Source organism: Hakea prostrata, chromosome 5 (assembly GCF_041222555.1).
Source record: "Hakea prostrata isolate BN-2017 chromosome 5, UWA_Hpros_2, whole genome shotgun sequence".
Taxonomy (NCBI): domain Eukaryota; kingdom Viridiplantae; phylum Streptophyta; class Magnoliopsida; order Proteales; family Proteaceae; genus Hakea; species Hakea prostrata.
In genome coordinates, this window is record NC_142604.1 from 54,481,928 (window position 1) to 54,552,855 (window position 70,928).

General features: G+C 36.3%; 7 protein-coding genes and 1 pseudogene across 7 annotated transcripts in view; all 8 read right to left on the reverse strand.

Annotated features, from left to right (window-relative positions):
* Positions 1-2,737: 2,737 nt before the first annotated feature.
* Positions 2,738-5,067, reverse strand: LOC149016584 (uncharacterized). The gene has a single exon (XM_089154687.1). It carries the CDS (start codon positions 4,674-4,676, stop codon positions 2,817-2,819), a length of 1,860 nt encoding a protein of 619 aa, XP_089010813.1. The 5' UTR covers positions 4,677-5,067; the 3' UTR covers positions 2,738-2,816.
* Positions 5,068-5,233: 166 nt separating this feature from the next.
* Positions 5,234-7,887, reverse strand: LOC149016585 (disease resistance protein L6-like). The gene is made up of 4 exons (XM_089154686.1): positions 7,299-7,887; positions 5,580-6,672; positions 5,376-5,446; positions 5,234-5,271 (listed from the first exon to the last, which is right to left on the reverse strand). Exons 1-4 carry the CDS (start codon positions 7,787-7,789, stop codon positions 5,256-5,258), a joined length of 1,671 nt encoding a protein of 556 aa, XP_089010812.1. The 5' UTR covers positions 7,790-7,887; the 3' UTR covers positions 5,234-5,255.
* A 5,899-nt stretch (positions 7,888-13,786) lies between these two features.
* LOC149016586 (salicylic acid-binding protein 2-like) lies at positions 13,787-15,039 on the reverse strand. The gene is made up of 3 exons (XM_089156447.1): positions 14,548-15,039; positions 14,343-14,462; positions 13,787-14,247 (listed from the first exon to the last, which is right to left on the reverse strand). The coding sequence occupies exons 1-3, from the start codon at positions 15,028-15,030 to the stop codon at positions 13,891-13,893; spliced, it is 960 nt and encodes a 319-aa protein (XP_089012573.1). The 5' UTR covers positions 15,031-15,039; the 3' UTR covers positions 13,787-13,890.
* Positions 15,040-23,041: 8,002 nt separating this feature from the next.
* On the reverse strand, positions 23,042-24,214 carry LOC149016587 (salicylic acid-binding protein 2-like; annotated as a pseudogene).
* A 4,823-nt stretch (positions 24,215-29,037) lies between these two features.
* LOC149016588 (salicylic acid-binding protein 2-like) lies at positions 29,038-30,312 on the reverse strand. The gene is made up of 3 exons (XM_089156295.1): positions 29,798-30,312; positions 29,592-29,711; positions 29,038-29,496 (listed from the first exon to the last, which is right to left on the reverse strand). Exons 1-3 carry the CDS (start codon positions 30,257-30,259, stop codon positions 29,140-29,142), a joined length of 939 nt encoding a protein of 312 aa, XP_089012421.1. The 5' UTR covers positions 30,260-30,312; the 3' UTR covers positions 29,038-29,139.
* Positions 30,313-32,972: 2,660 nt separating this feature from the next.
* LOC149016589 (salicylic acid-binding protein 2-like) lies at positions 32,973-34,375 on the reverse strand. Its single transcript, XM_089156134.1, has 3 exons — positions 33,852-34,375; positions 33,645-33,767; positions 32,973-33,482 (listed from the first exon to the last, which is right to left on the reverse strand). The coding sequence occupies exons 1-3, from the start codon at positions 34,350-34,352 to the stop codon at positions 33,111-33,113; spliced, it is 996 nt and encodes a 331-aa protein (XP_089012260.1). The 5' UTR covers positions 34,353-34,375; the 3' UTR covers positions 32,973-33,110.
* A 12,659-nt stretch (positions 34,376-47,034) lies between these two features.
* Positions 47,035-48,638, reverse strand: LOC149016590 (salicylic acid-binding protein 2-like). Its single transcript, XM_089155888.1, has 3 exons — positions 48,068-48,638; positions 47,862-47,981; positions 47,035-47,614 (listed from the first exon to the last, which is right to left on the reverse strand). Exons 1-3 carry the CDS (start codon positions 48,563-48,565, stop codon positions 47,276-47,278), a joined length of 957 nt encoding a protein of 318 aa, XP_089012014.1. The 5' UTR covers positions 48,566-48,638; the 3' UTR covers positions 47,035-47,275.
* A 20,406-nt stretch (positions 48,639-69,044) lies between these two features.
* The window catches only part of LOC149016591 (cytochrome b-c1 complex subunit 8-1, mitochondrial-like), a 1,942-nt gene continuing 58 nt past the window's right edge, over positions 69,045-70,928 (reverse strand). Inside the window, exons 1-2 of the mRNA XM_089157291.1 lie at positions 70,817-70,928; positions 69,045-69,093 (exon numbers count right to left, since the gene is read on the reverse strand). The exon at positions 70,817-70,928 is cut by the window's right edge and continues 58 nt beyond it. Coding sequence (XP_089013417.1) covers positions 69,045-69,093; positions 70,817-70,928 — 161 coding nt within the window. The remainder of the gene's footprint in view (positions 69,094-70,816) is intronic.

A 70,928-nucleotide genomic window follows, 5' to 3' on the forward strand; every position in this document is an offset into this window, starting at 1 on the left:
TCATATAGTGTTTTTTTTCTTCTTTTCTCTCCTTTCTCTCTTTTTTTTTTTTTTTTTGGGGGGGGGAGGGTTGTAGTTTTCTAGGTAACTTATGTACCCCAATTGGTTTTTATTGGAGTGGCAAATCAATAGCACTAGATGGCGAGCTTGGGAAAAACCATAAAGGATCTTGTCGACCTTTCTTCGTGCTCTATGTATAGCATGCTCATGTTTATCAAACACCATGTATGTAAATAATGGGAGGTTAAAACATGCGATTTCCAGTCTAAACAACACCCATAGTATTTACTGAAAATAAATAAAAACACTCATAATACCATCAATGCCAAAATATGACAACAAATCAGTGACATGCAAGATTCTAGTTCTTCCATTTAGTCTAAGATTAGCATGAAATAGAACTGGGGCCCTTCTTGTCTTTTGTCATTGAAGATTTCCCCCCCCCCCCCCCCTATATTGAAATAAACTGAGCCTACGAGATTACTAATATATAAATAACATAAGAACTATTTATGAAACAAAATGTGTACATTACCTTAAAGTAATTTGCAATTTTCAATTTTCTTGATGCTCTAAGGTCTTCATTCTTTATAGCAGGAAACCTCGGGGAGGTTCTTGCATTCTATAACTTTTAGGGACTTAAAGTTTTTTAAGTTCGAAAGATCTGGTAATCTTCCCAAGGAGTATCATTTACTAATATACAAGTACCACAAGCTTTTCAATCCTCAACACCATGAATCTCCAATAAATTGTTGAATTCTTCTATTTTCAATACTTTCAAGGACTCCAAACCATCAAGCCCAAGAATTCTAGATAACTTCTCAGACTTGTAAATTACTAGTTCTCTCAAATCTTTTAAGTTGGAAAGATCCGGTAATCTTTCGGAGGAGTAACATGTAGTAATTTTTGAGTTTTGCAACGACAACAATCTAGAAAGTCCTGAAATTTCGAACAACTTCGCACACCCCAACATCTCTACTTCCCTCAGGTTCTTTAGGGTTGAGATATCATCTGATAATGTTGTCTATGCACCTATGTACCTAATGCTTAGCTTTTGTAAGCATGCATAGCCCTCAAGGCACACAATCTTCGTTAACTCCTGGCAGTGCAAGATAGATAGTTCCCTTAGCTCTTTCGAATCTCTTAGGTATGGTATCTTTTCTAATGACCCGGAGCTCTAAAAATTTAACTCCTTAAGAGAATCCATTCCCTCGCCTTCAAAATGGGATAGGGCATCAAACCCATCTAGGGATAACCTCCATAGATTTTTTGAGCACCTCAATTTTGATAATAGTTTAAATGAATTGCACCATTTAATTTCGCACTCCTCAGGGATTCCAATTCTTCATCCACACCTTCAATTTCTTCCAGACTCCCACAGTGATAATTCTTTAATGTCTTTAAATTTCTCAACCTACTTCCTGATACACTTGTTGTTGCTAGCTCTACCAATGAACTACAAGACCCAACCATCAAACTTGAGGGAAAAATGATACTTTGACCTAAATAGCAAGTAAGAAACATCAACGCTGGTCAAACCTAAGGGCAGACTAGGAATACTTCGAATTGAATTGCAATAAAAAAGTCTAATGTTGGTCAAACCTGGAGGAAGACTTGAGATGTCTTTAAGAGAACATCACTTATCTAATTTAAGTTTTGGCAAGGAAGTCATCCATCCTTAGTCCAAATGGATTAGAGAGTGCAAGTCATGTAACATAAATGTCTTAAGCGAGGTTAATTGACAATTTCCAATTAGGAATTTCGCAAGACTCCAGCACCCCCATCAAATCTAAAGTGACCAAGGACAAGAGAAAACCAATTTCAATACGGAGATCCACCAAACTCCTGCACTTGCTCAAATCTAACGTGACCAAGAACGTGAAAGAGCTAATTTTATTAAAGAGACCCACCACTTGCTCAAATATAATGTGACCAAGAACGTGAGAGGGCCAATTTTAGTTAAGAGACCCACCAAACTCATGCACCAACACAAATTGAAAGTGATCAAAGACATAAGAGAACCAACTTCAATAGGGAAACCCACCAGACTCATGCATTAACTTAAATTTAAAATGACCAATAAAGTGAGAGAAGCAATTTCAATAGGGAGATCTTACACCAACTCAAATTAAAGTGACCAAAAACGTGAAAAAACCAATTTCAATAAGGAGACCCACTAGACTAGTGCACTCAATCAAATCAAAAGTGACAAATGACATGAGAGAAACAATTTCAATAAGAAACCTACCAATCTTGTGCACACACTCATATTTGAAATGATTCAAGTGACCAAGGAAATTAGAGAACCAATTTCATTAGGAAGACCCACCAGACTCGTGCATTCACTCAAATTTAAATTGACCAAAGACTTGAGAGAACCAATTTCAGTAGGGATATCCACCAGGCTCGTGCACCTTCTCAAATATAAAGTAACCAATGACGTGAGAGAACCAATTTCACTAGGGAGACCCACTAGACTCGTACATCGACTCAAATCTAAAGTGACCAAGGACGTGAGAGAACCAATTTCAGTAGGGAGACCCACCAGACTTGTGCACCCACTCAAATCTAAAGTGACCAAAGACGTGAGAGAACCAATTTCAATAGGGAGACCCACCAAACTCCTGCACCGACTCAAATCTAAAGTGACCAAGGACGTGATAGAACCAATTTCAGTAGGGAGACCCACCAGACTCTTAGACCCACTTAATTTTAAAGTGACCAATGACGTGAGAGAACCGATTTCGGTAGGGAGACCCACCAGACTCCTGCACCCACTCAAATCTAAAGTGACTAAGGATGTGAGAGAACCAATTTCAATAGGGTAGATCCACTAGATTCTTGCACCCACTCAAATATAAAGTGACCAAGGACATGAGAGAACCAATTTTAGTAGGGAGACCCACTAGACTCATGCACCCACTCAAATATAAAGTGACCAAGGATGTCAAAGAACCAATTTCAGTAGGCAGACCCACCAAACTCGTACACCTGCTCAAATTTAAAGTGACCAATGACGTAAGAGAACCAATTTCAGTAGGGAGACCCACCAGACTCGTGCATCCACTCAAATCTAAAGTGACCAAGGAAGTTAGAAAACCGAGTTCGGTAGGGAGACCCATAAGACTCGTGCACCCACTCAAATATAAAGTGACCAAGGATGTCAAAGAACCAATTTCAATAGGGAGACCCACCAAACCCGTACACCTGCTCAAATCTAAAGTGACCAATGACGTGAAAGAACCAATTTCAATAGGGAGACCCACCAGACTCGTGCACCCACTCAAATCTAAAGTGACCAAGGACGTGAGAGAACCGACTTCGGTAGGGAGACCCACCAAACTCGTGCACCCACTCAAATCTAAAGTGACCATAGAAGTAAGAGAACCAATTTCAGTAGGAAGACTCACCAGACTCGTACAATCTCTCAAATACAAAGTAACCAAGGACGTGAGAAAACCAATTTCAGTAGAGAGACCCACCAGACTCCTACACCCACTCAATTTTAAAGTGACCAAGGACGTGAGAGAACCAATTTTAATAGGGAGACCCACCAGACTCCTGCACCCACTCAAATATAAAGTGACCAAGGACGTCAAACAACCAATTTCAGTAGGGAGACCCACTAGAATCCTGCACCCACTCAAATCTAAAGTGACCAAGGACGTGAGAGAACTAAATTCAGTAGGGAGACCCATCAGACTCCTACACCCACTCAAATCTAAAGTGACCAGGGACGTCAAAGAACCAATTTTAGTAGGGAAACCCACCAGACTCCTGCACCCACTCAAATATAAAGTGACCAAGGACGTCAGAGAACCAATTTCAGTAGGGAGACTAACCAGACTCTTGCACCGACTCAAATATAAAGTTGCCAAAGACGTGAGAGAACCAATTTCAGTAGGGAGATCCACCAGACTCGTGCATCCACTCAAATCTAAGGTAACCAAGGATATGAGAGAACCAATTTCAGTAGGGAGACCCACCAGACTCCTGCACCCACTCAAATATAAAGTGACCAAGGACGTGAGAGAACCAATTTCTGTAGGGAGACTCACCAAGCTCCTGCACCCACTCAAATCTAAAGTTACCAAGGACGTGAGAGAACCAATTTTAGTAGGGAGACCCATTAGACTCGTGCACCCACTCAAATATAAAGTGACCAAAGACGTGAAAGAACCAATTTCTGTAGGGAGACCAACCAGACTCGTGCACCCACTCAAATATAAAGTGACCAAGGACGTGAGAGAACCAATTTCAATAGGAAGATCTACCAAACTCTTGGACCCACTCAATTTTAAAGTTACCAAGGACGTGAGAGCTCCAATTTCAGTAGGGAGACCCACCAGAGTAGTACACCTGCTCAAATCTAAAGTGACCAATGACGTGAGAAAACCAATTTCAATAGGGAGATCCACCAAACTAGTGCACCCACTCAAATCTAAAGTGACTAAGGACGTTATAGAACCAATTTCAGTAGGGAGACCCACCAGACTTGTGCACGAACACAAATCTAAAGTGACCAAAGACGTGAGAGAACCAATTTCAGTAGGAAAACCCACCAGACTCGTACAATCTCTCAAATCTAAAGTGACCAAGGATGTGAGAAAACCAATTTCAGCAGGAAGACCCACTAGACTTGTGCACCCACTCAAATCTAAAGTGATCAAGGACATGAGAGAACCAATTTCAGTAGGGAGACCCACCAGATTTCGTGACCTATTCAATTTTAAAGTGGCCAAGGACGTAAGAGAACCAATCTCAGTAGGGAGACCCGTTAGACTCCTACACCAACTCAAATGTAAAGTGACCAAGGATGTGAGAGAACCAATTTCAGTAGGGAGACCCACCAGACTCGTGCACCGACTCAAATGTAAAGTGACCAAGGACGTGAGAAAACTAATAGAAGTGTCAATCCCAACCAAATTAGTACAAGCATAAAAACTTACTAACTCCAAAAGTCGATTTTTTGAGAGCTCAGGAGCACTACGTAGTTGTTTACACGACTCAAGTTTTAGGACTTTCAGATTTACTGCCTCCTGCAAAATAATTGTAAGAAAATTATGAGATTTGTTTTCTAAAATGTGTTAAAAAAATTTACAAATAAAAAATAAGACAGAAATTAGTCTTCCAAACCTTGATATGGTTCCAACCCTTCCAATTTTCCGTGATCTCACTATATGATAAGATCAAGGACAACCAGTTTTTCTGGACAAAACTTGGTTAGTGCATATTGTTCAGGGCATCCTTTCCAACTAAGCCATCTCAATTCTGAAAAAGAATTGGTGCAATTATCAGAAATTTGTGCATGATCTAGTTGGAGCAATCTTGGTCCAATCATTGCATCAAGTCTCGAACTCAACGAGCATCCACACCTTGATTCACTCTTGGAGTCAAAATTGCTTTTCTTGAAGTCAATGGTAAGTCCTGAACATTTAATTTTTCCCTACAAAATATATATCTTTAATCAAATGTCAAAATAAAAAAATAAAAAACTTTTAATATCCCAAGAAAAATAAGACCAAATATGAAATTCACAAAGTTGACACAAAGTAACAATATACGCATCCAATACTTACCTTCTGTTTGAAAAGTACATCCAAAACTTCCTCTTCAGACCAAATTCGACTACGTTTCTCTGGTTTTTTATTCTCTTGACGAACAATATCCCTTCCAAGATCCCGAAGCATATCGTGCATCCTTAGCTCATTGTCTTCAGTAATTGTTATCAAAGACTTTGCACAAAGAACATCAAGACCCACTTCAGGGTAAAATTCACACCCTTCCCATATGTGACAAACAATATCTTTCTTCAACCCAATGAAGAAACAAGCAATATCTAGAAACATTTCTTGTTCTGCATCCTCTAAGCCATTATAACTTATTTTCAGACTTTTCATAACATCGTTATTGGGAACTTTCTGTAACTTCTTTAACATGCTTTCCCAATATGCTTTTGGCCTTGCAAATAAAGATGAACCTATAACTCTAAGAGCCAAAGGAAGTCCTCTAGTAGTTTTTATAATTTCTTTAGAAATAGCCAAATAATCTTGTTGAAGCTGATTCCTTTTAAATGCATAATGGCTAAAAAGTTCAAGAGAATCATCTAAATTCATTAATTCAGGCTTATAAATCTCATGTTCTTTCAAAGTAGTTAAAATGGCCCTGTTTCTGGTCGTGATAATAATCTTGCTTCCAACGCCAAACCATTCACCACCCCCAACCAAAGACTCCACTTGATTATTTTGATCCACATCATCAAGAACAACAAGAATTCTCTTTCCGTTTAATCTTTGTTGGATTACATTGATCCCATTATTCTCATCAACAACATCTAGGCTTTCACCCTTTAAAATGGATTTCATAAGTTTATTTTGTAGATAAACAATCCCAAATTTTTCATCATCCTGTCGAACATTTTCAACAAATGCATATCCATCAAATCTATTAAGAACTTCTTCGCATATAGCCCTAGAAATGGTTGTCTTTCCAATGCCACCAAATCCACAAATCCCTACAATTTTTGTAACCTTACGTTCAATATCTAATAGCTCCAACATTTTCTTTTTATGGCTTTCAATTCCAACCAGCTCGTGAGAAACAAGTTTGGGTCTCTTGTTCAGTGTTGTCAAAACTTCTTTAACAACTTCTCTTAAATACTTCCCCTCATACCTGTTTAATTAATTCAAAAAAGGAAGAAAAAAAATCATAATGACGCACAAAAGATTCAAAAGAAATATTGAATATGAAAAAAAAACCCATAGGTGAATTATTTGAATTGAAGAAGGACAAAAGCACAACAATGGATGCATGCAGAAATGAAATTCCAATAAAAAATGCATGAGGGACACAAGCACAACAATGGATGAATGCAGAAATGAAATTCCAATAAAAAATAAAATCCATGAGGGACACAAGCACAACAATGGATGCATGCAGAAATGAAATTCCAATAAAAAATGCATGAGGGACACAAGCACAACAATGGATGAATGCAGAAATGAAATTCCAATAAAAAATGGAATGTAAACATACCACATTTCTTAGTGCTGCAAGCAGTAGCGATAAAGCTTATAATCTAACCAGAAAAAGAGAGATTTAATTTAAGATCAGATGAGTCAATTATTGTCCTTACCAAGTAAGTCCCCTTAGTTCTAGCAAGATTCATTGATCCATTGGTAAGGAGAAGAATTAACTCTCTTAATTTTGAAATCGTAGTTCAAATTTATTAATTATGACTTTACAATTAATGGAGAAACATAACATTAATTGAAATGAAAGGAAACTGTTGAACTTACGTTTCTTCTGTGAAATGCCATCCTTTTAACCCTCCGATCTCTTTTTGGACTTGTTGCCATTTTTGCACTATTGTCGGGTCAAAGCTTTGTAGATGTTTTTCGTTAAAAGCCTTCGCATAGCTAGCGGTCTGACGTCGTACATCCCTTGGTTCAACTTTGTAGAAAATGGGAAATACAATCTGCTTCCCTATTCTTCTGCATTCATATATCTCGTTCAGCTCGTTGAGGCACCATTTACTAGATCCGTAACTCTTTGAAAATATAGGAATTGAGATTATTGACTGCTGGATTGTAGCACGTAGTCTAGATCCAATCTCTTCTCCCTTCTCAAGTTCTTCATCATCCCTGAAAGTTCGAATTCCAGCATCCACCAAAGTATGGTATAAATGGTCAGCAAAACTTCTACGAACATCTTTTCCGTGAAAACTCAAGAACACATCATATGTCGAACCATAAGAGGAGGCCTGTTGCTGATGATGAGTCGTAGCCATGCTATGAAATTGATTGCTTGTTTCAAATGTCAAACAAACTGAAAGAAGATGAAAAAGATAGGAAGAGGACAATCAAAAGTGGTGATTTTGTGGAACACGATCTTTGAGAATATAATGGATGGACGAGTTGGAAAGAAAAAAAGAAAATAAAACTGCTGATAACGAAGCATTGAAAAGCACATGCATGGGCGGAGCTTCCAAGGAAGAGGGGTTGACAAGACCAAATGCTGCACATGGGCGGGAGCTTCCCCAGGAACCATGGGCCCAAGTTTCTCTTCCTATTTCTCTTTTTTTTATTTTTTATTTTATTTATTGAACGAAGACAAGGGCAGGCTTTGGTGGTCATATTTTTAATTTAAATTTTATATCTTTTAATACCTGGACATGATCGTTGGATTCAGAGTTATATATTTTTAATTTGAATTTTATATTTATTAGTACCTGAGCATGGCCGTTGGATTCAGAATTGTACATTTTTAATTTTCAAATTTATATTTATTAATACCTGGGCATGGCCGTTGGATTCAGAGTTGTATATTTTTATTTGAAATTTGTATTTATTAATACCTGGGCATGGCCGTTGGATTCAAAATTGTACATTTTATATTTGAATTTTATAATATTTATTAATATCTGGGCATGACCATTGGATTCGGAGTTTACATTTTTAATTTAAATTTTATATTTATTAATACCTGGGCATGGCTATTAGATTCGGAGTTTACATTTTTAATTTATTAATATCTAGGCATGGCCATTGGATTGAAAAATGTACAATTTTAATGAGAAGTTTATATTTATTAATACCTAGACATGACCGTTGGATTCAGAGTTGTACATTTTTAATTTGAATTTTATATTTATTAGTTCTACTTAAAAAAAAACACTGTGAATAACAAACTAAAAAATTAAGTTCAACCTATAACACTCTCCATAAACACTGTTTATTATAGGGATATTTTTGAAAATAAATAGTGATTTAACGTTAAAGAGTAAGGTATTTAAGTACAAAAGTGATAAACCCGGAGGAAAAAAAGGAAAGACCAAGACAAACCCTCCAAAAAAACAAAAAGAAATAAACCGGGAAAAAGAAAGAAATAAAAAATACCGACCAGACGGAGACAAAAAAAAAAAGACAAAAACAAAAAAAAAGGGTATCTGGCAGGGTGATAAAGAATTAAGGGAATTTTGATATTTAATAATCAAACATGACCGTTGGAGTCAGAGTTGTACATTTTAATTGAATTCAATTTTTAATTCTATATTTAGAATTAGGTTCAACCTATAACACTCTTTATAGACACTGTTTATTATACGAATATTTTTTAAAATAAACAGATTTAATGCATCAACAAAACTAAATTTCAAATATAAAATAAAGGCATATAAGACCTAATTTTGGGCAGGCAACAACCATTTAATACCCGAGAAATGGGAATAGTATAAATGGTGAATGAATTATGACAATATGACCTAGGTTGGTTGTTTAATAAGGTCTCAGTAGTATGCTGTTTAGCACATCCACTACCAATTAGATAGAAAATTTCACTTGTACTTAGTCACGATCTCCTTTCCCATCTCCTCCATTAGAGGCTTTTGTTTTTTTCTGTTTTCCTCGAGAACAACCTTTGTTATTTCTTCTGAAGCAAACAAGTCAGTGATCTCTTCATTATGTATTTCCAAGATTTCTCCTTTTTGAAGAAGTATGCTTAAAGCTTTCGATAGTATTTGAAGGATGAAAGTTGGGCAATTGAGAGAAAAAAGAGAGGCACTCAAAGTTCTCTTTGTTTTGATTAGCAATGAGAGAGAGGGGAGGAGGTTGAATTATTGGCAGAAACAAATTATTTGTTTTTTTCACTCAAATTCTATTAAAATGTACCATATACAAACCATCTTAGTGGCAATACAAAATATATATGCCTTTGTGTTTACTAATTTGTATACAAATTAAAAAGAAAAAGAGTTTACTAAGTGAGATAAAGTTCGATGAACATGGATCATTTGGGACAAGAGAACTTATAAGAGAGACAGATAAGATGTATTTTTCTTTTGGAGAGCGTTGTTTGATTTGTGAGAAAAGTATTCATACGAAAGAAAAAAAGAATTCAAAACTAAGGGGGAGAGAATTAAGCAAGTTAAAAAGTTCTAGCGGGTAGGAAAGCCATTATATTAGAGTATAATCACACACAGAGAAAAGTAAAAATTTCAACTTAAGAGGACTCTGTTGGATCCGAGAAGAAACCCATAAATGAATTTATTCAAGCAGGTGATAATTAATTTGAAAAATTCAAAGAATGGACAAAGGCTTGTAATTACTTTGGACTAGTGTCTCATAGCAGTTACTTACCTGAAGGATATATTGCATTCTTGACCACCTTCTCATCAGTTCCCATTCCCTCACTGCTTGATCCTCCGGTTTGTTAACTTCCTTCTCACCAGATCCTTTGTATGCAATTTCATTGCTGCATTTCCTCCACGAATCCTTTGTATTATGAACTGAGAATTTTCCTGTCAACACCCAGTTGTTGGAACTGAAACTAAAACTATTGAAAGAAACAAAGGTTGGAAGATCAACTTTGATGTTTTGAAGTGAATTTCTCTCGTAAAAGGTTGTGATTGCGAAACAGTAATAGCAGCAAACTTGCTAGTATGCTGTAAGCCTGTAACTCTGGAAGTCTAATGAGACTTACCTTATCGGGTTGAAGGTGAAAGAGTTGTCGAGACTGCAAAAATGACAGCAATCATGACAAAGGTCTGTGACAGTGTCTCATTTTTTTCATAATAACAAGCCAAAAGACTATTTTCAAAACAAAAAAAAAAAAAAATCAACCGGTTAAACAGGAAGGAAAACAGAACAAGTAAAATCGCATTTCTTGTCGCAACAAACTAATTCAACAATGGAACCAGAAAATTCGAACAAATGTCTTTATAGCGAAGAATAAAACATACGTGATTATCCAAATTCTTGCGGTTGCCTACAAACGGGTCGGATTGGTGTCAACAGTAATGTTGATCTCCATAATAGTAGTGTAGATTGACAGGTCGGTTTGCAGGAGGCGAGGATCTAGGGTTTTTTTGATGTGCATGGATTTTGCAAAGCAACGTTTGTATGCTTTCCCATTATAATTGTTAGGTGATATAGGCTAAAGTGTAGCTGGAGGGACGTGTGAATAGGTTAGGTGAACGATTTTAAATATTCATGGACAGATTTGTTAAATTAAATCTGAACCATCCAATAAAATTCTTATTTTTCCTACCATTATTTATATGTTAGTTAAGTTTAACCTAATATCACCAGTTGTCAATGTAATTCTTCTATAGGTTCAACACTTTCTTCTTCTTCTTCTTCATGGTTTCTTCTCTAATATAGTTCTTCTATAGGTTCAACACAATTGATTTTTTGGAGAGACTTCGAGGAAAAAGGCTGGATTTTGTGGAAGATTCATTGAACGTCGTATTTATTTATTTATTCACTCAAGACAACAAGAAAAATATGGGAATCAAAGGGTTAAAACTTGATGAAGGCGGAAGAAATTTAGAGCCGATGGAGATCTTGGAAGACAAAAATTTCATTTATTTATTCTTTTTTTCTTCAAGACGATAGCAAAAGAATTACTGCAATCAAAGGGTTCAAACTTGATGAAGGCAGATGAAAGAAATTTTAGAACCATGGAGATGGAGAGGGAACAGAGGAAGAAGAAATTTAACCGTGATGAAATCGTCGTTTTAATTATATTTATTTATTCCTTTTTTCTTTTTGAAAATTTAATTGGTGATAGGAGGTTATCTCAATTAACCTATAAATAATAGGAGAAATAATAGGAATTTTATTGGAGGACTCAGATTTAGTCAACAAGTCTAACGGTAGAAATTTATAGTCGTTCAGTTAACATATTCACACGTCCATTCAGCTACCTCCTTCCCATATTTTAAAAGATATGTACATTTTTAAAAGGTTTTTTTGCAGCTTGGAAGGGTTAGAGTGTTTTTAAAGTTGTAACTACTAAAACAATTATGGGGAATTTTGGTCCTACGAATGAATATTTCAAAACTTTGAGGACGGACTTTATATATTATTGTGATAATAGAATGTGATTTTAAAGTTTATTGTTTGAAAACATGAAATACCTCTACCTTTTGATTGGACGAATATTTTGGAGGGGTTTGGTATAGGGGATGGAAAGTATGAATAGTGAATGGGCTGAATGTATTTTATGTTGAAAGGTTGTATTCTCCAACAGGAGGCTATGTTGCTCAGAGGATAGGATATTTTGATTGAGTTCTTGAGAAATGCTTTGTTTTGAAAGAGTTTGTTTCATCTTAAGGGGTATATTGCTTTGCAGAAAAGGACATTGTGGTCCAATAGAAGATCATCCATAGTTAACTTGAGGTTATACATTTAAAAGTAATAAAATATGATAGTATGATATGATATGATAGATTTTCAATGTTTTTCTTTAAATGCTAAATTTATGTATAATTACATAGGAAGAAAAACATTTTGTAACAGAAAAAAATAATGCAACATGGAATAAAAAAAGAAGAATGAAATTTTAGGGTTTCAAAATAGAAAATTATGTTTTTATATAAAAAAGACAAGAATGCCTATCTTTTCAAGAGAAACATTTGTTTTTGTGGTGTTTCTCAAAGTGGGCTCAAAGTTATGCCAAAGTATTGATTCATTTCAAAAATAGAGGAAAGAAACACAAGACACAAACATACATGATTTTGATTGTTTCGATTCCAAATATAAATATAAATAAAAATATTAAAAAAACACAAGAAACAAGAACGTTCCATACAACTGCTAAGCCAACAAGGACCAAGTGTGGATCCTCTACTCATAAGGCACAATTTGTTTGAAGAAGTGGGGTGAAAAAATAAACATGTGGGACACATGTGTAGTGGGATAAGGGAAGTAAAAAGGAAATTAAATGAAATAATTTTATGAAAAAGTTTCAAATGTGAATTCCACTATTGTTGTTTCTCTCATTTTTCCACAAAGTCTCACTTATTTAGTGGGACTTTGAAAATGAATGTGGTTGAAAAAATAACCAGCCACATCACTGAAATAATCACTGAAATAAGGAAGTTTGTCTACCCACTTTCCCGCCCCCTTTAAATCAAGCAAGTCATACTTTTTGGGATTCTATTGCAAATTTTATTTTTTATTTTTTTACACATCTTCTTTCCTACCAAGCTCACTTCATATTCATTAAACAAATTGTGTTTAATGGTAGAGATTTGTGCTCTTCTCGTACTTATTCATCATACATTAGAAGAGAGACCTATATCTTAGTTCTATAAAATGAATCAAAGGTGAGATCTCAATAAGAATATGTGTGGCAAAAGATACAAAAGAAGCACAAAACCGTATCTAAACTTACAAGACATTCCTACTACATAAAGTAAGAATCTTTAAGTCATTTTTCCCCAAAAGACAAAGATAGTTTTCATCTCTTCACTATGACTTGGGCTTTGTAATGTGACAAATTCTTAATATAAAGTTGCAACCACATCTGAAAAAAGGGTTCTTTTCTCCCTCTTGGAAAGGAAAACTTCACTTTTTTCGCTATTTCAGTTTTCATAAAGTGGTAATGATTCGTTTTCTTCCTATCAATCTGTCCTATTATTTACGTATTGGTTTGGATTTATATCATCTAATCATATCCAAGCAGTTCTACCAAAAAAAATTTCTTTGGCCAAGCAAAGATGTCTCTAAGTGTCTTCAGATAAATTTCACATTATTGGATAATTTAAAATCTAAACTCTGGTTTAATTCTACATCCTTATTGCTGTAGAAGACGTAAATCTGATTATTGAGAGATGGTGTTTTTTCTTTTTTCTCAGGTTAATGGCAGTTTTTTCTTCTTCTTTTTTCCCCTAATGAGAGAATGTTTACAGGAGCATCACCATTAAAGAAAAATTTCAAGAGCAAGTGATAATTTGGCAAGTTCTTACTTGTCTGCGGAGCATACCACAACCAGTAGCTTTTATTATTTATATATACGTACTAGAGAATATAGCACACCCAACACAAAAAAAACAGAAACAGCAGATCAAAGTACATAATACTGAACCGGGCTTATAGACCGGCTGGTTCAAACCCACCAGGCACCACGCAAGATTGAATTTGATTTGGGTTTCATGTCAACTCCACCGGCCAGAGTTGTAGCTGCACCGGAATATTTTCTAGCAAAATGCATGATATCAGCAGATAACTCCAAGGGCTTCGATAGCATGACTTCATGACCAGATCTTTTTATTACCTTCATCCCCTTCACTGGGAACCTTCTGATCATTTCGAATTGATATTTAGTAGGAATTGCTAAATCATTTCTTGCGACAATGTAGAACCGATCAACTGAACCATAATTCTTCTCTGTGAGTTGTATTTTAGCCATTTCATTCGTAAAGAATGATCCTGGCCTTTTCTGGGTATGCATTAAGGCGATGTCCTTGCAACCATAAACACAACAAACATGTCAAACCAATATGCCATTAAGGAGAAGATGCACTTACAGAAAGAAAAGAGAAAGAGAGAGATAGAGACCTCAGGAGGGCACATTTGGTAGAGCTTTGAACCTAAGAAGTCATCACCAAAGAAATACCAAGTATTGTCCCCACTAGTCACGATACAAGTGTCAAGCCAATCTTGTTGGTACTTAGATCCCTGAAGAGATTTTTAGACATTAAAATACAAAAAAGAGAAAAATGTTCATAAGAGAAAGATCAAAGAGGGAAGAGATTAGGGTTACCTGTTCGATGGCATAGGTCATGGGGTGTGAAGTATCAGGCATGTAAGCAGCAACAAAGACAGCAGCAATTATCTTTTTAGGGTATGTCTCCATAGCAACAGCTATATTGTATCCACCTGCACTGTGACCCACAAGGAAAACTTTGTGGTCTATGCATTCCATAAGATCAAGCAATGGTTTTGAGTAATCTGTAAATGTAACATTTTCTATTGAATCCATAGCCATGGTGACTGAAGGTCCAAGTTGGACTGTAGTCACTTTATAGCCTGCAGCTTCTAAAACGGGTTTCACCTTATACCAATACCATTGTCCTTGGCCTGCACCATGGACAAGAACAATATGACCCAGCAACCCTATTGGCTCTGATGGGCATGGAGGCTTTGGGTTGAAGTTGCATGTTGGTTGCCCATTAGCAGCCAAGAGCTGCAACGACACCACCACCACCGCCAACAGAGCCATTTCACTCTTACTGAAACTACCCATCTCTCTCTCTCTTCTGCACTTACTCTATCTCTCTTCTTCTCTTGTAGCTTTTACCTCCCTTGTCCTCTATTTATAGAGATTTATGAGAATGTTGAAGCATTTAATTGTCATGACAGTGGTCGAGCATGCATAGGTGCCACGCCAAAAATGAGTGCTCAAAGTGTACCCCTCAAAAAAGAGAAAAAAAAAGAAAAAGAAAAAAAAAGGTCGTGTTTCATGTTTGATTTGTATTAGTTGATTGTGTCAATAACCATGCAAATCCATTGAAATTAATCAATTTTGTAGTCGGGTTACGGTGTAAATTAGATTCAAATCAAAATCGGATTCATTTCCAACCAATCAAACATGAATGATTTTGATATTTTAAGACAATCCCACTGCCACTACTTGAAAATGACCAACCGTCAAAGCAGCTTTTTCTTAACCAAAAAGAAATTAATGAATAAAGCAGCTCACGGGAAGCACCTGGGCATGCGCGAAATAGGAAAGTTGCCCTTTTCTTCTTCTTCATCTTTTCTTTTCTTTCTTTCTTTTTCTTTCTTTTTTTTTTTCGTTAAAATGAAATATAAAAAAAGTTGCAGTTGGTAATAAAGAAAGATAATAATATCTTTGGGAAAGGTCAATGCCTCCCCTTAAGAGGTTAGAGTTCAAATCCTCTTGAGGTCACAGTAAAACTACACCTTATATTTAAATTATATATATAATAGCTATCCTCCTATGGAGTCAATAATGCGTATAAACTGACCTGAACAAACCTCTGTTCCCAAAAAAGAAAACTTATACCTCTTCTCAGTTAGCTCTAAATTTACCTGTACCAACCCTAATCTTCTTCATCCATCTCTTATCTCATTAGCTAGCAGCAAGACTCAAACCTCTCCTCCTTGACCGTATCTCACCTTTCCAAGGTGCTTTGTTCATGTTAGACAGATTATTGATAATATTATGTTGCCCATGAGGTTTCTCACTTTATGTCAAAGACTAAAGCAAAACAAGGCTTTATAGCTCTTAAACTAAATATGTCCAAATGACAAGGTTGAGTTTTGGTTTGGGGGGGGGGGGGGGGGGGGTCATTTTGAAAGTGCTGAGTTGTCTATGTTTTGACCCAAGTGGTGTGAGCTCATAAATTGTCTCACATCTACCCCCCTCATTTTCTGTGAAAATCAATGGGGTACCTTATTCTTGCTTCACTGTCTCTAGAGGCCTAAGGCAAGATTGTCACTTGAGCCCCTATTTGTTTTGCTAATCATGGAAATTTTATCTAGGTTGTTAGGCATTTTTAGGCTTGAGGATGCTTATTGGAGAATTAAAATTGTTAGGAATGCTCCAGAAATAACACACATGTTCTTTGCTAATGATATCTTCATTTTTTATTGTATAACTGTGGATGTTATTTATGTTATCAAGAGTGTATTAAATATTTTTCCAAATATTACTAGACAGGTGGTAAACTTGGACAAAAGTGAAGCCTTCTTCAACAAAAATATCCCCAACCCTCCAAACAAAGATCTTGGACTTACTAGGGACTAGGGAAATGAATAAGAAAACACTCTTACTAGGTCCCAATATGTTCCATGACAGAGATAAACCAAAAGCCTAAAACCAATATTAAGGAAGATGAATGACAAGTTGGTAGGTTGGAAGTTTCATTCACTATCCTATGATGGGAGAGCTGTTATCATACAATCTGTGCTATAAGCTCTACCAATCTACCATATGCAATACATCTTCTTCCCTAAGAAGACTTGCAAATCAATGAACTCAATTTATCAAGGTGCTGGTTAGGTAAATCTAATCCAAATAAAACTCTTACACTCATCTCTTGGGATAAATGTTGCTTAGCCAAAGATAAGGGAGGGTTTGGTTTAAAAAAAATGGAACTTATGAACAAGGCTCTTCTTAAGTAGGAATTGAGGCTCTTAATGGAGCCCAATTCTATCTGGGCTAGATGCCTAAAGGCTAAATGTTTCCCTATTACGTCTCTGTTTGGTCCCAAGGTGAGGAACTGATTTGGCTCTTGATATGAAATAGTTTGCTTAAAATTATTCCTCCTCTTGCAGGAATGGTGTTCAAGAAAGTGAGAAATGGACAATAAACCTCTTTATGGTTGGATTCATGGGTCAAATCAACCTTTGATCATACTAATGGAGACTTCAACTAACATTTTCAATCAAGAAACATCAAGTAGCAAATGTGGTGGGAAGTTGAACTCGCTTTACGTGAAAGATTTCATTCACTTTTGGCAATGAAATTGTCACTGCGATCAATAAAATTTTGTTAAACTCGGAATAGGACCTTTGGATCTTAAACTTTTCTACTTCTGGCTACCTCTCCACAAAATTAGCATATAAGGAATTGTTGACCTCAATCAATGCACCCCTGCCCAATATCACAAACACTTGGTGGAATTTCTTTTGGAAGATTAACATTCCTCCGAAATTTAAACATTTTGTTGGTGTTTACTGAATGCAGGGTAACAGTTAAGGAGCTATTATCCAAATGGATTGAGACTCATGCTCGTTGTCTGCTTTGTAGTCAAGGCATCAAATCAAGGTGGCATTTATTTATCAATTGTGAATGGACTAGAAGAATTCGGGTGGCTGGACTATTAGGTTTAAGAACAAAAAATCTTTCACATTCTGACATATATGAGTTTTGCTTTCACTTTTTGATAACTCTCACCCCAATAAGGCTACATTATGGTGGATATTTTCAATTTTGATGATTAGTTGCTGTGGTATTTGGTTGCTACATGATGATGTTATCTTTCTGAACTTCATCCTTCTAGGGTGATGAAGTTTGTCCAACATTGGTCGAATGCCCTGAAACTTAAACTACCTAGAGGAAATAGTTTGAAACCTAGCTAGAGGGAAAAGATTTAGGCCTAACACAACTAGGATGTTTCATGCTCTGAGAAGCCCCAATTTAAACAATAAGAAGTCTTAATGTGTGCAGGAGTGGATCACAACGAGAATGATAGTTTGGGGTGCTGCTGGGGAATCATTCACGGAGGCCATTTGAAGTATTGTAAAATAAGAATCTGCGCAGGATCAGATCCGAGCAGAGCGGTAATAGAAGGGTAACTGCAAGGAATGGAAACAGCTCAGAAAGAGGGTGTTAGGAACTTAGGATTAATGGCTCTATATGGACAAATTTGGAGTCCTTGCAAGTTACTTTCCACTTCCAATAAAATATATGGCCGATTAATATAGCCTCAAATCTTTTACAATTGGCATCTAAAACAATAAGGATAAAGGTCGAACGAATTGAGGATAAAGAACTGTTAGAATTGTTTCTCGGTCTAGCAGTATTTATTCATCTTTATGTAGTTGACAGTAAACCCTAACGAGAAAGAAAACCATAGTTATCCTCTAGAACCAAAGGCTAATACCCATTAGACTAGGTTGTTCCACAGATCAGTTCAAGCGTGCCAGAGACCACGGCTGATTGAATTTAGTTTTGCTTTCATTTCCAACCAAGTTGCATCTCCAGCAGCATTAGCATTCTCAAGAGAAGATGAATATTGTCTAGCAATGTTAGGATATGAGCAGTTAACTCTAATAGCCTCAACAGCATCACTTCATGACCAGATCTTTGTACCATCTTCTCCCCTAATTTCACGGGAAAATTGGCTATCATTTCACGTTGGAATTGAGTATAAACTGCTAAATCGTCTTCAGCCACGAAAAAAAAATCCTCTGTTGTGCACATCTCTCTACTGTGCACAGCAGTGTACTTTTGTACCAAATAGAGACGGGGGATTCACTGTAAATACAAGCTTGGCTCATTATTACTGAAATAATGGCCTACTTCTTCACATCAATCGCGCAATACATGCAGTTATTGATAGACAGAAGAATCACGGTATGCACTTTCGTGTACTAGCTAAAGCGTGACATATGTCTGGGGGAGATCATATTCACACCAGTATCGTAGAGCATTAAGTTCAGTTATTTTATTGTGACGAACAATTATTTAGTTTATCGGGATGATAAAATCATAAGAAGAATAGGACTTTCTTTGGTGACAAAAAATTGAATTCTAAGAATAAGTTTCGAAATTTTAAAATCCTTAATAGTCTTGTATTTACTTTGTTTTCTCAACCAACCATTTGGTACAAAAGTACAGTGCTGTGCACAGTAGATGATGTTTTCCCTCATCTTCTGAACATCATCTACATACATATGACATCAAATATTCTGTTCAAGGGCATCTCATCTTTCAAGTATAGTGTACATAAATATGTCATGCAACTATTCTACTAACATGAAATCTAATCTTCCCTGTAGAAACTAAATAAATCTGGCATGGAAAATATTTACACTCCAACCAATCTAATCTGGGTGGGTGGATGTACCTCAGGACACATTTCATAGAGTCTAGTAGTCAAAAATTTGTCACCAAAAAAGTACCAAGTTTCATTCCCACCGGCAGTGATGCAAGTGTCTTCCCAGTACCGTGGAAATAGTGATTTGTTTTCCCTTTTTTTTTTGGGGAAAATTACGTTAATAGCTTCTTTTAGGTTTCCTCTTACAAAATTAGCCATTCAATGTTTCACTTTACAAAAATAGCCAAAATATTGATTTTTCATTTCTTTGGATACTTTTACCCCTCAAATTGATCACATCGAGCGAAAAAATCACTATTTTGTCCAAAAGGGAAAAATTATTATTTTTTTAAACCCTTTGGACATTTTCACTCCTATGCCGATACGGTCAATTTTAGGGGTAAAAATGTCCAAAAAGGTGAAAAAACACTATTTTGGCTAATTTTGTAATTACAAACTTAGTTTTAGCTAGTTTTGTAAAGTGAAACATTGAATGGCTATTTTTGTAAGGGAAAACCTAAAACCAGCTAATCATGTAATTTTTTCTTTTTTTTTCTTTTTTTTTTCTCTCTCTCTCTCTATTTCAGGTTTCATAAAGAAATAATGATTTGTTTTCCCTTTCTTTCTTCTTCTTCTTTATTTTCTTTTCGTTTTTTCTTTTTTTATTTTTTTAGTTTTTTTAATAGGTATTGGAGACGAGAGCAATGGCGCTTTGCCCTTGATCCTAAAAGGATTCGAACTTTGACCTCTTCTTGAAGGTATTGATTTTTTTATAGTTGACCATTCCACGGAGTTAGTAATGATTTGTTTCCCTATTCCTTTCGGATTATTTAGACTGTGTTCCATTATTGGATTCTAGAATCTGAGTCTACAGAATCCAAATTTACGAATTAAATAAATGTTTAGTTACAAAAAATAAATGGATTCGATAAAATCAAGTGATTTACTAAAATATATTTTTAAACCTAGAAAGGATTAAATATTGTGATCTCTTAAAACTCAAACTCAAGAATGAATCCGTATTTAGACGTACGGTATAAAAGGGGAGGATTTTAGAGAATCCAAATTGTCGGGCTTTCTCCTCACTAGAAATGAAAGATACACTTAAGTCTTCTTCTCTAAAGACTTCTACTCGCTTCTCCAATCTGAAGCTTTTCCTGCAGCTCTCTCTCTCTCTCTCTCTGTGTGCAGGAAGGAAACCGTAGTTTCTCCCATCATCTCTCTTTTCAATTATATGTTGTGGAAATCTGAATGTGCTTGATTTAGCAATTAATCTTAGGCAGACGTTCTATTTTCTCTCTAGTCAATTTGGAGCAGATGAGTTGTTGTTTGAAACTAGGGGAATGATAGAAGTGGAAAGCTTGTTACTGGAATCAACAAGACCATTAATTCCTTCCTTTGAGGTCTTACCTTAACTGCTTGTTCCTTCTCCCCTTCTTTTTTTTTTTGCTAATGGGTTTGAATGCTCAGTGTAAGCAAACAATTTATTAATTACAAACTTGATTCCAGAGAACCAAATTCTATTGAACCATATTGCAAATCAAATCTAGAATCGACAAAATCCATCAACCAAACACATATTTAGGGTTTGTGTTGGTTACATGAATCCAAGAATTTGAAATGAAATGGGGTTTCAAATCTATGGATTCATGGTTCGAAAAATGAACTATTTGGTTAGCCTCAAATCTATCGAAGTTTGAAAAGTTTCATCGGGTTACTCCACGTGAATCCACAAATTTCATTTATTTTATGCTTAGGGTGGAATCCATGGATTTCACCAAATATCCACGAATGTCTTAATTCATGTTTTTAAGCAAAAAGGTGAAATCCTTAGATTCAGATAATCAAACAGGCTCTTAGGTATTGGCTATTGGATTTAAATCGTCATACAATCATAAATGTGTTAGTCATCCTTAGCCAAGCAAGGGTTGCTCAAGTATCTTTAGGTAAATTTCAATTTTTTTTTTTTTTTTTTTTTTTTTTTTTTTTTTGGGTACTGGTGCTTTTTTTAATACTTGAAATGAAATGTCGTTCTCAAGAGTCGAACCCATAACCTCTCCACTAAAAAATATGGATCTTTATCACTCAACCAATCTTGCATTGACTAAATTTTTTTTTTTTTTTTTTTTTTGGACGAGGTCATCTAGGCGCGCGCACACCGATTACATCCTCAGGGGATGCTTATCCTCCGCAAGGATCAAACCCATGACCTCTCCACTGAGAAATATGAATCTTACCACTCTACCAACCCTGCATTAACATAAATTTCATATTATTGATGATTTAAATTTTTTTAATTTAAATCTAATCCTTGATTTAATTCCACACCCTTCTTTGTGCAGACAATGTAAATCTGACCAACGTGAGATGGTTTTTTTTTTTTTTTTTGATGTTTGATGAGAGAAGAGAGAATGTTAACAAGAAGCATTAAAAAAATGAAGAAAAAAATAAATAAAGAGCAAGTAAAATATTTCGCAAGTTCTTATGTATCGAATAAGTTCTTCCTTTTCTGCAGAGTATAGTGCAACAAGCATTTTCTCTCTCTCTCTCTCTCTCTCTCTCTCTCTCTCTCTCTCTCTCTCTCTCCCTACCCACGCTGAACGCAACCTTCATTCTCACCGGTTGAGGCGGAAAGACTCGCCTCTGTAGTCTATCCACCTCCATTCCTCCCGTTTTTCTCCCTCTGCTCCTCCTCTCCTCCTCCTCTTTCCGCCCACTTCACCGTTCTCCTCTACTCGATCGATTTTTCTCTTCTCGTTTTTTATCTTCTCCTCCTCTGATTCGATAACCTAGGTTTTCTCCTCTGGTTCGATAACCAGATATTCTCCTCCTCTCTCCCATTTTCTCCCTTTTCTCCTCTGCTCGATCGGATTTTTTTTTTCCTTTTTATCTCCTCCCTTTGGTTCGACAACCAGATCTGGGATTTTCTTGTCGATCTTCTTGTTTCCCCTCTTACTTTTTCTCTTTCTCTTCGTTTTCTCATTCCTCTCCATCTCTTCCTTGTGTATTATCCAACTCTTCCATCTCCTCTCCATTCTCCGTCTCTTCCATCTCTCCTTTTTCAGGTTCACCAAAAAAAAAAAAAAAAAAAAACAGTTTGCCGTTAGCTTTGGTGGTGCATACTGCAGAACAACCCAGATCTAGAATCCAAGTTCTTCTGCGACGGACTTCACAAGAACACCTCTACGGCAGTGATGGATGACGGATGGCAGGCCAGACCTTCTCCGCAATATTGATGCTCCCAACGCGACAACCACAATTTTGCCCTTGTGGCATGTTTTTGTGTCCGCCCTATGTGGGTGTTGGTGCTTAACTATTGCTGTATTTGTTACAGCTTTCGTTCTAAGGGTTTCTTGGGCTTGACCCATCCCTTAGCCTGGATGACCCTGTCTATTGCATGTACGACAGGTTGGTCAATTTCCGCTCCTTAGTTCGAACCAAACCTTGTGTTTCATGCATCTATCTGTTGTTTTTTTTCCTTTCTTGGGTGTGTCTGTACTTTTCTTTGTTCTTGAATGAAGTGTTATTTACACCAAAAAAAAAATGCAACTAAGTAGCTTTTATTCTATATATACGTGCCACGTGCCAGTGAACATACATAGCACACCCAACACTTTTTTTTTCTTTTTGGTAAAATAGCACACCCAACACAAAAACAGAAACAACAGAAGTACATAATACTGAACCGGGCTTATAGACTGTCCGGTTCAAACCCACCAGCCACCACGCAAGATTGAATTTGGTTTGGGTTTCATGTCAACTCTACCGGCCAGAGTTGTAGCTGCACCAGAATATTTTCTAGCAAAATATAGGATATCAGCAGACAACTCCAAGGGCTTCGATAGCATGACCTCATGACCACATCTTTTTATTACCTTCATTCCCTTCACTGGAAACCTTCTGACCATTTCGAATTGATATTTAGTAGGAATTGCTAAATCGTCTCTTGCGACAATGTAGAACCGATCAACTGAACCATAATTCTCCTTTGTAAGTTGTAATTCAGCCATTTCATTTGTAAAGAATGATCCTGGCCTTTTCTGGGTATGCATTAAGGCGATGTCCTTGCAACCATAAACACAATAAACGTGTCAAACCAATATGCCACTAAAGAGAAGATGCACTTTCAGAAAGAAAAGAGAAAGAGAGAGATAGAGACCTCAGGAGGGCACATTTGGTAGAGCTTTGAACCTAAAGAAGTCATCACCAAAGAAATACCAAGTGTTGTTCCCACTAGTCATGATAAAAGTGTCCAGCCAATCTTGTGGGTACTTAGATCCCTGGAGAGATTGAGACATTAAAATGCAAGGAAGAAAGAAAAAAATGCTCATAAGAGAAAGATCAAAGATAGAAGAGAATAGGGTTCACCTGTTCGATGACATAGGCCATGGGGTGAGAAGTATCAGGCATGTAGGCAGCAATAAAGACAGCAGCAATCGTCTTGTAAGGGTAATTCTCCATTGCAACAGCTATATTGAACCCACCAGCACTGTGAGCCACAAGGAAAACTTTGTGGTCTATGCATTCCATAAGATCAAGCAATGGTTTTGAGTAATCTGTAAATGTAACATTTTCTATTGAATCCATAGCCATGGTGACTGAAGGTCCAAGTTATTGGACTGTAGTCACCTTATAGCCTGCAGCTTCTAAAATGGGTTTCACCTTATACCAATACCATTGTCCTTGGCCAGCACCATGGACAAGAACAATATGACCCAACAACCCTTTAGGCTTTGAAGGGCATGGAGGCTTTGGGGTGAAGTTGCATGTTGGTTGCCCATTAGCAGCCAAGAGCTGCAACACCACCACCACCACTACCACCATAAACAAAGCCATTTCACTCTTGCTGAAACTACCCATCTCTCTCTCTCTTCTGCACTTACTCTTCCTCTTTTCTTCTCTTACAGCTCTTACCTCCCTCGTCCTCTATTTATGGAGCTTTATGAGTTTATTGAAGCATTTAATTGTCATCACAGTGGTCAAGCATGCGAAGGTGCCACGCCAAATGAGTGGTCAGAGTCTACCCAAAAAATAAAAAAAATAAAAAAGTTGGTCGTGTTTCATACTTGATTTGTATTTCTATTCGTGTAAAGAATTCCTCATTTTCAAATGTTGATTGTTATTAAATAAATCCATTGAAATTTCTATCAAAAAAAAAACCATGGTGTAAATTAGATTCAAATCAAAACCCAATCCATTTCCAACCAATCAAGTACGAATGATTTTGATATTTTCAGATAATCCCACTGCCGTTAGTTGAAAATGACCTTGATTTCCTTTTACGGAAGTACGTATCAAAATGTCAGTAAAAAGCAGCCATTTTTTAACCAAAAAGAAAATGTATAAAGCAGCTCACGGGAAGCACATGGCCATGGACGAAATATGGAAGTTTGATACGATATCTCAGCAGATCCCAACTGCTTCAATGACACCTGAGAGAGAGAAGAATACACCTGGCAATCAAGTCATGCATAGAACCTCAAGAATGAGACAACTCCCAGGATATTTGAGGGATTACATATGTAAATAGTGGGAGGAATTTGTATTAGGAGGGAAAGTTATAGAAATTTGAGGAAAGATACAACTGATGTTGTTAAATTGCTGGGTAGCATGGGCTGAGTTGTAACAACTTACCTGATTATAGGCTTTATAAGCATGATGCAAGATGAGGAATAGATAAGGAATAGTACTCTCACCTCTAGACTCTCTGTTTTGTCTCTAACCTTCGTCCATATCTCTTCCAATTCTTCTCTCTTAAACTTAAAAGTTCCTCTGTCACTATCATTGGTCCGACCTGCCAGATATGGCTGAAGGAACTAGAGCACGGCAAGCTGAAGAGATCCTTCGACAGTTGAGCAATGCTTCCACTGACCATGCATCCAAGATTGGTTCTCTACAAGAATCAATGTTTGAACAATGCAATACTCTTGCAGAACAATGGGATACCTTGGTAGAGCAGAGACTTATGCTCACAGAAATTATGTCCAAACTAACTGCTATGGATGGGAGAGTAGCGTCAGGTTCGTCGCTGTCAGACAGCAGGGGAATACTTGGATCTCCTCCATTTACCTCCAGCATCGCATCGACCAATTCGATCCAAACTCGAGCTGCTCGTGTCGATTTTTCCAGATTCAATGGCGCTGATCCCATTGGATGGATTTTCCAAGATGAGAAATTTTTCGAAATACATGGAACTCCAGATGACCAACCCCTCAATCTAGCTTCAATTCACATGGAAAGGCTTGCATTACAGTGGTTCCAATGGGTAAGCAAGGCTAATCTCTTTACTACTTGGTCTTCTTTTACTCAAGCATTAGAAATGCGATTTGGACCGACTGACTTCGATGATCCAAGAGCATCTCTAGCCAAGCTAACCCCGATGACAACAATTGCTTATTACCAAGCTCAATTTGAAGCACTTGCTAATTGAGTGGAAGGCTTACCCACCGATTGTTTGGTTAGTTTCTTTGTATCCGGTCCCAAATCTAATATAAAGGGAGAGGTCAAGGCTTTTCAACCAAAGGAATTAATGGACGCCGTCATGCTCGCAAGAGTTCAGGAGCATAAATATCTCGAATCGAAACGGCCATATGTCAAGGCCACATCATTATCTACAAAAACTCTGCCAATAGTTAACTCCTCTGGCAGTTATGTACAACCGAAAATTTATTCTCCACCTACAACCGCCGGAATCCCAATTAAACGGTTGTCAACAACAGAAATGAAATAGAGAAGGGATCGGGGACTATGATTCAACTGCAACAAAAAATATGTTCCAGGCCATCGTTGTAAGTCGCGGCACTTGTTGCTATTGGAATATGATGATGACAATCAGGACGGTGTTGCGTGCCCTGGTGATATAGTAAATACAACTGCCATGGAAGACATTGATTCTATGTTAACCACTAAAATTTCCTATCATTCATTGGCCGGTTTATCTACTCCAACAACTCTTCATTTTATTGGGTATGTTAATGGAAAACCTTTGCAAATATTGGTTGATGACGGTAGCACGCACAATTTTGTGCAAACCCATGTTGCTCGCTGATTAGGGATGGCCATTACCACCGCTCCAAGTATGTCAGTCCTTGTTAGCGATGGTAACTGTTTACTTTGTGAAGGCCAAATTCCAGAATTTCTCTTGGCAATAAAGACTTATTGATAAGTTGATTTCATGCATATTAGTTTAGATGATTAATTTACTATATTTCCATGTGTTTATAATTGTTTTATATCAATTTACCCTAAGATGATATGAAAATGAATATGTTTCACCTGTTCCTTTAATTTCTATAATTTTTTTGATTTTATATATTTCCTAACAAATTCTAATTAAAATTTATTACTTTTACATGTAGGAAATTATCAATCAAATCTATAAGGGTATTATTAAAAAATTCTATAAAGAGAATCATAATAGAAACCAAACTAGATTTTATTCCACTCCATAGAGGAAAGTCTTGTTCATCAACCAAGTGCACTCTAAAAGCTTCCTCAAATCAAAAACATGGAGAGAATGAGTCATGGCATGTTTTTATATTTTATTTCCTATTTGGGACTTGATCAAAGAAGGAAAAATAATCATATTCAAAGAAGGAATACAAAAAATCCTGTTTTTGAGTGTCTATGTTGAGTTTCGATCAAGCCCTTCATCGGATGGTCATCAGGTGTTCGATCGTGCTGATTTTTGGAGGAGAGCTTCACGACATCTTGATATTAAAATCCAACTGTGGGGTTGTGCATTTGAGATATCTAAGTTAGTTCGATTTGTACGCCAAAACACTCCTTGGTTAAGTTAGATAGGAACTTTGAGTTTGATTCAAACTTTGAATTTAATCTAGGAACCAATTCTATAAAAGGAGAGCATACTCCAGCAAGAAAAATGAGCATTTTTTGGGAGCTTTGGAGGAGCATAGAGAACCTTCTTGGAGCTTTGGAAGAGCGTAGAGGTTGAATTTTGGAGACGTTGGATGGCTTTGGAGATTTGAAACTTGGGAATAAGTTTTTCTTCATCTTCTTTCAATGTTCTTAAAGTCTTCTGTGATGTTTTAAATTTCTAGTATGAACTAATTTAATTTTTTTAGAGATCCGATGTAGCCTATCTTTGAATTTTCACTCTTGAATTCATCAATATAATTCTGAATATTGTTTTCTTTAATTGAGTTTTTACTTTCATTCTTCATGCTTTTGATTAATTGGCCACTAATCAATTGATTTGTTGATCATAATGAATTGAGAGGGGATTTATGTGTTTAGTTCATTGGAGTAAAAGTCATGAATTACATGTAGGATAGAAATATACTTACATGGTTTGTGTAGTTGTTACATGGGAATCCATAGAATTTAATGATTTTAACTCACATAGAAATATATTGGGTTAGCAATTGAAGGAATTTTTATTAGTACTTGAAAGAGACTAGTAGATAGGGAAGGGAATCTCGACTATCAATTACAAAAACATATTTCATATTATAAAGATGGATTAAAGGGTGGGAATGCTTAGTTATGGTGAAATCTGACCCCTAGTTTTTAGCTATTACACAGATCTCAAGTTAAATTTCAAAATAATTCTCTTCTTTATTATTTATTTGAATAAAATTGGTATAATTAATTTGGTACTTAATCTATAGTCCTCAAGGGAACGATTTTTTTATCATTATATTACTTGTTATGATCGCGTACACTTGGATTGTTATTTTTCCCAACAAGCTTGAGAATAAGTTTTTTATCATCTTTTTTCATGCATGTTCTTGAACTCTTCTGTGATGTTTTTAATTTCTAATATGAACTAATTTAATTTTTCTAAAGATCAGATGTAGCCTATCTTTCATCCCCTTCTCATTCTTTTTGCTAACAGGTTTGAATGCTCAATGTAACCAAACAGTTTTAGATCTCAAACTCAAACTAACCAAATAATTTTTCAATTACAAACCTAATTCCAGATAACCAAATTATGTTGAACCCATATTGCATATCAAATCGAGATTCTACAAAATCCATTAACCAAACACGTATTTAGGGTTTATTGGTTACATGAATCCAGGGATTTTAAATGAAATGGGATTTCAAATCTATGGATTCATGGTTCAAAAAATGAATTGTTTGGTTAGCCTAAAATCTGTCGAAGTTCAAAGAATTTTGTTGGGTTATTCCGCATGAATCCTCAAATTTCATTTATTTTATGCTTAGGGTGCAATCCATGGATTTCACCAAATATCCAAGAATGTCTTAATCAACATTTTTAGGTAAAAATGTGAAATCCTTAGATTAAGATAATCAAACAGGCTCTTAGGTATTGGCTACTGGATTTAAATCAATCATAAATGTGGTAGTCATACTCAGCCAAGCAAGGATTGCTCCCAAGTATCATTAGATAAATTTCATATTACTGGAGGATTTTAAATTATTTAATTTGAATCTAAACCTTCATTTAATTCCACACCTTTATAGTTGCAAACAATGTAAATCTCACCAGTGAGATTTTTTTTTTTTTTTTTTTTTTGGCGTTCCTGTATTATTTATTATAATTGTTTTATTGATGTTTTATGGGAGAATGTTAACAGGAGCATTAAAAAAAAATGAAAAAATAAAAATAAAAATTTCAAGAGCAAGTAAAATATTTGGCAAGTTCTTATGTATCGAATAAGTTATTCCTTCTGCAGAGTATAGTGCAACCAGTAGCTTTTATTCTTTACATATACTAGTAAACATACATAGCACACCCAACACAAAAACAGAAACAGCAGAAGTACATAACACTGAACCGGGCTTATAGACCATCCGGTTCAAACCCACCAGCCACCACGCAAGATTGAATTTGGTTTGGGTTTCATGTCAACTCTACCGGCCAGAGTTGTAGCTGCACTGGAATATTTTCTAGCAAAATATAGGATATCAGCAGACAACTCCAAGGGCTTCGATAGCATGATCTCATGACCAGAACTATTTATTGCCTTCATCTCCTTCACTGGAAAATTGTTGACCATTTCGTATTGATATTCAGTAGGAATTGTTAAATCGTCTCCGCTGACAATGTAGAACCGATCAACTGAACCATAGTAGTCCTCTGTGAGTTGTATTTCAGCCATTTCATTCATAAAGAATGACCCTGGCCTCTTCTGGGTATGCATTAGAGCGATGTCCTTGCAACCATAAACACAATAAACATGTCAAGCCAACATGCCATTAAGGAGAAGATGCACTTACAGAAAGAAAAGAGAAAGAGGGAGATAGAGACCTCAGGAGGGCACATTTGGTAGAGCTTTGCTCCCAGGAAGTCATCACCAAAGAAATACCAAGTGTTGTTCCCACTAGTCATGATACAAGTGTCCAGCCACTCTTGTGGGTACTTAGATCCCTGGAGAGACTGAGACATTAAAATACAAGAAAGAAAAAATAATGCTCATAAGAGAAAGATCAAAGATGGAAGAGAATAGGGTTCACCTGTTCGATGACATAGGTCATGGGATGAGAAGTATCAGGCATGTAGGCAGCAATAAAGACAGCAGCAATCGTCTTGTTGGGGTATTTCTCCATTGCAACAGCTATATTGAACCCACCTGCACTGTGAGCCACAAGGAAAACCTGGTGGTCTATGCATTCCATAAGATCAAGCAATGGTTTTGAGTAATCTGTAAAAGTAACATTTTCTATTGAATCCACAGCCATGGTGACTGAAGGTCCAAGTTGGACTGTAGTCACCTTATAACCTGCAGCTTCTAATATGGGTTTCACCTTATACCAAAACCATTGTCCTTGGCCTGCACCATGGACAAGAACAATATGACCCAACAATCCTGTAGGCTTTGAAGGGCATGGAGGCTTTTGGTTGAAGTTGCATGTTGGTTGCCCATTAGCAGCCAAGAGCTGCAACAACACCACCACCACCACCATAAACAAAGCCATTTCACTCTTGCTGAAACTACCCGTCTCTCTCTCTCTCTCTCTTCTGCACTTACTCTTCCTCTTTTCTTCTCTTGCAGCTCTTACCTGCCCTCGTCCTCTATTTATAGAGCTTCATGAGTTTATTGAAGCATTTAATTGTCATCACAGTGGTCAAGCATGCGAAGGTGCCACGCCAAAAATGAGTGGTCAGAGTCTACCCAAAAAATTAAAAAAAAAAAAAACTCGGTCGTGTTTCATACTTGATTTGTATTTCTATTCGTGCAAAGAATTCCTCATTTTCAAAAATTGATTGTTATTAAATCCATTGAAATTTCTACCCAAAAAAATCCATCGATTAATCAAATACGGATCCAGGTTATAAAGCAGCTCACGGGAAGCTCATGGGCATGGACGAAATATGGAAGTTGCCTTCCCCCACCCCCTTTTTTTCATTTTTAGTTTTTATTATGTTCACACGAAATATAAAAGTTGCATTCGCAAATAAAAAATAAAAGTTAATGATCAATATCTCCGCATAAGAGGTCAGATTTTGTACACCTTGAAGGTCAGGCGCAAAGTCCTATCTTATATCAGCTACTCTTCTAAGGAGTAATCAAAGTGCGCATAAACCAACCAGAGCAAAAAAAGAAGAAAAAAAAAAAGCTAACCCCTTTATCTCATTAGCTTAGTGTTAAAACACTTTTGCCGGGTCTCATTTCAAATTGTTATGCGGTGTCGTGGACAAGATAAGGAGAACCTTTCAAATTTATACTGGGGCCAACATGATTGGGATAAGAAAGCTTCACTGAATTTTATGATGGAAATAAAGCTTGGGCTGTAAGATCTCACTTGCATCATTAAGCCCTCATAGCAAAAGTAGTATGGAGATTATGGTCTACTCAGACACTTTTCTAATTCAGACTTCCTTAAGCTAAGAAGGGTTATATAAGCCTTCTTGGGCATGGCAGAGCATCTTGAGAGGGAGAGAGGACTTAAAATTGAGCCTTATCAGCTGCATTGAAAATGGCTCAAGTACAGAGGTCTGTAAAATTAATTGGATAGCTGAACCACCCCTATTTAATATTTAGTCTACTCGGCCCTTGGATGGTAATGTGGACACAATTAATGATGATGGATCATGCCAAGTTCGCTGCTATTATTGTCAATTCAATGTGTTTAAATTTGATATAATAACTTAATAATATCTTAACTAGATGCCCAAAGAACAAATTACATACACTGAGACTTCAAAGCTGTTTTCATTAAATATGCCTTTGTCAAATTTGATATCAAAGCCCAATAAGGTATTGAGACATGTCAGGCACGAAAAAACTAATCCTTCGCCAAAAGGTGTTATGTTAAAGCAGTTAAAGACCCAACTTCCCTAGGGGAGGTCTTGGGTTCGTACACACTCGGTGGCATTAATATAAAGCTCCCCTGCCAGAAGTAAATCGTGGTGCGCGTAAGCTGGCCCGGATGAACCTCAGTTCCCAAAAAAAAAAATCCTAGGCTTTGCACCAACCCTAATTCAAATCCAATATGTTCTGGCGCTGACCTATAAATTACGGTTTAAAACAAAGGAAAAAGATAAAAGAGGTTAGTAATAGTGTTATTGGTTATTTATACATGGGTATATTGGTCATTACACGTTTTAATTTTTTTTTTAACTGAAGGTGGAACATAGAATTGTATTTCAAGTTTAGGGTTTTGATTTCGAGGCAAATGCAGCTTGTTTCCAAGGAAAATGAAAGAAGTTCATGTAAAAATTCAAAGGTGAAACTGTTGATGGGGAAAAAATAAATAAAGAGTAAGTCTAAGAAAGAGAATTTTTTCTCTATAATAACCAGCTGAGATTCAAAGCAGTTTTCTTAGTCTCATGGTATTTCAGCACTTGTGGATTAGTATATGACCATGCTGCCCTTGTGGCATGTCTATGTCCATCTTTATGGCGTGTCAGTTGTGATGGAGGATACATATGTTGTATTCGTTGAACATAATTGTTGTCGTGGTTGTTACAACCACCTTTCTAAGGGCTTGGGCTCGACCCATTTCTTAGCCTGGATGACCTTGTCTATTGCATGTATGACATTGGGTCAATTTCCATTCCTTGGTTCGAATCGAACCTTGTGTTTCATGCATTTATCTTTTGTATTTCTTTCTTTTCTTTGTTGTGCCTGTAATTTCTTTCAAGTTCATGAGTGAAGCTCTTCAATTTCGTACCAAAAAAAAAGGAAAAAAATGGAACAAGTTCTCCCTTTGTTCATATTTTACGCATTGGTTTGAAATTAGAGCAAATTACATATAGATCCCACAAAGGCCCCATTGTTGTTACTTGTTGAGGTTAAATGATGATATCATCGGTTAACAAATACATTAAATACCCATTTTACCCTTCTTTCTTCTAATATTCTTTTTATTATCATTTTTACCCCTTTCTTAATAGCAGGGAGCATTTGTGATTGATTTTTTTTTCAAGAATAATAAATGTAATTGATTCGAAATATAGAAGATCCATATGTAATTTACCTTTGAAATAATATTCTTTTTTTCACAAATATATACCCTCTTAGGTTTTATTATTTTTCAAATACTTTACTAAATTTTTGTATCAAAGTGTATGATTGCAACAGCAGGAACATGGCTATTAATCAGATTGCAGCCAAGTTTTATCCGTAAGACATGGGATTTGGAAATAAAACTTGACTTGACGACCAAAATCACCTTTAAGGGAGAGAGATTTGTAAAATTGCTGATAGCAATATTTATTCATCCTTATGCAGTTGACAGTAAACCCTAACGAGAAAGAAAACCATAGTTACCCTCTAGAACAAAAAACTAACACCCATTAGACTAGGTTGTTCCACAAATCATCTCAAGCGAGCCAGAGACCACGTTTGATTGAATTTAGTTTTGCTTTCGTCTCTATCCAAGTTGGATCTCCAGCAGCATTAGCATTCTCAAGAGAATATGAATATTGTCTAGCAATGTCTACGATATGAGCAGTTAACTCTAATGGCCTCGATAGCATCACTTCATGACCAGATCTTTCAACATACTTCGTCTCTTTCACCGGAAAATTGTCTATCATTTCAAGTTGGTACTCAGTAAAAACTGCTAAATCGTCTTCAGCCACTATGTAGAATCGATCAACTGAACCATAACTTTCATTTGTAAGTTGTACTCCAGCTAATTCATTGTTAAAAAACGATCCTGCCCTCTTCTGTGTGTACATTAGAGTGAGAACCTTGCAAGAAAGAAAAATTGATAGTTGTGATTACAATGGCATTCAAATATTCTGTTCAGACAAGATCTCATCTTCCTACCATAATCTAAGTAAACCTGGCATGTAAAATCTTTATACACAAAACAATTTAATGTGGGTGAGGAGGAGAAGGGGCTGAGATACCTCAGCAGAGCACATTTGGTAGAGTCTGGTGCTCAAAAATATGTCACCAAAAAAATACCAAGTCTCATTCGTCCCACTGGTAGTGATACAAGTGTCTTCCCAGGTCTGTGGATATTTGGCTCCCTATTGCAAAAGAAGAGAGAATAGAGTCATTATGATTGATCAAGAAGACGAAGTGGTGAAGGATTAGGGTTTAGGGATACCAACCATATCGAGGATATAAGCGATGCTGTTTGAAGTATCAGGCATGTAAGCAGCGATAAAGACACCTGCATTTACTTTCTGGGTATACCTCTCCATTGCAACAGCTATGCTTAGACCTCCAGCACTGTGACCCACAAGTACAACCTTGTGATCTATGCATTCCATCACATCAAACAATGGTTGAGAGTTACTCTCAAATGTAACGTTTTCTATTGAATCCCTATCCCTGGTGATTGAAGGTCCAAGTTGAACTGCTGTTACGTAATACCCTGCAGCTTCCAATATGGGTTTAACCATGTACCAGTACCATTGTCCTTGGCCAGCACCATGAACAAGAACGATATGACCCAGAGAGTCTGTGGGCATCTGAGGGCATGGAACCGTTTGGTTGAAGTCGCATTGTGGTGGATCACTTCCATTGGCAAGCAAGGCCTGCAACAACAGAACCACCACCACAACCATGACGGCGGACAAACCCATTTCACTCTTCATAGAACTAGCCATTTTCAGACTTGAAATGATCGAAAGCTCTCTTTGCCTTTCTCTGTATAACTTCTAGTCCACTACTATTTATAGGGTTGGAACTTGGAACTCGATTTATTTTGCTTTGTGATCTAGTGGGAAAAAATCATGGATTTACGTGCTAATAAATTTGAGCAGTTGATTGTATTAATTAAAATTGAATGGATATATAGCCCTTGGAGTCTGATCCTTATTGTCTCCGGTTTGAGCAGGAATCTCAATTTAATGGCTAACGACAAGCAATAATTAATGAGAACACATGATCGTTTCAAATTTATTAGAACCCTAAATCTCGATAAACCCTCTTGATAAAAAACCTTTCAAGAATCAACGCATGCATGTTAACTTCAATCAAGAACCCACTGCACAGTGGGGAGTGAAATTTTTCTTTATAATAAATGGAAAAAAAGATAATAATGTATATTTCTGATATGAAAAACGTGAGATTAAGAAAATAGAATATACAATATGAATAAAAAGAAAAGACAATCTCATTACAGAGAATAAATATTGAAATTGAAACTTATAGTTATAGTTGGTATGGAAAGATAGATTGTTACACATAATAGAAAATGTCAAAAACAAAAACATGGATAATAGGATTGCGAGCTGGAGGAGTCGAGTTCTTCAGTTGATATCACAAAACTTTATGATCTCAATTGGGTAATGCTTTCATCAATTTAAATCCATTCCACTTGGGGTTGATGTATAGATGATAGTCTCAAGATGGCCATGCATTACAAAAAAAAATGAAGGTGCGCTTATGGTCTCCAACATGGGTTTAACTATGTATATATCAGCACTTAACCCTCCTCCCCCACTCTTAATTATTCAAGATTTCTCTACTCCCTTCCCCTTATTTTTGAAATTTCCTTTTTAACTCTTTTTCTCTATGTGAAATATCAATATTTGGCTCATCGATTAAAAAAAAATTTAATAGTAAAATAAATAAAAAAAAAATCAATATGTTTGACATGAAATATTAATACTTAATTCACTTCCTAATGCTAAAAAATTGTAAGTCGATGCAATCAGGTTTCCTATTTACTACTTAAATGCTACTTAAAAACGGTAATAAAAAGAAGAGTTTTTTACATGAGCCCCCTCCATTTCAATTGAAAACTCAGCCACACTCCCTTCAAAATTGAAATTTTATAAAGCCCCCTCCATATTTAACGTCAAGTTTTCTTTTGTTTCAAATTTGCTTTTACAATTTTACCATCATTTTATAAATTTATTTGAAATCCTAAATAATATTTGTAAGAATCTTTTTACATGAGCCCCCTTCATTTTCATTGGAACATGGTGCACCCCCTCCAAAATCAAAACCTTACAAGGCACCTTCATAAACTTATTAAAATCAAATTAATTTGTTTATATAACCACATTGGTCATAGAGTGATCAAATGACCATGCAAGAGTTTTTTTTTATTTAAGGAAAATTTCAGTCATATAATTTGTGATAATATGGTGACATCAAAATATTGTTTAGGATTCAAAATGAATATTAAAAATATTATTTATGATTTTATATAAATTTGTTAAGTGTAGGTGAAAAAGTAAAATGGCTTTGTAAGATTTTGATTTTGGGAAAGTGTTAAGTGCTTCCAATTGAAATGGAGAGAGCTATTATAAAACATTTTTAGGATTTTAAATAAATTTATTCAAATGAGAGTAAAATTGTCAAATTAAGTTAAAACTCACTAAAACCTAACGGTGTAAAATGTGAAGGGGGGCTTTGTAAGATTTCACTTTTGAAGGGGGTGCACTGAGTTTCCAATGGAAACGAAGGGGACTCATATAAGAAATTCTAAAAAGAATATTGGAAGAAAAAAAAAGGGTAAAATGAAAATTTAATAGGAATCTCAATTTAATGGCTAACGACAAGCAAAATTAATGAGAGAACACGATTACGTCTTGATAGAAAACCTTCCAAGAATCAACAAATTTTTTTTTTTAAAACTTGTGCGCACCTCGATTACAACCTCAGGTGAGTTTTTTTTATATTAATGACGCCGAATGAGTGCAAACTCAAGATCTCCCCTAGGGAAGTTGGGCGTTTAACCGCTTTAACACATGTTAAGTTGTTAACTTTAATTAAGAACCCATTAATTGCACAGTGGGGAGTGAAATTTTTATTTATAATAAATTAAAAAGATAATAGTTATGTTTCTTAAATGAAAAACAAAAATAGAATATACAAAATGAATGAGAAGAAAAGACAATTTCATAACAGAGATGAATATTGAAATTGAAACTTATAGATGGTATGAAAAGATACACATAAAAGAAAATGTCAACAACAAAAAATAAAAAATGGATAACCACGATTGTGCAGTTGATATCACAAAACTCTGTGATCTCAATTGGGGATCATTTTTCATTAATTTAAAATCCATTCTAGTGTTAATATATAGATGATAGTCTCAAGATGGCTATGCATTATAAAAAATAAATAAAATGAAGGTAGGCCTACAATCTGGAATAAGGTTTAAAGTATCGGTATCGAGTATTGTATCGGTCAAGTGATTTTAAGAGACGTATCGTCTTGTATTGACTATTGTATCGCTCTGGCTAATGTATTTTAGTGTAATTCAATGGAGAGACATATCGAGATGTATCGTATCGGTTTGATCAAATATGGATACGTATCGGCTAGTATCATATGGTATCATGAGATACTTCCTTAGATTTTTTTAAAAATGTTTTCTCTAATCATTTTTCATGTGTGGAATATCAACACTTTTCCCCCTCCATTACTCCCAATTTTTTCTATTCCCTTTTTTTTATTTTTTAACTTTTTTTAGACCCTTTTTCTATGTGTGAAATATCAATGTTTGACCATATGATTAAAAAAAAAATCATAGTAAAATAAAAAAAAAAATCAATATGATTGATGTAAAATATTAATACCTAATTCAGTCCCTGATGTTAAATCCCAACTCTCTATAACTTCTAGATACATCCCCCTCCTTTTTTTCTTTTCTTTCTAGTAGTGAAACGGTCGTGAAGTTTAATTTTATTACATCTATTTATAATAAAATAGATAAAACCCTAAACCTTGAAACGAACAACCTTTATAAAATGATATATCGTTTTGATATATAATACTATATCTATTTATAATAAAATAATACATAATAGAACGTGTTCAATAGGAACATATCATCTCTATATAAAAGAACATATGGTCCATGCGTGTTCTCAATTCCTGAACAATATTAGATGAAATGTGCACGGAGACCAACAAATTTACGTGGCCATATTTGGGCAACAAAAACCTATTTATGGAAGTCAAATCTTGGAAAAATCAACTTCCAATGATTTTTTTTTTTTTTTTTTGCCTTTTCTTTTTTGGGTAAACAACTTTCGAGGACTCACCACATGTTAACTTCGATCAAGAACTCATCACTAAATCAAATTGTGATCTTCTGATGCTACTTCGTCAAAGATTTAAGAGACAGATCTACTTCAGAGCATTTATGGTCTACTTTTTTTAATGCTCGACCATATATATAGATAGGGTCTGAGCATTAAAAAAGTAGACCATAAATGCTCACACGTGGATTATCCGATCTAGTGATGAGTTCGTGGTTGAAAACTTGAAATTAACATGTGTCCTTCAAAGTTGGTGTATTATTATGATTTGACTTCTGAGCATTCCAACTCCATCGCACCATGGCGAATGCATCTGTTCCTTACAATAAACTAAATTATAGTATATTCGTGTGACATGGAAATACTACAAGGAAGACAATATAAACTACAAAATGAAAAGGAAAAATAATATTACGATAGAGGACCAATATTCAAATTGAAATTTGTATACAATTGAAGATAGATTGTTGCACCTGAGAGAAGGTGTCAAGTACAGAAACATGAATCACCAAATTTGCGAACTGTGGTGGTTGAAATCTTCAATTGATATTGCAATACTTTATGATGTCAGTTGGGATCTCACCTCATTTTCATTAATTTATACCTTGGTCTCAAAGGGGAGAGATTGGATGAACTGTTGCATGAGTTTTAAAGGAATTGAAGGAAGATAAAACTAAAGTATTAGAAACAAAAAGTTGGCGTGTTAGTATAGCTATGATGAGCACATTTATGTGTGATATTCTTAGAGTATAAAGCATGCATTTTACACACTTAGAATGTAGCTACCTATGGACTTATGTTGTTTTTTCAGATTTTTAGAATTTTTTAGGACTTAAGTAAATATTTGGAGTTTTGGATATGAAATATGCAATTTTATATGTAAAAAAATCTAATTCAAATTTTCAATGGCGAAAAATTGGTCCGATTTAGATCATAATGGGTTAGAAATGCGATTATGGATCAACTTCAAGAATATCTTAGAAATAAAGAAGCCAATTTTTATCGACTGAGATTAGTCAAGACTTTATTTCATTTTATTTTATTGTTCTTAAAAAATATATATTAGTATAGGTATAAGAGCCACGAGTAATCAAAGATTAAGATCTTCCAAAAAAAATTCAATTTTCCATAAATTTTTTAGAATATTTTATTCTATTAAATTTTTGTTCATTAATTATTTTCTCTTTAGTTATTCTCCCCCCCCCCCCCCCCCCACTTACTATATCTTTCACCATACTAATTTAATTTAATTTAATTTATTATTTTTCCTTCCTAAAAACCCACGTTTTTCTTCTCCACTCATTCTCTCTCTGTCTTTCTCTCTCCAACTTCCCTTTCCTATTCACTCTCCACTTTCAATTTTTATTTTTCTTATTATTTTCTTCTCTCAAAGTTTCTCTTAAACTTCCCATTTTTTTCACTCTCTCCCCACTACTCTCTCTCTAACTCACTTTTTTTTTGTTATTTAGTTTTTTATTTTTCTTTCCTTATATATCTTTTTCTCTATTCCATACTCAAACGAATTCTTTTTCTTAATTCTTTTTCCTCTATACTTTCTACCCCACTCCAATTTTTTTCTTTATATAATTAATTTATTTTCTATTATTTGACTTAATTTTACAAAATTATTATTTTCTCTTTCCTTATTTGTAATTCCTTCTCTAACCCCTATAATACTCATTTTCTCACACTTAGGTTACATTTTCTCTTCTTTTAAGATTTAATGTTTAGGTTCAATTTCTATTATGCAATGCATTAGTTATACAAGTTGTTTAGTTTCCTTTATGCAAGTATATTTTCTTTATTTCAATCAATGTAATTTCAAGTCCAAGTTTTCATTTTCAATTTCCAAGAGGATTCGTATTTCTCTAGTCTAGCAATTGTAGATTTAGATAATTCTAGACCCGGTTGGTAGGGTTGGTTGAATTTCAAATCAATTAAGTTTCATTTTTGTTATTCAAAATTCAAAGATGCACTTAAGTTGCTTATGTCAGTAATCTTCTCTCCCCCTTCCATTCCTACTTTTGTCTACTCCTATATATTCTTAACTTAGAATTTATTTTTCACTATTTATTTATTGTTTCTCTTTCCCCTAGGTCCTTTTAAAAGATGCCTACAGCCATGCTTCTCTTTGATTAAGGTTTTCTTTTTGTTTATTGCTATGTTTTTTCTGTTATTGTGATCTAATTTTATTCTTGTCTTTATTTATTTATGTATTTTCTTTTATTAGATGATGAATGATTAGGTTATGTTTATTTTGTTCTTTTTACTTCCAATTCAATGGTGTTAAATGCATGTGTTAGGACTGCTTATTTAGATCCGTTAATGTAGTTTAATTAATTAGTTAAAATTTTGAATCTTCTCACTCTCGTGTTAGCATTAAGAGGGTTAAATTAAAGTGATATATCTCTCTAAGATCGACCAGTTAGCTATAAGATAATGTGCACTTGCAGTTACTTTTATTTTATGGACAAGTTTTTGGCGTTGTTGCCAGGGATCAAATCACCGTGTGACAGGCAAGAATATCGATCACTATACTACAACTCCTAACCAAGACAGGCAACTCACCCCTCAACCATATATCTAGGCGGGGTCTGCTTTTGAGCATTAAAAAAGTAGACCATAAAGGCTCACACGTGGATCCCTCTCTTAAATGTTTGATGAAAAAATGTGAGAAGAGCACAATCCGATCTAGTGATGAGTTCTTGATTGAAATTAACATGCGGTGAATCCTCAAAAGTTGGTGTATCAAGATTTGACTTTTGAGCATTCCAACTCCATCGCACTATGGCGAATGCAATTGTTCCCTATAATAAACTAAAGAAATTATAGTATATTTGTATGACATGAAAAGACTATACCGAAGACAATATACACTACAAATAAAAAGGAAAAATAATATTATGATAGGGTACCAATATTTAAATTGGAATTTGTACACAACTGAAGACACTTAGTATGGAAAGACAGATTGTTACACATGATAGAAGGTGTTAAGTACATAAACATGAATAGCCAAAATTGTGAACTGTGGTGGTTGAAATCTTCAATTGATATTGCAAAATGTATGATGTCAAATGGAATCTCACCTAATTTTCATTAATTTATACCATTTCACTTGACGTAGATACATTGATGATGGTCTCATAGGGGAGACACTGAAGTACTAATGCATTGGAAACAAAAGGCTGACGAGTTAGTGTGGCTGCTTATATACTCTCAAAGGCAGCTCTTAATGGTTACACAGGGATTTTAGCTAAAAAGTTTCCTAACATTACCATTAACTCTCTGGGTCCTAGTTTGTCAAAATTGACCTATACTGCCACACTGGAATGTTAAGTGTTGAAGAGGGTGTACAAAGTGCTCCCCAACGCTTCCTAACCACAAAAACCAGTGGGGTCCACGGTGAAAAACACTTTTTTGAAAAGAAAACAAAAAAAATTTCACCATGGGACCCATTGATTTTTGTGGTCAGGAAGTCATGGGGGAGCACACTCGACGGGGAGATGATCCGGATTCATAAGGAAGTGTTCTAAGGTCATATCTTAGAAGAAGGAAAATTCTTCACCGATGTCTATGGGTGATTTGATCCTTTGATTATGTATTCTATTTAAGTAGTTTTCAGTTAAGGGGTCTTTTAACATTTTAACAATGTCAAAGTTATAATCAACATTTTATTTCACTTAACAGGGGAAGTTGATGGTAGAGAAGTTATTGTAACCTTTTCTAAGTAAGAGGGTGTGTAAATGTCATTAATAGGGGATTTAATTGTCATTCAACTAATTAGGAGAGATGGTAAATAGCATTTCTCTTCTTTTTTTTTCTTTTTTTTATCGTCAAGATATTTTTTTTTCAAGGCTCATCTATGCCAACCTACACTATTGAGATATAGATATAGTATGACACGTGTTGTATCTATAGACATTTGTAACTACTATAAATATTGTAATAGCTATAGTTGGGAATACATAGAAAACATAATATTCTTCTTTTCTAATTCTTAGATGGTATCAGCCATGTGAGTGTTGATTTCTCCCACGTGTGCACTTTCCCAATTCTTTCCTAACTCTTGAGCAGTTCTAATTTCTTGCTTCCGTTTTCTGTGCTTTTCTATGTTCTTGAGCAGTTTCCCTACCCAAGCTTGCTCAATGTTGCAAATTTTGTTACTCTTTGATTGAATTCTAAAAACTATCTGTTATGGGAAACTCAAATGTCTTATTTACTTGAAGGGCAAGATCTTCAAGGGTTTATTAATGGCAAAATTTATGCTCCTAAACGATTGCTGTTAAACATTGTTGGTGAAGAAATGGTGAATCCGTCATATCAGGCTTGGATTCACACTAACAAGTTCATAAAGGCTGGATTACTGGAACCCTTTCGGAGGGTGTTCTTGGATTAGCGGTTGAAGCGACTTCTTCTTTTAAACTCTTAGCAGATATGTTTTCTCAAGCTTCTGAAACACGAGAATTTAAACTCTTATCTCGTTTGCATTTCTTGTGCAATAAGGATTCTACTTCTCTTGCAGAGTTTTTGGTTCAGTTTAAGTAGATTTGTGATCAATTGTCTTTGACGGGAAACCGGTGGCTGATCAAAGAAAGGTTTTCCTCTTGTGGAACAATCTTGGATCTTCGTATGATGTTTTTGCCACCAAAATGCTTAAACCTCATGTTCCCACCTTTTCTAAGCTTGTTCCATTGCTTCATAGTCACGACCTTCAAAATCGAGGAATTCTTGGTGAACCTACTAATTCTGCGATTGCATTTGCTGCTCAAAGCAGGTTTTTCAAAACAATAATGGAGGTCGTTATTATGGATTTCGTGGTGGTGGTCAAAATGGGGGGTTTCTCTTCTCAGAATAGAGGTTTTGCTCAAATTACTAAGTCGGGTATATCTATTAAGGAAAATCAGGGGGAATCTCGTTTTGTTCTTCGCTGCCAAGTTTGTCAAAAGATTGGTCACGATGCTTTGCACTGTTGGAGTCGATTTGATCCTATCATTTCAGCCATCTGATGTTCCTAAGGCTCTTGCAACAGTTCATCTAAAAGAATCTCAGGATAATCGTAGGTTTCCTGACTCAGGCACTACCAATCATATTGCTTCTGATTCAGGTAATCTTTCTTCTATAACTGCTATCAGAGGACCTTCTACGCTCATGGTTGGTAATGGTGCTTCACTGCCCATCATCACTCATAAAGGTTCTGGTGAAATTGTAGTTGGAAAATATGTCTTGCCGTTAAATGATGTTCTTGTTGTTCTAGATATTAAGATGAATTTGCTGTCTATATTTGAGCTCACTTCTAATTTGGGTTGTTCAGTTGAATTCACTAACTCTGGAGTTTTTGTTAAGGACCTTCACACTCAGAAGGTGTTGGCATCGGGGAATAAAAATGGTGGACTCTACGTGTTTAACAGTGATGATCATGGTTTTCCTGGTTCTACTTCTAAATCTTTTTTCTCCTCTTGTTTTTGTGTTGCAACAGAGGATGTATGACATCAACGGTTAGATCATCCCTACCTCGTGTTATCAATTTTTTGAAGAATCAAGATTTGATTAAAGTTACTTGTAAATCAAAGAATACTTGTAGTAGTTGTCAGATGAGCAAGGCTACTCAACTTCCTTTTATTAGTTCTTTCACCCGAGCTTTGACACCTCTTGAGAGGATTTCTTGTGATTTGTGGGGAAAATCGTATGTTCTTAGTGTTCAAAAATTTAAGATATTATGCATTGTTTGTCGATGATTACTCCCGTGATACCTAGTTATATCATCTTCACCATAAATCTGAGTTTTACAATTGTTTTCTTCGGTTTCAAGCTACTCAAGCATACACTTCACTATGTTTAAAGGGACTCTTAACTATGGTCTTCATATTCATCAAAGGAGCTCTTTACAGTTATATGGTTTTTCGGACCCCAACTGGGCCAGTTGTCCTATTACTCGTCGGTCAACAATGGGATTTTGTATTTTCTTGGGTAACAATTGTGTATCTTGGAGTGCCAAGAAACAACCAACTGTGTCTCGTTCCAGTACTAAAGCCGAATATTGTGCCATGGCTACTACTACAGCTGAGCTTACGTGGCCAAGTTTCTTACTACGGGACATCGGGATTTCTCAATTATCACCTGCCATTCTTTATTTTGATAATATGAGCAGTGCTTTACATATGACCATTAATCCCATTTTTCATGCTTGTACTAAACATATTGAGTTGGACTATCATTTTGTTCGGGAGAAGGTGGCACTTGGACATTTAATAACTCATTTTGTCTCTTCAAATCATAAGTTGGCGGATATCCTTCACAAAACCTCTTCCTCGCCGTGAGTTTCAAACTTTATGTTGTAAACTCGGTCTCGTACCTCGGCCTAGTTTTAGGGGGGATGTTGAGATATAGATAATAGTATGACACCTGTTGTGTCTATAGACATTTGTAACTACTATAAATATTGTAATAGCTGTAGATTCTTAGATACACCTCAATGTATGTTTTCATTTTCATGCATTGAGTGAGTGGGACTATATTTATATATACAATACCTAATCACTCTTCTAAGTAGTTTTCTGTCAAGAAGCAGACTACATTGATCAATGTATACTTTCTTCTAACAAAAAGAAAATAATACTTTCATTTATTTATCTGTCCTTACTTCAAATTGGATGAAACAAAGGTGCTTTTTTTTCCTACCAAAAACAGAATCAATACTTTCATTTATCTATGTCCTCTGCTCAGAGTAAAGGAACCAAAGATGTTCTGTTTTCCTACCAAAAAAAATGATTTTCATTCTTCTTTTGGGTAAAAAGGAATCAAAAGATGTCTATTCATATGAAGAGAAGAAATAGTCACAGGAAACTAATGGAGACTAAACTCCAAAACACAGTTCTTTTTTCCTTTGAAAACTGATAATGAAGTTTCATAATCTCAATTTTTACCCTTCCCAGTTCCATTCGCCCGATTCCTTTCTGCCCAAGCCTGTTCAGCAGTTCTCTCTCTCTCTCTCACCCCACACCTTCTCTTGACACTCAGCCCCTCTGCTTCTGTCTTTCTCCCCAGTCCCTGCCCCACCCTTTACAGCATTTTACAGTCCCCATATCTTTTTTTGGGTGAACTTACTGTCCCACCTCTTTTTGGTGAATTTTTACAATCCACTTCTTTTCAATAAATTCAAAATACAATTGATACGATCAAAGGATTGCTCAATCAGTAATGATTGGCACCTTTTAGTGAAGATGTCACAAGTTCGAGCTCCTTATGATATATGTAATGATCCCCACCGCTTAATATAAAGCATTAACAAATATTCCACCACACAAAACTAACGTATTGATTCCGTTTCGGAAAAGAAAGTCTTTTTGGTAGAAAGGAAATCAGTCTTCTCCTTTTAACTTTCCCGTGACACCCAAATTGATTTCACACTGAAACCCAAAAGATAAGTCTTTTTGGTAAAAAAGAAATTAATCTATCCTCTCCCCTAACTCTCCTTTAAACTCAAATTGATTTCATACTGAAACCCAAAAGATAAATAAAATGGGAATCACGGACCCCCGAGGTTGTCTAGGCAAATTTAGTCCAAAAAAGCCATACTGCATATGCCTCCCATGTGGATTCAAAAGGCGAAGGACGGATAATCACTTTGTGATTTAAATACCCACACATTTAACCGAAGATTGCGCCACACATGCAACAAAAATCAATGGCGGAATGAACATGGGGGTTAAAGTACAAATATTAATATTTAATTTACATCATGAGATCTTCTAATTTTCAAATTTACGATTTCAAACCCAAAGTCGACCTTTCCGTCCTTTCTTCGTTTTTAAACCTCCGCAAAACCCTACCGTCATTTGAATCTTTGGTTCGATCCGAGATTTCGCAAAAAAAAAATTGAGATTTCTCCGCCGATGAGCAACCCGAGTATTTGCGGGAATCGAGGATCTGTCCCGCCCTTCTGTCGAAACCGAAAGGTGGAGAATTTGTCTTATCTCATTGAAGGCTTCTTGTTCTTCTCAAATTCAGACCGGCCTTGTCCAGGATTCACCGGAAATAGCTCGAAGGGGGCACCGAAGCCAGAAACGCGAGAGAAATTAAAAACGAAACGAAGAAAGAGCGAGAGAACGAAGGCGACGGGTTGAAATTGTAAATTTGAAAAATTAGAAGATCTCATGATGTAAATTAAAAATTAAAGCACCACCCCAAGCATCGAGCCATTGGTTGTGCAGTGTGGCGGAACTACGGTAAATGATGTAAGGGATTTAAGCACAAAAGGATTATCGCCAACCGACCTTTTGAATACTACGGGAGGCATATGCAAGTATCACTTTTTGGCTAAATTTGACCTAAGTCAAACCTCAGGGGGTCCAAGTGAAAATTACCCAATAAAATTTACTCCACACATTGTATTTATGGCCTATTTTGCTATTTGACACAGGGTTGAGTTCAAACCCATCAAAAGCAATTCCAAGATTCGAAATCTTGCTTCTCCATTCATGCTCTATAGACTTTTATTCCTCTCAGTTTATTTGCCTAAAATATTAAAAAGCCTTCTACCAATATATATATATTATTAAAAAGCCCTCTCAGAGCAGGTTGTTGCAATGGAATATAGTTTTAATTTCTTTTTAGTTCACATAATTATATATTTTAAGGGGAATAGAACAGTACTCTTTGGCATTGTAGGTCATGCATTTTCAAGCTATCAGACTTCAAGCCATCTAATTACTGGGAAATTTTCCCCTCCATAGTAAAAAGCTAACGTGTGAAACACCCAGTTGACGATAAAATACATCAACCAAGGGATAGGAAAGAGGAAAGAGAATAGCAGCATTGCATCAGGTTTGAAATAATGGAAGGTTTATTTATTTATATATTAATCACAAAACATTGAAAGATTGTCTTGAGCATAGAAATCACAATCACAATCAGGTTGTTAGCTGATAGCAGCATTTTTCCAACCAAGGGATAGGAAAGAGGAAAGAGAGTAGCAGCATTGCATCAGGTTTGAAATAATGGAAGGTTTATTTATTTCTATATTAATCACAAAACGTTGCAAGATTGTCTTGGGCATAGAAATCACAATCACAATCAGGTTGTTAGCTGATAGCAGCATTTACCAAGAAGAAGAAAAAGAAAGCACGATCAGGTTGCAATAGCTGATAGCAGCGTTTATTCATCCTTACGTAGTTAATAGTAACCCTAACCAGAAAACCTTGTTGACAGATTCTCTTGAGAAAAGAAAGCACAATGGGGTTGCCATGGTTGATAGCAGCATTTACCAAAAAAGAGCACAAGCAGGTTGCAATAGCTGATAGCAGCATTTATTCATCCTCACATTGTTGATAGTAACCCTAACGAGAAAACTATGTTAATAGTTTCTCTTGAACATAGAAAGCACACAACACAATGAGGTTGACATGGCTGATAGCAACATTTATTCATCCTTACATAGTGGATAGGAACACTAACGAGAAAACCATTGTTACCCTCTAGCACCAAAGGCTCATACTAGTTAAACCAGGTTGTTCCACAAGTTTGGTTCAAGCCCACCAGGCACCACGTCTGATTGAACTCAGTTTTGCTTTCATCTCTCCACCATAAAATGAATACTGACCAGCAATCTCTACGAGATGAGTAGCTAACTCTAGAGGCCTCGATAGCATCACTTCATGACCAGAACTTTGAATGGACCTCGCCTCTTTCACCGGGAAATTGTCGATCATTTCGCGTTGGTAATCAGCAAAAACTGCTTTATCATCTTCAATTACTATGAAGAACCGATCAACCGAGCCATAGTTCTCGTTCGTAAGTTGTACTCCAGATAGTTCATTGTTAAAGAACGACCCTGGCCTTCTCTGTGTGTGCATGAGAGCAACAACCTTGCAGGGAAGAAAATGATAGTTACTATATTATACACTCCAAGTAATTTAATGTGGGTGTTGCGCGTGTTCTGTGCCTAATAGAAACCATCCAGGTTTATGAGTGTTACGTTAACCAACTTAGCATGGAATTAAGTTAAAAGACTTGACTCAATTGATTCCATCAGCTTTGGAGGCATTACTCAAATAACTAATAGTGTGTTAGTGTGTGCTGGAGAGAGGGGAGGAGAAGAAAGGGCCGAGGTACCTCAGGAGATGCCATTTCATAGAGTCTGGTTTCCAAAAATTTCTCACCAAAGAAATACCAAGTCTCGGTCCCACTGGAAGTGATACAAGTGTCCACCCAGTCCTGCGGATACTTAGCTCCCTATTGCACACAAAGGAAGAGAATGGAGTCATTGAGATGGAAAAAGAAGAAGAAGTAATAAAGGATTAGGGTTTAGGGAAACCAACCATATCGAGGACATAGGACATGCTGTGTGAAGTGTCTGGCATGTAAGCAGAGATGAACACACCTCCGAGTGACTTATGAGGATACTTCTCCATTACAGCAGCTATACCTAAACCTCCGCCACTGTGACCCACAAGCAAAACCTTGTGGTCTATGCATTCCATCAAATCAAACAATGGTTTGGAGTAACTCCCAAATGTAACGTTCTTTATTGAATCCACATTTTTTGTGACTGAAGCTCCAAATTGAACGGTTGATACGTAATAACCTGCAGCCTCCAATATGGGTTTAAGCCTGGACCAATACCATTCTCCTTGCCCAGCACCATGGGCAAGAACGATATGACCCAGCGTTCCTGTGGGCACCTGAGGGCATGTAGGGTCTTGTTCGTTGAAGTGACATATTGGTGGATCATTTGCATTGGCCTGGAAGAGTTGCAGCAACAGAACTACCACCACCATGAGAGAAAACGCCATTTCACTCTTCCGACTGCTAGCCATTATCGACCTCGACCTCGACCTCTTGATACTTAAACAACTTGAAAGCTCTTCTTATCTCTCTTTGTATGGCTCCAGTTAGTCTTTCTTCCCCTATTTATGGTACCGGGGTTGGAACTTTTGTTAAAAAGATAAGAGATGCTGATGTGCAATCGATGTGACGTTCTATCCACTAAGTGAGATTACACTTATTTATGATAAAATAAATAAAATTATAATCAAAAAAATTATCAAAACACCCCCTCCATGATTGAAGTCTGTGCTCTTTTCATACTTTTCACACATAGTAGCATGGACTTCACTTTTAATTTTTCTTAGTTGAATTACACTTCTAATTTTTCTTATCAGAATTCGTCAGCAATTGATCCATTTTCTAATATATGGTAGAGAAATGTAAAAGAAACACAGACCAGATCCTAATTCATGAAAATCCTTTGGGATCATTTGGGGCTGACAAGATATCATTTATGGATCCAAAATCTCTCAGTCCAAACCTCTCATTTGTTCGAACTGTCCGACTGTTGGATGGGCAATGCTACAGACAAAGAAGATGGCATTATGATAAGTATTAGAAGCAAAGGCTGAAATGTAATCAGTCCATCTTCAAAAAGTGTGATTTTGTTTCAAAATAGATGGACTCTGTTTCAACCTTTGCATCCAACGGTTGTCACCCTCTCTAGAATCCGAGTTCATTGTTTTTCTAATCGTTTGGGAATCTTTTAACCTTCCTGATTGTATCAGTGTGCAATAGAATCATTTAGTCCTCACTAAGTTTATCGATACCCTCATAAGATCTTAATTATGTATATATATTTTAGAAATATCTATTCAGATTTCATTAAATTGACTGCCATTAGGAGTAGTAGGAACTTCCAACCACCCAAAAAAAAAAGCTAAGTATTATAAGTTCTATGTGGCCATATGGGGTTGGTGACCACCAGGAGTATTGATGAACTAACTTCCAAGGACTTAACACGAGAAGTCCGTGATCTTAATTTTCTCCAGTTTCTTTCTCAGGGTATGTTATCCTGTTTTCGTCTATATTTATTCCAGTGGGTGTGGGATATATTAGGGGCCCAAACCAAAACAAAACAAAGCTTGAAAGGAACTGCTCAGCTAATATCTCAGTTGGAAGAGGTGATGAACATACTGCTAAAGACTTTGGGATCAAAGTTGATGAAGGAAAGGGACAAAGGCCAGGCATGGGCCACTCAAGCCCAATTGCGAATGCATGGCTAGAAATATGAAACGTTGTTCTTCAAAGCTTTGCTGCTGCCATACCCATACCCTTGTCTGCATGGGGTCATCACCATTAAGGTCACCTGCAGGCCCTGCAGACCAACTCAGAAGGTTTTCATTACCTTTAAAGCAAGGTTTGAAAATCGCCCTGTGTTGCTGTGTTGGTGGCTGGCGACATATCGTGATATGCCGGGCAAAATTTAGAGGGGTGTCAAAGAAAAATAGACCTCTAGTTTTGAGGAGTATTTTGGGTCATTTTAGTATGAATTTTGTTGTGTAGCCTAACTTGAGGCTAATTAACACATTAGGAGCGTTATTTTGACCTAAAACATCACCTAAATAATGTTCCCAATCGACAAATGTGGTTGTATGCGGGAGAAACTGAAAGTCTAGAAAACTCACGGATTTGTGCGAAATTTTACTTAATCAATACAAACAATATAATAGTCAACCATAACCAAGCAAGATATACTCAAGATGCTAACTTCTAAAACAATCATTAGGTTGGTTGAATGATAAGATCTATACTTCTCAATAGAAAGGTCGTGGGTTCAACCATTGCGGACGATATTTTTAGTAAAGACAAATTAATAGATAATCAATCAGATCTATTATCCGATATTATTTTATATATCTTATATTTTTGTAACAGGTTACTTATTATAAGCTTCTAATCTAGGTATGTAAATTTTTTATTGTAATATTTTATTCTAGGTAGCTTTATGATTATGACGTTCTACTTTCTTTATTATAACATTCTATTTGTTTTGCCAATGGTGGATTAGTAGAGCGGTTAAAAACCCAACTTCCCACTAGGAGGCCGGGTTGCACCCACGGGCACCTATAGTAGTAATATTCCCCCCCCCCCCACCCTATATTTAAACTCTTCGAATTCAAATTAAAAAAAAAAAAAAAAAAGCATTCTATCTCTTCTTTTTTTTATGAGGAAAGTTTATCTCCAATTCGTTTATTTATATGCATTGCCAATCTAAACTTAACATGGTATCTACCTATCATTCGATTGTATCTTCTTCCTCATGGCAACCAATCCTCCATCCAAAGTTGCTACTCTAGCATATGCTAAATATCTTCTCTTTATGCCCTTTAGTCATTCTACTTCTTTGCTAAAGGAGCCAACATCACTTTTAACTTCAAATGTCCCTTCAGTTAGAACAAACAACACGAAATAGCGAATCGAAAAATAAACGAAAATGAAAACACACAGATATTTAACATGTTTCACACACCGATGTGGTATGCTATGTCCATAAGTGAAGAAGAAGAGTTTTTCCACTATGTATAAGAAGAACAGAAGGAAATCTCACAACCAATCATCAAGAACAGTGTTACAATAGGAGGTCAGAGTTCGAATCCCCTCGGGGCCAGGGGCGAAGCCCCGCCTATATTAATTATATAAAAAGTGCTTTGAGGATGTAGACGTGGTGCACGCAAGCTGGCCCGGATGAACCTCTTTCAAAAAAAAAAAAACAGTGTTACAATAACTCTCACTCAAAGCCCTAATTGAAAATTCAAAATCTCTCAATAATGTGGTAAGCAAACATAATATACATATATTTATAGACACCAATGAACAACATTCAATTTCATTGTCTTCTCCTCTTCTTCTCTCGCACTCTCTCTGGTTGCTCCTGCTGCTGTTGCTTCTCCTTGTTACAAGACAATGAACAAATCAATGGCGCTTGTTTTATGCTTTATTGTTCTACTGAGTTTCAGCTATTCGTTTTGTAAGGTTTTATTTTAGAATTGAAATTACTTTCATTTTGTTTAATTCAAGTACGATTTGAAAGCAAACGATTGGCTAAAGGGATAATAAGTGCTGTTGATGGGTTTCCTTCATTTACCAGGCCTGTTCTGGGCATAGACTGGATTCTTTATGTCTTATACCTTAGTCCTCTTCTTCTATTTTCTGTAATTCTTCTTAGCAAGTTCCTCAGTTCTTAGACCACCTTTTTTTTCTTCCACCTTTTCTTGAACAATGCTGATTATCTACGTAAGGATATTACGCAGGGTTTCATGATGATATATATAGTTATTCCTACACTTGTGTGGAAGGAGAAGCAGAAGGATGTATGTCATTGGGAAATTCTACTGTACTTATCATCAAACAAATTACCAAAAACAATTATCATCAAACAGAAAAGAATAGCTATCATAATTTTTGTTTAAAAAGAAAGGCCTACCAATGGATTCTATTGGGGGTATCAGTGTCAACTTGAAATCAGAACCTCGAACTGTCGTAGAATGAACCTAATGTAAATGGTTCCAGAGCTGAGAAAACCTAGTAAGATCTGCATGAATTGCAACCACCATTCCCATTTGAAATTTTGCATGAATGTGGTTAAATTTGGAGTTGGGTATGCTGAGGAATTGAAGTTCTTACTTTCAAGGAAGTTGCTAAGTATGCTAATGACTCGGATACCTTTAAGTGTACGACTATGCTTGTGCACATGTAGGAGAGAGCTATGTTAAGGAGTTGCTGAACTCTAGGGCATTTGTGTGCACAATGTTCTCAACAGTTTAATCATGCTTCCATCGGTGAGTTTTCTTGTGCATTTGCTATATGTTCTTCTCAATTTTTGGGTTCTAAGTCATCTTTGTGTTCTTCTCTGTGGATCTTGGATTCTAGGTCTAACAGTCATTTGACTGCAGATATTGCTCAGTTAGCCATTCATGAACCATACACAGGATCTGAAAGTGTGTATGTAGGTAATGGTTGCTCTCTTTCCATTACTCACATTGGTAGTTCTACGATTAAAGTTTCTGGTCATCAGTTTCTTCGATCTCATGTGCTATGTGTGCCAGATGTGAAGTATAATTTGCTTTATGTTGCTCGGTTTGCTTTGGACAATAATGTATGTTTTGAATTTCTTCATGATTCTTTTGTTATTAAGGATCAAAGGACTCATTCGGTTTTGTTGGAGGGGAAGGCTTTTAATGGTTTGTACTGTCTGTGGTTTCCAGATTTTTTTCAAATTCATACTAGGAATATTGTTTCTCATACTGTTGTTACACAACATTGTTCATCTCCTAAACAATGTCTTGCTGATGTTTTTCAATCATCTACTGATTTGGTTGTTTCTTGTGTTGATTGGCATCGGAAATTAGGTCATCCAGCCCCTTAGAGAACTAAACATGTTCTTCATCAGCTTGGTCATTCTACTTCAGCACTTCCTGCTTGTAATGCTTGCAAAACTTCACATAGTCACCGACAACCATTTTTGATATCTCAGACTTATAGTAGGAGACCATTAGATATTATACATACAGATTTATGGGGACCTGCCCCTACTGTTTCATTTGATGGGTTTCTCTATTATGTTGTTCTCATTGATTAGTTTACTAGGTGAGTTTACTAGGTATACTTGGCTCTATATATTGAAGAATAAATCAAACTTGTTTGATGTGTTTTTTGCGGTATAAAGCTTTGGTAGAAAATCATTTTTCTTTGAAGATTTGTTCTGTGCAATGTGATGGTGGTACTGAATTTAAAAGCTTGTCTAAAGAATTGGCTGCTAGTGGGGTTGCTCTACGGATTTCCTTTCCTTATACTCCACCTCAAAATGGTCTACTTGAACATAAGCATAGACATGTTCTTAAATCTGGGTTAGCATTGTTGTTTCAAGCTCAAACGCCCAAATTGTTTTGGTCTTTAATTTGCTATTAGGGCTGCTGTATGTTTGATAAATCGTTTGCCATTATCAATGCTGTGAGATAAGTCGCCTACATAGGCTTTATTTGGTGCCCAACCTGATTATTCTTCACTTCGGGTATTTGGTTGTCTTTGTTTTCCTTGGTTGAGGCCATATGCTTCTTCAAAACTTGATCCTAGATCTAAAGCTTGTATCTTTCTTAGATATCCATAGTCCTACAAAGGTTACTTGTGTTTTGATTCTTGTGCTAGCAAAATTTATGTCTTACGTCATGTGGAGTTTGTTGAGGAGCGGTTTCCTTATATGGAGTTTATGTCATCTTCTTCCTTACCAATTGCTTCAGAATGGCTCTCTGTAATGCCTACAATGCTTTTATCATGTAATAATTCAAGTAATGGGCCTTGTAATAATTCTGATAGTAATGGGCTTTTTAATAATTCTGGCAGTAATGGGCTTTGTAATTTCTTTTAATTCCAATACCTCACAAGGGTGTCATTTGGGTTCTGGGCTTGGGCCAGATTTATTTAATCCAATTGTAAACCCAACCCCTCCAAATATTAGTGAAAATACCCAACCCCAAGGAATAGTTACTGGGTTCCAACAGAATAATGGGCTGCCATCTACCCATCTGTTAGCAAACGGATCTACTGGTCCTACTACAAAACCATTGATTTCTAGCCATCCTATGACGACAAGATCTAAAAAGGGATTTTTAAAACCTGTTGTGAAACTCAACTCAATATTGCTTCAGTTGAAGATTTAGATGTTCCCACTTGTTATTCATAGGCTGTTCTTTCACCTCATTAACGCACCGCTATGCAAGAAGAGTTTAATGTACTTCTTCAAAATGGAACATGGATATTGGTTCCTTCCACATCTTATCAAAATATAAATGGATATAAATTGGTGTTTTGAATAAAAAGGAAAGTTGATGGGACAATTGATCACTATAAGGCTCGTTTGGTAGCAAAAGAATATCATCAAAGACACGGTTATGAATTTGGCAATACTTTTAGTCTTGTGGTCAAACATGCAACCATTCACGTTATTCTCTCTATTGTTATTCAGCAAATATTGGCCCATTCGTCAATTAGATGTTTCTAGTGCATTTTTGCATGGAATTCTTGATGAGACTGTTTTCATGGAACAACCTTGAGGTTTTGTTGATTCAACTTTTCTTGTTGTCAACTCAAGAAATCATTATATGGTCTTAAGTAGGCATCTAGAGCTTGGTATAATAGGTTGATTGCTTTTATTATTTCACATGGGTTTCAATGGAGTAAAAAATATTCTTCTTTCTTTTTCTACAAAGATGCTTCTGCGACTATCTACTTTCTCATCTATGCCAATGATGTCTTGGTGATTGGTAATAGTTTGCTGGCAATTTCTTCTTTATTGAAGGCTCTGTCGACCAAGTTTGCAATCAAAGTTATGGGCGATCTACATTATTTTCTCAGCATTGAAGTTGTACGCTCATCTACGGGGATGTTCTTATCTCAACAAAAAAACATTATTGATCTCTTAGCTCATACTAATATGAGTTCTACAAAACCGGTTTCAACTCCTTTTGCTTCTGGTACAAATATGTTTCTTCATTATGGCTCTCCTTTATCTGATGCTACCGAGTATTGGTGTAAGGTGGGTGCTTTACAATATCTTGCAAATACTATGCCCAATATTGGTTTTGTTGTTAATCAGGTTGCTCAGGTTATACATGCCCCAATGGATGTTCATTGGAGTGCCGTTAAACGCATCCTTCTTCATTTGAGAGGAACTTATACCATGGGTTTATTTTTCTCTAATTCATCTTCTATGGCACTAACTGCTTATTCGGATGCTAATTGGGCTGGGTGTCCAGAGGATCATTGATCCACCACTGGTTTTTCTATCTTTCTCGGAAGTCATCTTATCTCTTGGACTTCTAAGAAACAACGTATTGTTTCTCGATCTTCTACCGAGGCGGAGTATCGACCAATTGCTATGGCTGCTACTGAGTTGGTTTGGATCCGATCTCTCCTTGGTGAGATTAGTAGTTATTTGTCTTTAGCACCCCATATTTGGTTTGATAATATTAGGGTCACATATTTGACTGTCAATCCAATCTTTCATGCTCGTACCAAGCATGTTGAGATTGATTTTCATTTTGTATGTGATTTGGTTTCTTCCCGTCAACTTTTGGTACGTATGTCTCCAAATTGGATCAGTTAGCTGACTTACTCACCAAGGTCTTTCAGGCTCTCATTTTCTTCAGCTTCGTGAAAGTTAACGGTTCTCGATTGTTACACTTGAAGGGGAGTGTTAAGGAGTTGCTGACTCAGTCAACTACTGTGTCGACTCAGCAAACAACTCAGCAAAGTAGTTTACATTAGTATTCCTCTTTTGTAAATTCTTATAAATATGTATACTCCTCTGCTTATTAAATATATGAAAATACTTACTCAACAAGCTGTGAACTTCATACAAGTTACTTCAATGCTGAAAAGAAGTGATATTAATTAATAGAGGGAGATATCTGTTGTGCATCTTGCATCTAAGCATCATGCTAGATATGTATGGATATTGTATCGATTGTATCCAATATAGATACATATCAGCTACTATCTTATCGTATATTATCATTGGATACTCTAAACCTTTCTCATGCCCCATATGGGACCCTGGAGCCACCTTACCATTATCCCTGCTGCCTCAACCTTGATACCTATAAGGCAAGAACAAATAGGGTGACAGTAAACTCTTCTAGAATGAAGGTGAACCTTTGGAAGGTTCAATGGATTGAGCCCAGGGTTAAAGCGAGCTTGGCCCATGGAAGCTAACAGGTCGTGACACTGGGTAACAAGCTTTTCTATGGAGTGTGAGATGAATTTTACTGAACTGCTGCCTGCTTAACTTTGCTCAAACAGCTATGGAGATGCTAATCAATCTAATCACAGTTCTTAAGAGAATTTAATTATTAAAAGGATTTATGCTCCAGCATGGTAGCATCAACTTCCTTTCTTCAGGCAAGTAGTGTAAACCCTACTTGATATTTCTGGAACGAACCCTTTCCAGTTTTGCTCGTGTAGATGACTTTTACCAGTTCCATCATCTAACGGAATGTATTCCTTTCTCTTGATCCAAACAAATAAAAGCTATTACAGTATGAAACCAATGTATCAGCTTTCTATTAAGAGTACGTAAATTCACACTACATATAGAGTTAACCAGGATTAATCATAACTAGACTTTCTATTTATAGGATATTCCTACTTTCGAATTTGATCCTTGCCCTAGATTGTAATCAACTTAAAAAGCAGAGAAAATAGCAGTAGAGAAAAATAGGGGAAATTAAAAATCTGGTCGTTTAAATCCCTTTCGTTGTATAATAATATATTTTGGAGCAAATTACATGTCCCTCCTGGACACTTGTAATCAATTACACCTGTTATCTTAAAAGAAAATTAATTACATACAGCTGCTAATCTTGAAAATTAATCGTGATTTAAAAGGACCATCTTACTATTAGTGTCTGTTTGGTTACATGAATCTAGAGATTTCAAATCTTTAGATTCATGAATCCAGAGATTTATACCCGTTGGGTTGCAAAAATCTATGGATTCAAGAAATCTAGAGATTCATCTTTTTACACTAAAAACGTGAATCTGTAGATTTATGAGTATGGGGTGAAATAAAAACTCTAAACATTTGTACATTCACAAAAATCACAAATGAATCCATAGATTTAGGTTAACCAAACAATTAATTTATGAATTATGACTCCATAGATTTGAAATCTCTAGATATTATGAAATCTTCTTAATACTACTTAAAATGACCTAATAACCCTTATTAACACAATTAGAGCCCAAATGTATTTGTAATTGAATTTCTTTTGCGAATAATAACTGTAGTTGATTACAACTCTTGAGTGAATATATGTGATTTGCTCTAATTGTTCTGTTTGCTTTTTGGAGCAGAATTTCCTACAGTTTACTTCTCAATCCAAGAAAATGTTGTTCCAAAACACATGTAAACGGATATTATCATACACAAATTAATTATCAATTAAAATTTTGAGGTTATGAATCACGTTTTATATTAAGCATAAAATGAGAAGCAAACAGCAAATCTAGATTTATTCTCCAATATATTTGCTGATGTTCTTTTGCCTGCAAGTCTAAAACACTTCTTCAACCAACAAGTGAAAAGAATAAGAGAAGAATGGGATCTTCCGCCTTTATTCTCTTTTCCTTTTTCCATTCCTTTATTGTTCAATCCTAGCTACTGTATATCACAACCAATTTTGACTATTTCACGAGAATAAATAGCTTCCCACTTCTGCATTTCTTGACACCAGCGAACAACATTCAATTCCATCGTCTTCTCCTCTTCTTCTTTCGCACTCTCTCTGGTTGCTCGTGCTGCTGCTTCTCCTTGTTACAAAACAATGAGCAAATCAATGGCGGTTGTTATGTGCTTTATTGTTCTACTGGGTCTCAACTATTCGCTTGGTATGCTTTTCTTTTAGAATTCAAATCACTTTCGTTTTGTTTTTCTTGATTCTAGTACGATTTGAGAAGCAAAGGATTGTTTAAAGGAATAACCAGTGCTGTCGATGGGTTTCCTTCATATAACATGCCAATCTGGGCATGGACTGCATTTTTCACTGCTTATGCCTTCGTCCTCTTCTTTTATTTTCCTTGATTCTCCTCATCAAGTTTCTCAATTCTTAGAATTTTCTTTTTTTTCCTTTCGAATAGTGCTGATTATCGATGCATACGTAGGTATACTACGTCAGGTTTCATGATGACATAAATCTCAGTTCTTAGAATGTTTTCTAAATGGCATTTCTTACATGGAAAATGGAAAGAAAAGCAAAAGGATATATGCCATCACAAACTTGTACTTATCATCAGCATAAAAGAAAAACCAGTAACAATGGCATGAAATTGCAACCATGATTCTCATGTGTAAGAATGTGGATTTATTTAGAATTGGGCATGCTCAAGAATTGAGAATCTTACTTTCGTATACAACTCTGCTTGTGACACACGCAGGAGAGAGCTGCGAACTTCACAACGATGACTTCCCAGTGGAGGAACCCTGCACCACAGTAGCTTGCAAGGACTTCTGCGTTGGAAAATTCGAATTAAGAACTGTGCGGGCTGGTTGTGGCTGTGTTTCAACAAACACTTGCAGATGCCTTTCTTCTTGCCCTTCCTGTTCTGAAGTTGAAATGGCCAAGGCTCATATATGTGAATACCCATTTCTTAGCACCTGTATCGCTTTGATGCTCACTTATCTCTACTTCTGGCCTCATAATATACCCCTATGAGAACTGTTGCTGTATGGATTAAACCACCGTTTGCCTAACATTAGCACATTGTTATTATCACCTGTTAGGCTGTTACCCTCTCTTTTCCATATCAAAGATAACAAGAGATTCATACAAGTTACTTGGATTCTGAGAAGAAGAGATATCAATTAGAGGGGGATATCTGTTGTGCATCTAAGCATCCAAGCACCAAGCTTGCAAGCTTTTCAAAAGTGAAATTGCCTTATGATCTCCTTTAGGTCAGTCAAAGATCATTCTGAGAGCAGTTACACACTCGAATTTGAATACAAATTATTACTACAATTAAGGCCTACTAAAATATTTGAAGTTCATGTCAACTGAGACTAATTACTCGGATGTTGCATTAAGGGAACTTTATGCAATATTCAATGACATTAGTGGCTTCCCCATCCAATTCCAATCTGATCTCTCTACGAAATTTCATTTAGATTAATGATGAGCAAGGAACACTTTTTAACTACCAAAAAGAACAGCTATTAAAAGTCAACTCTTAATATAAATTACTACATTAACATGTCAAACACAACACATCATATAACTTTGAGTTTTTTACACAACACCCATTATTATAGGGATGAAACTAGTGATCACTCACTATTATGCTATAAAGTTATATGACATGACCTATTAAGGCAACCTAAAGGGGAGTGAATAGGTTGTAACTAGTGGATTTGCCTAATTTTTTAGTTTAATTGCAAATACAAAGTAATTTTAGATTTCAATGATAATTAAGAAATGCAATCAATCTACAAGAGAAGTATTTTATAGTGATTCGACTTTGCAAGTCTACGTCTACTCCTCTCTTTGCCTCAGGAGAGTATTTTATTAGTGATTCTTTTTCAATACAATAGGTATAGATCAAACTCTTTACAATCTATGTTTACTAGGGCAAAAGCACCCTTTACAATCTTTATTCTAAATAGGGCAAGAGTACCATTTACAATTCTTATTCTAAGTGGGGCAAGAGCACCTTCTACCAATTCCAATTAACCTAACAAGGGGAGTGACAATCAATCCTTGTGACACCCACCCAAATCTAGCCCGGAAACCCGATCTGTTTTGCGTGAAGTCGGGTTTTATTTAATGTTGACTTTGAAGTTTGACCGTGATTTCAGTTTTACTATCTTTGAAAATCTTAGGAAGATGTCTTTGTGGGCCATCTCAGTAGAAGATATGGTGTTTGACCCAAAACCCAAGGATATTGATGATGGTGTTTCCTTATGGAAACCTTACTTGATTTGGTGTTGAACTATTTATTTGTGAAGAAGAACTTGGTTGGTGGACCTAAAGCTTAGTTGGACCTGGTTTGAAGACTTCCCTCCATACTAGGTAAGTAGTACGATGTATTGAAAGAAGCCCATCCAAAAATATTGAAGTTTAGCCCATTAAATCCCTATTTTTGAATAAGTTTGTCCAGAGCAGTGGCATTTTGGTAAATATCTGTTTTGAAGGTTTTCAAAAGCTTTATTTCTTTTAATTTCGTGGTAAACTATTTCCACCATGTTTCTAAACCTTTAGATAGTGTGGGATCGACCTTTGAACTTCCTCTTTGGCAACCAATCAACCAACGAGGTCGGTTTGGTCGGTTTGGTGAAACCCTAGTAACTCTTGAACTCTTTGTGCTATTTAAAAGGGGGAACTCCATGTGTTTCACTCTCAATCTGTTTCTAAGCCTTGGGAGAACGTGGGAAGATTCCTATAACCTCTCCTTCGAAGCCAAGAAAGATCCTCAAGCATCTGTTCAGATTTCTTCATCGGTTTCTCTTCTAAAAGGTTGGTATTCAATTCGCTTCTTCTTTAATTCATTCTTTCTTCTCTACTTCTGATTTTCTGATCATGAGAAGGGTATTACACTACTGTAATGACCTCTTCTTTAATTCTTTTAGCCCTAGAGTGAATCCCCCAATTCACTCTATGATCTTGAAGCCATATGGCGATGATCCTTGAATTTGATTCCACCAAAGCTCTTAATGATACTTTCCCTAATTTCCTACCTATCTTTATTATTGTGGGGAAGGTCTCATATTATTACCATGACCTTCCCTTGTGTCCTCATGATTGAGGAGTTGATCCTTGTTTTTCCTTGGAACAATTGGCAACCCTTCTATTTTCTATCAATTCATTGGACTCTCCCCAAAACCTTTCTTGATTGTAAATTCTTTGCCCTAAGGGTGAATCTTTATTCTCCCTAGTCTTTTTCGTGGGATACACGGATTCTTGTTAGTAAATCCCTAATTGTATGATTTGAATTTGTTTCCCTTCACTTTAATTGAGAACCTTATTTTCTCTCATTAGTAGACCCTTTCTAATTCCATTCTTTATTTTGAAATACTAATGAGATTTTCCTTTATCTATCTTGGGTTGTTTTTATGAGAATTAAATGGTACCTCATGGAGGTAACCACTCTATGAGAGGTAACCATATATGAAACCCTATTGTTCTTTTATTTGTTGGAAACTTCCCAACACTTTTTCAGATTGTGCATTCTTTGTTTCTCTTTCCCGGGTGAATCTTGATTCTTTGTTTCTCTTTCCCTTGGGTGATATTTGTGTTAACCTAAACTTGATGTCGTTTTGGCCAAATCCCTCATCCGGCCTCCAACCCTGGGGCCAAAGGTGAACTAACCTCTTGGTCAACCGACCCTAGTTTGTCTTGTCCCATCAATGTGTTTTCTTTCTAAATTGTAACCTTCTTCTCTAATTGTTTATCCTTGTCCACTATATTTTCTTCATGATCCATGTTTAACCTAATTAGGATTTCTAATTATTCTTTCTTCGTTCTTGTTCTTTTTGAGATCAGGAAGAAGATGATGCATCCTTGCAACCATCTATTCCATGATCTCATTCTATTCTTTGAGATCTATGATCATCATCATGATCTTAACCCTAGCTAATAGATTCTTGAAACCTTAACCCTAACCCTTGAATGATCTTTCGGAAACCTCTTGTAACCTTCCATGTGAGGGAAACCTCATGGGTAATGTTTCTGTTAACATAAACTAGATTTCCTATGAATTCTTGTTATTTTCTTGATAACAATCATTCCCTCTCTTTCCGTGATCATAACCTTTTCATGAGCCATATGTTATGATGAAACCCTAACCTCTTTGTTACAAACCTATTATGATTGATTTTTCGGACTATGATCTCCCCCATGTCTTCATTTGGGTTTGGTTGTACTTGGTCTTCAACCCCATGAGCAAAGCACCCTTGTATAGCAATATACTTGGGGGCGGTTAATGGTGGCGGTTGATTAAACCAAGCGACCGCTTTAAGCGACCGCCCGGTTCTGCTTGCGGGAAAATGCCCTATTTTGCCCCCCGTTCGTTATAAATAGCATCCCTCGCCCTATTAACGCATTATTTTGTTCGGGATTGCTATTTTGGGCGATTAGGCGGCGAGTGGAATCGTGCGGGATTCAAGTCCGAAGTCTTGTTAATGATATGAAACCTTTTCTCTTCTATTCTTGGTGATTCGATTAAGGTAATGAACCTCCATCTTCTATTCTCTTCTTTTTAACCTCTCGATTGATTTGAACCCATCCCCTTTTTGTTAGTGGTTACCCAATTGATTTGTTGTACTCCCTTTCCAATGTTCTTGATGAGATCCTGTCCGAGAAACGAATCCCCGCATTTGTTTAATGGATGGATCCCATCAAGGGGAATGATTTGGGTAATAAATCTTTGTTAATTTTAGGGTTTCTTGTTACCCCCTTGTTCTAGACCTATTAAGCTTGAATTTCGGACTAAGATCATCCCAAAACGGATTGAAATCGGATGATAAAAAGTCTGATTTTCGGAGTTGGAAACTGTCTGAAACAAGGCGGTCGCTTGTGGAGGTCGCTTAACTTAAGCAACCGCCACAAGCAACCGGCTGGTTTCGAAAGAATCGTGTAGGTTTGATTTTTGAATTGTTTTGACTCTTGACTCTTATACATTCTTGTAACCCTATGCCTAGGTGTTCTCTGTTTCAAATAAAAGTCTTATAATAGTTTTTGGATTGCAAGTTAGAGGACTTCTACTAAATTACAGGTAAGGACATGCATTCTTATTTATATGCAATTACATATACATGATGATTCTGTTGTTCTATTTACTATTCTTTGATCATGTAACTTGCTGTAATTGTATAAAGTATGTGAATCTTATTGTACACTTGCTGTTTGTGGTATTCCTTGATGTACTTCATCTTTTATGATATTGCACAATTGTTCATGATATGATAAAGAGTGATTGTAGTGTGATTGTGATGGAAGGGGTATTCCATTGGGATATCTTGGCTTGGGATATCGAAGGTGTGGAATGGGACACATGCCTGCTGATGTCTCCAACACTATCATGATTACTTGATGACATACTTAGGGAGTCTAGAATTGCATGGCTAGGTACCCCACATGCTATTACCCTTTCGGCAGGGGAATTGAAGCCGGGTGACCCGTGACAATGGTGACGTGACTATGTTTCATCCAACAGCGGTAACCAGTCCGTGCGGAGACTCAGTGGTCCACTATTGGTCATGTAATGGTAGGGTTGCATATGTTAGGGTTGGGCTCATGGACGTCCAGGGAGCGGACCGGGTGTCGCGAGGAGTCATGAGAGCATCCGCCCCAATAATATGTGGATGACCATAGGGTTAAGGAGTGGAGTCCAACAGAGGTATCCGGTCCGTGAGGATTCTCACTCCTAGGTTGCGAAGGATCTTGAACCGAGTTGGTTGGTGCCATAGGGGAAGTATCTGGACTTCATATAGTATGTTACCATTATGACCTTGCATTGGATTAGAAACCCCGACATGCGCCGGTACTCATTGCCAATGGTCGTGGTGAGAGAGTGTTGACTTAACCCCCACCACGGTTTTGAGAGCCAGTGTGGACTTACCCCTTTGCCCAGGATCCCTACAGAGGTAACCAGTCCTTGCCGGATCGAGTGATGAGACTTACCCAAAGGAGGGCTGGTGTATATCTTAAAGCATGTCAGCCATTAGAGACTTGCATAGTTAGATCTTAGTAGCATTCATATTTCGCATACCATCCATATCATTTCATTTGTGCATTCGTGGATTGTATTGACATATATATGAGAATTGCTTGTTCCTTATCGAGTTCGTTGGAACTCATTCCTTTCATTGTATGTATTATATAAATTGTATGAGATGGTTGCACAATGTCGGAAGTTGGAGATGATTCATATGAAAGAGCCTTCTCGTTTGAAGCTGATGTGAGACAGACAGTGGTACATGGACTTGCAGAGCATGAAGCCTCCTGAAGATGAAGACTATTTAGTTACTTATTTTGCTTCCGCTAAACTCGACATTACTTTTGATTCTTGATTCTTCCTTCTTTGGTTATTTCTTGGATTTTTATTGGAGTATTTGGACTCCTGTAACCTTTTTATTGATTATTGTACTATTCTTGCTCTTGATTCATGTATTTGTATTTATTATTATTGATAGACTAAAACCATGGATCCTGTGACGGATCGCACCCACGGGTTGTCGGGCGGGTAACCGGGCCTGGCGGGCGGGGTGTGACAAATACAATTTGAAGAAGTGAAGGATATTACCTAACAAGGGGAGTGACACTTTACCCCTCGTGTGAATGTGATGCAATGAAGAATGAATGCTCAAGATATGAGATACACCACTAATGAAGTCCCATTGGCCTTCAATAACTCCAAGCTTGACTCCAATGAACTTGCTTGACAACTTTGGAATGTCTTTCAAAGTTGAATGGAGTTGGAAGGCAAGTGATCAATGCTAATTCACCAAATTGAGAGCTTTGAAGTTGTGAGGTATTAGTTACTCAATAGGCAAGGTAGAGACTCTCAAATGATGGTAGTTGAGCTACTCAATTGCTTGGCCCAACCTCCCAACGGATAGAAAACTCGTGAATTCGCACGGCAAACGTCCTCCCAACGGACTCGCAGCCCCAATTTGATCCGTTAAAATATAGTTGTTAGGCTTAAGTCAGGACCAGACGAACGTCTCTCTAGTCAGATGGTCGCCCGACTAGCTTGCCTTAGCCAGACAGAGCACCGTCTGGAACTCTATGACTAGACAGACACCCGTCTGGCTCAGACGTCTTAATTTTGTAAATGAACCTAGTTTGCATTGCTAAGCTGGGAACCATCACTATTGTCAACAACGTTAAAAATGGAGGTATTTGTAGTGGTAGAAGCAAAACTGGGTTGTGGCAGTGGTAGAAAATGAGTAGCAAAATCTTGAAATGAACATGGCTTAATGAAAAATTAAGACTAAAAGGAGCCCACGGCCATGATCTCTTGGAGGTCCATGCGGCGCTCATCCATAGTGGCCGCTACAAAAGGCACCATCGAGGATGGGAAAAAAGAAAGTAAAAGAAAATCAAGGAAAAGGAAGTCAAGTGGAAGGAATTTTCTTTTCCTTTTATATTGTTTGGTTGCACGTGGAGTAAAGTGAAATCATGTTAGCAAGTAGTTTGGTTGACTGGAAAATATATGCAAAAACTAGTGTAAAATAGTTGTGGAGATGCTAATCTAATCACAGTTCTTAATAGGATTTAATTATTAGAAGGATTTATGCTCCACCATGGTAGCATCAACTTCTTTTCTTCAGGCAAGCACTTGTAAACCCTAGTTAATTGGCTCTTTTCAGTTTTGCACGTGTAGATGACTTTTTCCAGTTCCATCATCTTAAATGGAATGTATTCCTTTCTCATTATCCAAACAAATAAAAGCTATTACATTATGGAACCAATGTATCAGCTTTCTATTTAGAGTAAATAAGTTCATACTAAGCTATTAATCATAACTGGTCTTTCTAGTTATAGGATATTCCCACTTTCAAATTTGATCCTTGTCCTAGATTGTAATCAACTAATAAACTAGCTAGAGAAAATGGGGGGAATTGAAAATCTGGTCGTTTAAATCCCTTTTCCCACGGATCCACATCCTCGTAACCCGAAATCCCCATAGGATTGTGCCACGTGGCATTTAAGTAATCCAAAGGTTATCTAATTTAAACTAAATTTGAATTTTATTTAAACCCACCCATAAATTTGAATGTTATTTAAATACTAGTTTGTTGGGCAACCTTGGATTACTTAAATGCCACGTATTCACATCCTGAAGCCTTTCCGTAATCAATCCCTCATGGATTGGCCATGTGGCATTTAGTATCCAAAGGTTCCCAACAAACTAGAATTTGTTACCTTGAAAGAAAACTAATTACAACTACAACTCTTGAAAATTAACTGTGTTAGGTTTTAAATTAAAAGGACCATATTACTATTAAGTAGTTATGACTCATCTTCTTAATACTATTTGAAATGACCTAATAACCCTTATTAACCTAATTAGAGCCCAAATTAAATGTAGAATTTTTCATATGTGAGTCCCCTTAGTGCAATATATTATGTGTAGGTCTCAACTAAACTAACACTATTAGCCTGCCATTAGGTATATTCAAATATTAAGCATGAAGGGAACAAAATGCCCCAATTGGTTATCTAATACATAGTGTTATTATTATTTTTTGGATATATGTATTTTTTTTAACCATATAATTAATGATTAACGATCAATTATCTCTTTTTAAAACCATATATTAACTCTAAAATGATCACAGATGAACTTGAAATTGTTGCTTTGTTGCACACACATGGCTTCATTTTACCCTTGATCAGTTGCACAGACAGCAGTTATAGAGTGCAAAGAGGTTTCATGGTTGCTTAAGGCTTGAGAGAGACAACAGCTACAAGAAAGATGAGAGAGAGTCACAAGAGAGACCCGAGAGAGATGAGAGAGACCAGAGAGATATATGAGAAAGGTCAGAGAGAGTCCGAGAGACGAGAGACTGAAGAATCTAGGGTTTTTCCAATTTTGAGGGAATTTACGTCAATATCCCCATCACCATAAGGGAAGCTCTTGTGCCGCACATTTTGACAAAAATTTCTTGTATCAGAAAAGCTTCAATTTAGAGCTTCTTGTTGGCATTGAAATTGTGTGCCAAACACCCGATTCAGCACACTTTTACTGAACCAACACAATATATATAATTTTAAATCGGTTTACTATACAAGATTCTGTTGACTTCTGTGTCAAAATGGACAAATGACATAGAATAAGTGTGCTAGAGTTTTGCCATACAACATTTAACTGTACTTGAATAAATTTTTAAGGGAATATATGTAATTTGCTCTAATTGTTCTCTTTGCTTTCTGGAGGAGAATTTCCCTACAGTTCACTTCCCTTTTTTGGGTAGAACAACGGTCACTTCTCAATCCAAGAAAATGTTGTTCCAAAACTTTATGTAAGCAGATATCATCATACACAAATTAATTGTCAATTAAAATTTTGAGGTAATGAATCACGTTTTACATTAAGCATAAAATGATAAGCAAAACAGTAAATCCAGAATTATTCTCCTATATATTTTTGCTGACGTTGTTTTGCTCGCAAGTCTAAAACCCTTCTTCAACCGACAAGTAAAAAGAACATGAGAAGAAAGGGACCTTACGCCTTTATTCTCTTTTCCTTTTTCCATTTCTTTATTGTTCAATCCTACTGTAACACAACCGATTTTGAATATTTTATGAGAATAAATAGCTTCCCACTTCTGCATTCTTGACACCAGCGAACTCTCCTCTTCTTCTCTAGCAGTCTCTGTGGTTGCTCGTGCTGCTGCTGCTTCTCCTTGTTACAAGACAATGAACCAATCAATGGCGGTTGTGATGTGCTTTATTGTTCTACTGGGTCTCAGCTATTCGCTTGGTATGCTTTTCTTTTAGAATTTTAAATTGCTTTCGTTTTGCTCTTGTTGATTCTACTACGATTTGTGAAGCAAAGGATTGGTTAAAGGAATAACCAGTGCTGTCGATGGGTTTCCTTCATATAACATGCCAATCTGGGCATGGACTGCATTTTTCATGGCTTGTGCCGTCGTTCTCTTCCTCTATTTTCCTTGATTCTTCTCATAAAGTTTCTCAGTTCTTAGAATTTTTCTTTTTCCGAATGGTGCTTATTATTATGCATACGTAAGGATGCTACGTCAGGTTTCATGATGATATATATCTCAGTTCTTAATGTCTTCTAAAGCATTTCTTACATGGAAAATGGAAAGAAAAGCAAAAGGATATATGTCATCACAAATTTGTATTTAAAACCAGTAACAATTGAAAGAAATTCCAGTAACCATGATTCTCATGTGTAAGAATGTGGACTGATTTAGAATTGGGCATGCTCAGGAATTGAGAATCTTACTTTCCTGTACAACTCTGCTTGTGATACACGCAGGAGAGAGCTGTGAACTTCACAACGATAACTTTCCAATGGAGGAACCCTGCACCACCGTAGCTTGCAAGGACTTCTGTGTCGGAAAATTCGAATTAAGAACCGTGCGGGCTGGTTGTGGCTGTGATTCAACAAACACTTGCAGATGCCTTTCTTCTTGCCCTTCCTATTCTGAAGTAGAAGTGGCCAAGGCTCATATATGTACATACCAATTTCTTAGCACATGTATGGCTTTGATGCTCACTTATCTCTACTTCTAGCCTCATGACAAACCTGTATCAAAACTGTTGCCCTATGGGTTAAACCACTGTTTCCCTAACATTAGCACATTGTTGTATCACCTGTTTACCCTCTTTTCCTTGTCAAAATAACAAGAGATTCAAACAAATTACTTGAATGCTGAGAAGAAGTGCTATTAATTAGAAGGAGATATCAGTCATGCATCTTGTATCTAAGCATCAAGCTTGCAAGTTTTCTCAAAAATGGTATTGCCCTATAGTCTCCTTTAGGACAGCCAAAGATCATTCTGAGAGCAATTATATACTCAAATTTGAATAGAAATTATCAACTAGAACTAAGGCCGACTAAAACATTGAAGTTCATATCAACTGAGACTAATTACTCGGATGTTGCATTAAGGAAACTTTATACATCAATGATATTACTGGCTTCCCCCATCCAATTCCAATCTGATCTCTCTATGATTAATCTTAGTAAATGAGTTGAAACCATGTCAGTAAATTTCATTCAGATTAATGATGAGCAAGGAACACTTGTTAACTACCAAACGAAAGTTTATTAAAAGTCAACTCTTAATATAAACTACTGCATTAACATGTCAAACTGCTGCACTTTCCTTATATGCATTCCTACACAACATTAAAAAGGGAAAAAGGTGTTTAGTTTGTGGTATGTAAGTCACTAACTACACAGACAGACAGTAATATCTAAAGATCCAGACTCCATAACATCTCAGTATCTGTGAGCCAACTTCTCCTTCTCCTTGTAGTGCAGAGCATACCTGCATCCAATGGGTACAGTTAACCCACTAAGAAGCATATAGGGAAAACAATCTTTTGAATCAGGTCAGTTGAGGAAAATAGAAAAGCACAGAACCTTGTCAAGAGTTACATAGACTTTTTCAGTAAACAAAACGATCATACTAGGGCACAGTTTGTCCAATCAAGAACTAAGTGTCTTTAGGGCTTACTTCTAGGGTTTAGCTTTTTAGGGTTATTCACTCTGATTGAAGAAGATCAACCAGCCCCCCTGTTAGAAGCTCAGTAAAATTGAAGACAATGGCAAAGCAGGGGATTACTTCCCTGGCTCTAATTCAGGACTTTAGACTACAATGAGCAGTAGAACCCTCTGCCCATCTACTGATCGATTTTCACTTATTAACCTAGAAAAATGCATTCTAGGTTCCAGCTCAATAACTGATCTCCGGCAGTTATAGAAGGAGCTGCAGTTCCTGAATTTGTTGAGAGGAGAAGAAATTTCACTATGAAGAAAGTAAGACGACAAGGATTAAGGAGGCAGAAGGAAGCTAACTTACCTTTCTATTCTCAGATTAATCCCCTTTATTTTAAGGTAATTTCTATCCTCTGTTGTGAAATGAAGAAAAATATTAAGAGGCTCAAAGTAAATCCGCTGAATCACCAAGTTTTTAGAAAAGGAAGAGTCAAAATTGGAAAAATCTGGTTTTCCAACTCTGCTAAAGAGTTGGGAGTGCAAAGGGATGCCTCTTCTGCTTAAGCTGCTCTACTTTTTATCTAAGAAGGCCTTCAAAAAAGAAACTGCAATCTCTAAGTGTTCTGTAATAATACCATTCTATTTAATTTACTTTTATCATTTTATCACCAAAAGAAAAAGTTTGCCAAATAAATCATAGGTGAAAACTGAGTTCTAATAACATTGCAACAAAGTGCATTGACTGCTTAACTCTGAAGGCAGCAGAATGTTAAACTGGAAATTAAATAATGCACACTGACATTGGTCAAGTTTGTAAGAAATTCTTAATTTTTCATTCCAACTCTCTTAAATTTACAGCCTATCTTTCCCCCATAGAATTCTACTCTTCTACTTCAACCAGGATTTCTCCAAATCTCTTGTTTTGGAATTGATCTTTGAATTCTGATGATTTCAGTTCTATTTTCTTATATTAGTCGGGATCTCGTGATGGTGTCCGAATATGAACTTTCCAATTTAACACAAAATCCATCAAAACTAAGATTTATACAAATTTCAGATTTCTGGCTCTGCTTTGCCAATTTTGCTTCTGAACTCTGTTTTGTTCAATCAGTTACCATAGCCCATAGCCTTAAGTCCTAATTCTATCCACAAATTTGCCAAGTGGGATTACTCCTAAGTGAGACTATAACCCTCAAGACTCCAGAGCCACTTTACAGGACTAATTCTGAATCCATGACAGACCATAAAACAGAGTCTGAACATAGTGAGACTAGTTTTCTTTGGAATATTTATATTTGTACTAATCTAGTTTGTCCTTTTATACCTGTGATCTTGCCAACTGGGTAGTTTCAGAGAGGCATTCTAGACCTTGTTCTAAGAGAAATTTTCCAGTAAGAAAACATAAAAATGCGTGATGTTCAACTGCCCACATATAATGAACAGTAAAAAATATCTACAATCATTGTTCTTGCTAGAGTCAACATATTAGCATGATCAAATAAGAGAAATGGAGAGCAGGAAGAGGAGGAGGAGGAGGAGGAGGAGATACGAACGCGTAGGTTCCGACGATGGGAGTAATTAAGAGGGCAGCATTGATCCAGTTCTCCGACACCTTCTGCTGAATCTTCCCTGGTATGTCTTTCCACAGCCCTGTCATCACCTTCT

Bases quoted from the DNA above. Each gene is read 5' to 3' on its own strand.
- LOC149016584 (XM_089154687.1), bottom strand. From the start codon at position 4,676: ATGTCCTTGATCACTTTAGATTTGAGTGGGTGCACAAGTCTAGTGGGT.
- LOC149016585 (XM_089154686.1), bottom strand. From the start codon at position 7,789: ATGGCTACGACTCATCATCAGCAACAGGCCTCCTCTTATGGTTCGACA. The intron at 6,673-7,298 runs GTAAGTTCAACA...TTAATTAAACAG, and splicing joins TGGCATTTCACAGAAGAAAC to GTATGAGGGGAAGTATTTAA. The intron at 5,447-5,579 runs GTAAGTATTGGA...TATATTTTGTAG, and splicing joins ATGTACTTTTCAAACAGAAG to GGAAAAATTAAATGTTCAGG.
- LOC149016586 (XM_089156447.1), bottom strand. From the start codon at position 15,030: ATGGGTAGTTTCAGTAAGAGTGAAATGGCTCTGTTGGCGGTGGTGGTG. The intron at 14,463-14,547 runs GTAACCCTAATC...AAATCTCTTCAG, and splicing joins TGACCTATGCCATCGAACAG to GGATCTAAGTACCAACAAGA. The intron at 14,248-14,342 runs GTCTCTATCTCT...TATGGTTGCAAG, and splicing joins ACCAAATGTGCCCTCCTGAG to GACATCGCCTTAATGCATAC.
- LOC149016588 (XM_089156295.1), bottom strand. From the start codon at position 30,259: ATGGCTTTGTTTATGGTGGTGGTGGTGGTGTTGTTGCAGCTCTTGGCT. The intron at 29,712-29,797 runs GTGAACCCTATT...CAGTCTCTCCAG, and splicing joins TGACCTATGTCATCGAACAG to GGATCTAAGTACCCACAAGA. The intron at 29,497-29,591 runs GTCTCTATCTCC...TATGGTTGCAAG, and splicing joins ACCAAATGTGCCCTCCTGAG to GACATCGCTCTAATGCATAC.
- LOC149016589 (XM_089156134.1), bottom strand. From the start codon at position 34,352: ATGGCTAGTTCTATGAAGAGTGAAATGGGTTTGTCCGCCGTCATGGTT. The intron at 33,768-33,851 runs GTTGGTATCCCT...CTTTTGCAATAG, and splicing joins TCGCTTATATCCTCGATATG to GGAGCCAAATATCCACAGAC. The intron at 33,483-33,644 runs GTATCTCAGCCC...CTTTCTTGCAAG, and splicing joins ACCAAATGTGCTCTGCTGAG to GTTCTCACTCTAATGTACAC.
- LOC149016590 (XM_089155888.1), bottom strand. From the start codon at position 48,565: ATGGCTAGCAGTCGGAAGAGTGAAATGGCGTTTTCTCTCATGGTGGTG. The intron at 47,982-48,067 runs GTTGGTTTCCCT...TGTGTGCAATAG, and splicing joins TGTCCTATGTCCTCGATATG to GGAGCTAAGTATCCGCAGGA. The intron at 47,615-47,861 runs GTACCTCGGCCC...CTTCCCTGCAAG, and splicing joins ATGAAATGGCATCTCCTGAG to GTTGTTGCTCTCATGCACAC.